Source organism: Zeus faber (assembly GCF_960531495.2).
Source record: "Zeus faber genome assembly, chromosome: 1".
NCBI lineage: Eukaryota > Metazoa > Chordata > Actinopteri > Zeiformes > Zeidae > Zeus > Zeus faber.
In genome coordinates, this window is record NC_137193.1 from 29,511,548 (window position 1) to 29,583,636 (window position 72,089).

Sequence of the window (72,089 nt, forward strand, 5' to 3'; positions counted from 1 at the left end):
ATCTGATGAAATAAGAAAAAGAGATGGAGATGAAACTGAGTGCTACACATGCAGAATGTGTGAACGACATTTGCATGTGATTTTTGAAGTGTGTCTGTAGGCCTGCCAATTAGCACGTGTGTATGTGTGTGTGTGTGTGTGTGTGTGTGTGCGTGTGTGTGTGTGTGTGCGTGTGTGTGTGTGTGCGTGTGTGTCTGTGTGTGTGTGTGTGTGTGTGTGTGTGTGTGTGTGTGTGTGTGTGTGTGTGTGTGAATGTGCGTTGTCTCCTCCAGGGCTGTATTTAGGTCTGCTTTGGCTACATGGTGTTGCTGTGGAACAGTGACTAACATCTGCGAGTTATGAGTCACACGCTGGCAGACGGGCCGCTTAAACGCTGCTGTTGACAAAAACGTGAACGCCAGCCTCTCTGTGCACTTCCAGTTCCAGAACGTCTCTGCCGTCCCTCACGGTGTATTTTTCAAGTCAAGTCGCGTTTAAGAGATTATTTGTCACATACATATATGCGGTGAAATGTCATGACACCCGATGATAACGCACAATAAGCTCTAAAAATACCAACAATACTAAAATGTGCGTAATCGACACGAGGTGCTCCCCCAGGCCGCAAGGGGCGGTGCTACAATTTCGATTCTGGGTTCTATAATTATATAACAGAATTAATTGTCTGTGTTGTATTAAATATACATTTAAATCCTCCTGAATAAAATTTACACAGGGAATATCAGACACCAAAAGTTCAACAAGGGCCAGAGAATCTAATTGACACACAGTCTGCCAACCACCCAAAATCTGCATTCTTGTTTTAACACAACGCAATCTTACAAAGCTCAATAACGAAGAAAATAAGATATTATTTTTTATGAATAATATTTATTATTATTTATTTATATTATTTTTACAAGTTTTATAATAATATAATTTATAAATATTTTTTTTAAAGAAGGAAAAATAAATAAAAACTACAAAATGGGAATCCTAACAAAAAATATATAGTCCACCTGTAGTACACTGCAGTGCGCTTTTTTTTTTTTTTTTATTACCATTTTTAATTTTCCTTTCTTCTTGACGCCTATTTACAAGTTTGGACAATCGTTGTTTTGTTTTTAAGACCATTTGATACAGTACACTTTCTGCTTACACAACAGAAAATTCTACAGAGACACAACGGGAAATTCAATACGTCAGCCTTGTCTGTCTGTGAGTTACCCTGCTGCGGGGGAGCGGAGCTGGTGGGACTTCCTGCTCGAATGATTGACAGTCCCTATCCATCCCCCCCGGATCCGTCTCTCCCTGCTTCTGAGCCCACGTATGTAATACTGTCACATCCGATCGATCGTCGTCAGGGTGATGTATTTGGGGCTGGCGCAGTAAAGTATTTACAGGTTACATTCAGGTCGTGATAAGGTGCATTCCAAAGCCCCAGGTATCTTATCGGCGTGCATAGGCACCATAATGATGCCATAGGCAACAATTATACAGGTTTAAGATTCAGACTGTTCATATTTAGGTATTACATGCTCATATATCCCTTTGGACTTCGTAGTCAAGTAGGCCTACACTAAAAAAAAATCATTGGATAGGAGTCATTGGATCAACTTAAAAAATGCCTTAATCTGATAAGACTACATTTTTAGGTTTCCTCGACTTATAATGTGCATTTTCATTTCTAAATTTTCAGTTGGAAACAACTAAAAAATATTAGTTTACCCAATGAAAGCACTTTATTTATTTATTTTTTACTTTGATCCAATGACTCAAATCCTATGTGGTCTTTAGTTTCGAGTTGTAACGGTGCAGCTCACTGAGTGCCGTTTCCACAAAGCCACTCAATCGGGCTGCGGCTAGAGAGTCAGCGATATAGGCCCTGGCGTGAGATTATCCCACTTGATGTGACGCACTGGGGCAACTGTGTCATGTGCGATAAGAAATGACAAATGTGAAACAAGGAACATTTGTGTCCATAATGTCTTCAGATTTATCGGGGCTGCAGTAGTTAAACATTATCTTTATTTCACCAATGTCAATTTAAAGTCACTCCGGGGGGAATAAGAGAGAGAGGGAGAGGGGGAGACTTAACGTGACCCTCACCTAATCAAAAGTTTGCATTGTGCAAAAGTTATTTTCCCCAGCGCCATTGTCTGAAACCCATCACGGGACTTGGCACAGTCAAACACATCGTCTCTCATTTTTGCAATCGCCATTGGTTTGCTGAGCATTAAAAATGTTAATTGGAAAAAAAAATTTAAAGAGAGAAAATATCACATTACCCATCCCTTCTCCTCCAGTCACAGGCTGTCAAAATGCAATATTCCAAATTAGATTGTATTTGGATAATCTTTTGAACTGTAATAGGTTTCCAGCCACCAGGCATATTACTATTGGCACATCATTATTAAACAAAAGTGACACCGAACCATCACTTTGCAGGCGGCTCAAGATAAACGTTCAGCACCGTGCAAATAATATTAGTTCTGCTTCCAGAGTCACCGGCTTATCTCTGGGATGCTATATTGGGTTCATATCCCTGTCGGCTGGCGGAGGCCTTCTGACGGAAGTGTCTAAATTTATGAGTAGCCCACATGTGTGAGTTGCATGTATGAATAGGCTGTGCTGTCCGTGTGTGTGTGTGTGTATGTGTGTGTGTGTGTGTGCTCATGTGTAACGTGTGTCACGCATTAGCGCTTTAATATGTAAGTTGTGTGTGTGTGTGTGTGTGTGTGTGTGTGTGTGTGTGTGTGTGTGTGTGTGTGTGTGGGTGGATGATCTGGATACATTCATATGTAAATAAGCCTGTGTACATCTCTGTGTGTGTGTGTGTGTGTGTGTGTGTGTGTGTGTGTGTGTGTGTGTGTGTGTGTGTGTGTGTGTGTGTGTGTGTGTGTGTGTGTGTGTGTGTGTGTGTGTGCGCGCAGACGGGGCTCGTATCATGGCATATTGAGATCCGCCACTGTTGGTTACCCTCAGACAACCGTAATTACGGCCGCTGTGAAAAGGATGGACGCTCGCACGACGCCAGGGGGATTCACGCGGCTCCCCCCTCCAGCCCCGGTGACAGGGGCCTGCGGTGGCAATAGGACGGGCGCTGTCCGCTTGGCACCGGTGGGAGGAAAAAAACAGACGGCGCTAACTCAAAATGATAGATTGGATGTGAACGCTCCCTCTAATCAGCTTGACAAAAAAAAGTGCTCACCTGTTTAAATCCAATTCATGTGCATATACAGCCTGCGTAGGCCTACCATGCATAGTAACGGGCGCAGTATTTAATGCTCTGCTGCTGCATCTGGGGCTGTAGAATGGTGTAAATCGGGGATATTCAACCGCATTTTGATGGGGGCCACGTTTTTTTCTGACATGCTACCGGCTCAGGGGCCTAAAGAACACTTGGTAAAACAAAGATAAAGAACATGTTAAATCACCTTGATATCCTTTGAATTATTTCCAAAATTTCAAAGGAGCTCAGCTAGCTGATCCCCTCTGCAGCCATGCATTGACCTAACACAGTTAGAATGAAGTCCGTTGCTATCTCAGCATTGGGCACACAGGGATCGAATTGGTTTCTGTGGTGGACAAAGGGGCGTGTGGTCAAGCGCCGGCTGCGGACGAGAGCACAGTTCCTTTTTACCGCGACCGCCAAGCTGCCCTTAAATCGGCCCAATCAGCGCCGTCCGACTCAAGGCAGGGAGTTTTCTTAACGTTTTGTTTTGTCTTACAGAGGAGATCGGCGCACAGGCTCGTGAGCAGCCCAGCAGAGGAGCACGATTCCTCCTGTGCCGAGAGGACTATTACTAACCCCGAATATTGTAAGACTCCTCGGTTATCTATATAATTGTGGCCTGCGTGCCACATATTGAAATGGACAATAAAACTCTCGCCATGTCGGCGCACCGCGGCCTGAAAGACTCTGCCTCCCTCCCTAAACCCTTACCTGTGGGAAGAGACCCCCACAAGTGCCCTTTGTCCGCCGCAGTATCCATCTTCTCTTCTGAATCTGGGTAAGAGAGACAAAAAGCAAATTTTTCCAAAAGTATCCCTTGAAAAAAAAACGGATACACTACAGACAATATTCTATAGGTTTTGGCTTTTTAGGTTTTTGGAAACAGCTGTTATTGCAAAGTGACGGGAAACATCCAATCTGTCCATTTTGTTCATTCCTATCAGCTACATATTGGGGCCAGATGATTACGTTAATGTTAAATGAAACACAATACAAGTTAAGACAAAGTAATAACATTTTTTGTTGCTCCACGATGTTGCAACTTTTGTAAAACCTGAAAAACACACATTTTAAATCACAACTTTATCCGGATACGTGCTGAGTGCATGCTCGTCCTCCGTAATTAGTCAACAAGAAACCAATCTGTACTGTGATGACCCTACTCCTCCTCCTCCTCCTCCTCCACCTCTTCCTCTTCTTCTTCAGAGACTCCAATCAGCTTTCCAGGAAGCTGTTCTCTTCTCCCCTGTTGCAGTTGCATCTGCACCATATCACAATGGAAGGCGGCCAACTGAATAGGCAACGTTGTGATCCATTTTCTGAGGGACTCACCTTGAACTCACTACCACCCCCCCCCCCCACGGACTCAGAAACAGCGGGGCCCCCGGTGGATGAAGGGTCCATATTCCATACAGGCTCAAGCAGGAAAGAATATTTGAGCGACACTGTTGTATTTCTATGTGGGGGAGCCTCTCGGAAAGCCACTCAGATGGCGTGTGACAGGCGGAGCTGCTATGCAGACAGTGTATCTGATACAATTGCATGCTGCTGGCTTATAAACATCAATCAACCGTTTCTATCCCTCGCTTGTCCAAAGCCCATCATTGTGCACGTAGGAGAGCCTTCAAAGGGTTGAATGAAATTAACCTGATATTTGATTGTCATTTCTGTGAAGATACTGGGATACAAAATACACTCTTTGCCCAAATTGGGTACGGCCTAACGGTCTAATGAGACTAATCCGTGCAGTGATTTACTGTAGTCGACCCTTTTTAGGCTGAAGACAAATCTTTCAATCCCGTGTCAATCAAGTTCAACCCCATCGCCTTTTATTTCTAACCTGACCGCATTCACACACAGAGCTGTCTCTTCCTCAAATTCTTTTGAGCAGCGTGTGAAACAATGTTATCTGCCGCCGGAAGGGTCAGCGGCAAAATACGGATGTAATTATGTAATTATGGAGAGTGGCGGAAATGACTGGAACTAAAATGGAAATGAAAGCCATGAATCCATAGTGGGGTGGTGGTGGTGGTGGTGGGGGGGGGGGCACTGTGACAGGCTGTGACAAATGCCACAAAAAAAAATCGATGAATATAATCATTATTTCATCGGGAAGTCACATTGAGGATAAGATGGACCAGAGACACCTCGGTGAACCTTGGCAGTTGTAATGGTTGTCATAGCTTGATAGTCAACTGAGCCATTTGGAGCTGGTTTATGGAGATTTATGACGGCGCTGCCTGAGGTCCTCTGCTTAAGCGTAGCAACGTATATTATATACTTAAAATATATTATGGATGATAAATCGCAAACAACACAGTTGAGTCACACGTTAAGGAACCAGTGCATTTAATTAAGCAGGAAGATTCACATAGTTCCAAAACGATTTATTTCCCATTTCAGATAATGGGGATTGAGGTAATCGTAATAGCAAGGATTTATCTATCGATATAAAAATATACATACGTAAAGATAGAGTATGTTAACCATGACTATCCAACCTTTCCATATAACTCATGAAAATCATTGTGATAATTACTATTAATAAAAAAAATAATAAAACTATCAAGTAGCACTCAATGAAGTGCCGATCAGCCACAATCCAATGCGATCCCACAGAAGAGCGACTGTAGCACAAATTGCTGAAAAAGTTAATGCTGCTATGATAGAAAGGTGTCACAACACACAGTGCATCACAGCTTGCTGTGTGTGGGGCTGTGTAGCAGACTGGTCAGAGTGTCCATGCTGACCCCTGTCCTCCACTGAAAGCACCTACAATGGGCATGTGAGCGCCAGAACTGGACCATGGAGCAATGGAAGAAGGTGGCCTGGTCTGATGAATCACGTTTTCTTCTACATCATGTGGATGGCTGGGGTTAGGGTCCGATCCGATCGAGCATCTGTGGGATGTTCTGGAACAACAAGCCCGATCCCTGGGGGCCCCACCTCGCAACAGACAGGACTTAAAGGATCAGCTGCTAACGTCTTGGTGCCAGATACCACAGGACACCTTCAGGTCTTGTGGAGCCCGTGCCTCCACGGGTCAGAGCTGTGTTGGCAGCACGAGGGGGACCTACACAGTATTAGTGGTTATTAGTGGCGGTTTAATGTTGATGTTGATCACTGTGGGTTGTGCAATGCTTTTTGATTCCGACCTTTAGATGTGGACTTTGAAGGAAAGTCTGATTCCTACGTATGTATGACACTGGGCGGGTGAAAGTGGGAGTAGTGGCAGTATGAGTCATTAAAGTCAACGTGGAAATCATTTCTGGCTGTCACGTCAGTGCGTTACTTCGTTGAATCGCTCCCAACTTTCCCTGATAACTTTACCTGATTTTGGATCACGGATTTTGGAATGTGACACTGTGATATCCTTACTATATCTTGACTTTGACCCTCGCCTGAACTGTTTTTTCGGATTTTAGAACGTGGACTTTGTCTTGACTGGTGCTCGGCTAGCGCTAGTTAGCCTTTTAGCCTCGCATATTGCTAACTATGCAATGATATCGATGCCTACCTCCTCGGACTGTGAGAACTGTTTGCGCCTGGTCGACAGACTCGGCGCTCCTGAGAAGTCGGTGTCATCCACAGCCTGCAAGTGGATGTGAAGAAAAAGAATGAACTGTTTGTGCGTCTGACCTCCATCGCCAGCGCTCAGGCAAGGAACATTTCCTGCACCATGTCCTCTGCTGTGATCAGACCGGACTTTGACCCCACTGTCCCTTGGCCCTTGTCCCTTGATCCATTCTGGCTGTGGATCAGTCGGGTCCATCCGACGCCCTACCGGCTGTGATAGAGACATCCTCCGAGGCGGCTGCGGAAGACAGTCGCGCGAGCAGTTTCACCCTGCTGGTCGTTGGGTCATCCATGGTCCGTCATGTCCAGATCAACAGGTGCCGCACTTCCTGCCACCCAGGCGCAGGTGTCAATGACATTAACATCACCATCCCACAGCTGCTTGACCATCACCTGTCAGTCTCTGCTGTTGTGGTGCATGTGGGCGCCAACGACTCCTTAAGGCGGCAATCAGAGAAACTTAGAGAAGATTTTGTCGGCCTCACGAACGGTGTTTGTAATACGAACAGTGCAATGTGCCCGGCCCACTGCCCCCCGCCCGTTTCAGCGACATAAAGTTTAGCCGATTGCGGCAGCTGCACATCTGGCATCCCCCACACGGAAAACTTCCCCACCTTCTACAATAGACTGGATCTTTTTAAGGACGGACGCCTCCATCCAAACCATAAAGGATCCCGTCCACTTTCCAGTAACATTGGACTCACACTGCTCTCCTGCAACGCATTCACCTCCTAACGGTCGGCGAGTCCCGCAACACCCATTCACTATACAGTCACCTCCTCCATCCCCTACTCCTGCAGCCCACTCAGCTCTTCTAAACAGGACTGTTTTGCCTTCCACCATAACCACCATCATTTCCCTCCGTAGACCTATGATAGCACGCTCATTATCACGCCCCCTTAAGGCTAATCATAACAATATAATTTGAGTTCCTAAACAACCCCTGTTACCTTCTGCTGCCGCCATCTGCAAACCTGTGAACGTTGGTCTTTTAAACATCAGAGCTCGAAATAACAAATCCCTTTTATGACATGATGTTATTACTTTTAATAATTTGAATCTTTTTATCATCACAGAGACCTGGTTAAGTCAGGGAGACTCCAGTGGCCTTATTGATGGATTTTACATTGCTCCACCAACCCAGGCTCTCAGGCAGGGAAGGGGTGGCCGGCACTCCCAATTCACATGGCAGTTTTTCATCATTTGAACATCTTGGTTTAATGCTTAATTCTAAGGACCTGTGATAAATTTTTATAGTTTATAGACCACCGAGACCAAATTATGTTTTTAACCAAGAATTTGCTGAGTTGTTATCTCAATCTATGTCAAATTATGACAAAATTCTGGTTTTAGGTGATTTTAACATGCCTAACCCTATGTCTGCGGCCCCAGCCACACTTTTATTACTGATATTATGGATGTTCTTGACTCTTTTAACCTCACTCAAGCGGTACCAGAACCTACAGATAACTCTTTTAACCTACACACAAGGGCCACACCTTTGACTTTGTACTGTGCAGTGGTCTCAGCCCTGAAAACATTGAGACAAAGGATATCTGAATGTCGGATCACAAAGTGGTTTTATTCAGTGTGGTCTTATCCCAATTTTTTTTTAATCACTCACCACAACACTGTCTGCCCCTTCTTTGTCAGCCAGTAAGTTTTCTGATCTTTTCAATGCTGCTGCTTCGCTGCTGCTTAATTGCCTTTTATCCATATTTTAACACAGAGGAGCTCGTCTCCCATTTTAATAACACACGTCTGAGTGCCCTGGACTCTGTCGCCCCTTTCAAGGACAGAAAGTCCAATAAAACATGGATGAATCCACCCAGGACCTAAAGAGAGAATGTACCTGAAAGGAACAGAGATGAAAAAACGGTGGTTTCAACGTATTTAATGAGTTCTGAAACTACGATATGCACAATTATCAAATGGCAGTTAAAGAAGCGGGAGCAGCTCTAAGCTGATTGTTTCAAACCATTGCAACCCCAGAATTTTATTAATGCTAATAGACTCTGTCATCATCCCTTCCCCCTGCTATCCCTTCCCCTTACTCAGGCCTCACCAGAAATGGTGAGGCCTTGTTTCTTTCCGTTGTTAAAGAAACCAAACCTTGATCTCTCTGTTCTTCACAATTTTAGGCCAATTTCTAAACTTCCATTTCTTTCAAAGGTTTTGGAGACGGTGGTATCAACCCAGCTTTTGGCTTTTATTTTTCTACTGTTCACTCCCCCAAAAATTCTACCAGTCAAATTGAGAGTGGCCTTGGCGCTCTGTCCACAAATATTACACCTGTTGCTAGAAACTTGGGAGTACATTCTGTCTGTGACCTAAACTTTGAACAACAAATTAAAAAGATTCCTTCAACTGAGAACCATTTCAAGAATCAAACCAACACTATCACACAGCGACCTGTGTGATATATGGGCCAATGACATACAAGGCGATATCAGGGGTGTATAATACATAGATTATAACAATAATAATTCAATATAATAGTGCCACAACAGACAGAACAAGCCTCAAGAGAGATGTGAGTCAAACCAGTTACAGGCAGAATCATTCATACCAAGGGAAAGCAAATTATTTAGTAAAATGCTACGATTCCAAACAGTTCCTGTATTATGACGAGGGGGAGAATATTGTTAAGTTAAGTTGTGAATTAACCAGTGATTCCAGAGTGGGCGGGCAGGATATCTTACATATAGCAGAGTGAAGATTTAGGGCACTGGTGTCATCCCCTGAGCTGCTTTCCGTATTAAGGGAACTTTACCAGTCACCATCAGTCACCATCAAATAAATAAAGTAATATTGTAATGACAGAGTCAGAAAATGGTCTTTCCTGTGAGCGGGAAAAGCTGCTGCTGAGATGATGGCACGCGGCCGGTGAAGCACAATTTTGGTGTTTTGGGAGTTATTTCCACGCTAAATAGAAAACATCAAGATAATCTTCTTCCTTATACATCTGCTTATGACTGTTCCATGTTCTGTAAAGGCGGAGCACAAAGCAGCAAAAGCCTGATCCGCAGTACGTCCGAGCCCTCACAGCTCTGGCAGAGAAGACATCCAAAGTTCTCAACGCCGCCGCGAGAGAGGGAGCCTCATAAGAAAGGCGCTTGATGTATTTCTTAGGCCCTTGACACAAGCCAGGGGTCATTTCTGATATAAAGCGCACCGATGAAGATAGCGTTCTAAACCCGACGGCGAGAACTTCCCAACTCCAGATGCGGGTTTGTCTGGCTGGGGGGGGGGGTTGGCGTTTCCAGCCTGGCCCGGGACCAGAGCTGGAGACGGGCGGCTGACTGGTGCGAGCCGGTTCCAGGCCTCCTGTGCAGCGGTGGAGGCGGCTGCGAGGCTCCAGGATGCCGCTGCTATCTTTTTGTGCTGTGCCTCGGAGGCAGAGGGAGGACGGGCGGGGAGAGAGAGAGAGACTCAATGAGCAATTTATATGAGCTCAACAAAGCTCTTTCTCTGGACCCTGGAGGCAGGTCTTAATTGTTAGACGCACTATCTCCACTCCTCCACCCCCCCCCCCTCTTTCTTTGACTGTATTTTTTCCTCCTCTCCCTCTCTTTTAGCCCCCCCCCCCCAACACACACACACACACACACACACACACACACACACACACACACACACACACACACACACACACACACACACACACACACACACACACACACACACACACACACACACACACACACACACACACACACCGCCTCCAGCTATGAGGAATTGGATTTGGAGCAGAACGATCCATTTAGTGTCTGTCCTCCATCTCTAACCCCCCTTCCACACCTCCTCTTTACTCACACTCCTCTCTCTCCCGCTCCCTCTCTCTCATCAAAGTCCAGGCTTAATCTCTCTATTTTTACCTGAAGGAATGAAAGGAAGGGATGAGGTAATGCTTTCGCCTGTCCATCAGGTGGCTGCTGATGCGTGGGCCTGCTGGTAAAACGCACAGAGCTGGCGCCCCCGTGCGGTGGTTGGAGGAACCGCGCACCCTGGCTCGGCGCTCACCTCCGAACAGGCAACGACTTGCACGATCAGACGCTGTAAAGATAATAGTGATAAAACTCGCACCGCAGCTTATTCAAAAAAAAAAAAAAAATAAAAAAAATAAAAAAAAATCTTCAGGCTAGTTTAGCTTGGGAGTGGAAATGGGACCGTAACTCAAAACTGTAGAAATCCGTGAGTTCACCAGGTTCAGACGGTGGAAAAAAAAAAAAAAAAAAAAAAACCTCAACCCGTCAAGAAGGGTTTAGGAAACGTTATGAGGGCAGAGCTCCCCCTGGTGGATCAAAACGAGGACGACACAGCCGCATGATTGCAAGCTTTTTTTTTATTTTTTGAAAACAAAAGGCGAGGAGTTCTCTTTAAAAAAAAAAAAAAAAAAGGTTTTTTTTGGTAGAATTGCATTCAAAAAGAAATAAAATAAATGTTTCATGAAAAAAAAACAGGTTCCTTCGCAAGAACCTACGTCACAAATGAAAGGAACGTGTCCATAGTAAACATCCAGCATATATATAAATATATGGATATATATAGATAGAGAGAGAGATAGAGAGCCTGCCTAAATTTAAGATGCATGTGTGGCCATTATGGTTTTTTGTTTATTTTCCAGGTGTTATGATGTGAAAACAATAGGCCGGTGTTTCCACTGTTTTCAAACGAACTAAAAGATGATGACGGGGGGGGAAAAAAAAATGGATGCAACGCTTTCTTGAAGGAAAAGAAACTGTAAAAACAGAAGTAACATTATGCCATCTATTCTGAAAGACATGATTATTTTGGCGGTAAGCCTAAAAATTGGTCCCAGTTTAGCAGTTCTTTTGGTCGAGGATGATGAACATCGGTCTGGCATCATGTTGGGTACAGGCATATCACTTGATCTTGATTCCTTTTTAATTAATTAAAAGATCTTTAATTTGTCAGTTCACACCCATGCCATAAGAAGACAAACCCTGTTACTGAGTGCCCACCCAAGAAAAGAGCTTCCTACCATCGACAACAGCAAAGCCAAAAAGGGCAAAACAATAAAATAGAATAAATATAAACTCAATCATAGCAAATCATAAATAGCCAGTGTAGTAGCAGAGAATTAAAAAAGTTAAATAAAAAAACTCTCAAAATCAAAGGGAGGGAAAAAAGAAAAGAAATGCAGAAAAAAAACAGCGATGGAGGTGTAGATTCCCTGTGCTTGTACATCCTTCACCGACCTGAGATCTTACTATCTTTCACATCCTCCGTCCAAATGACCGTTTTGTTGACATCCCCCCCCAACCAACCCCCACTCCCCCCATCCAGAACTCTTGCGTCCATCCTTCATTGGTCTTTCTTGTGGTGGGCGGTGTGGCCGTTGGTCTTGCTGTGGTACGGCTGCAGAGCGTCTGACCTCTGCTCCAGGAAGTGACGGAGCCGATCTGGAAAAGGAGCGATGAAGTCATTCCAAGGAAAGGCGTGTGCACAGCATTTAACATTCAAAGTCTATAAAACACAACCATCTGTATAATGTTATAATAAAACATGTTTACCAAACAAAAACAACAAATTAAAAGGTCATTAATAACACACTATATGAGAAATTGTTTTTAAAGTGAGTAATAAAAAATGTCATTATTTTCATAAAATAAATGTATTTCCCCATCCACACAGCACATATTAATAAAATATAAAAGCATTATATAGAATTAAAATATGATCTTTTATTTGTGTCCCTCCGTTTTGTTTTCCCCATCCGTCACACCAACTTATTTTCCTTCCAAAACAAATTAACTGTCGCATCGCAGAGAGAAAGTGACATCATTTAAGCCTTCAGAGGAGCTCAATTCAAAACCTAAAATTATGATCTTATTTATTACCGATAATTTGATGTTTAATGACAGGTGTCTCAAAATATAATGTTGGATGGGGTCTGTCAACCCTAACCTATCCGCCCCATCACTGACAACAGACGGAGAAAACAGTATTTAAATTAATTCTTAGTGATTTGTGTCTAATAATGGGCCAATTAATTTAACCCTGATGTATACATTTTTTGTGTGGCGGCCATTTTACCCCATCTCATGGAATGACTCCGCTATGGCTTTTTTCGCAACAATAATAAGAAAATAACCAATCTTTGAAGAAAAAATAAATTAATTAATTTAAAAAAATACGTTTGTTATCGTACCGTAGGTGATCCTCCCCGCATGCTCCGTGCTGAGGGCCGTTAGGAGTCTGGAGAAGTCCGTCTCTCGGACACCCAACATGGCTTCCAAGACGGTTTCCACGTCCCTGTGTTCCAAGCCCCCGTCGTCCTCGCTTTCGTACATCTGGGGGGGGGGGGGGGGCATTAAGGAGAAGAGGGCGATAAAAATCTGGAACCTGGAACAGAAACCCGAAAAGAGGGCAAAGGGCACTCACATGGAAGGCCAATCTGAGGGTCTCCATCGGTCGCGATAACTGGCACACGGCAGAAAGCGCTATCACGTAGCGCCTCAGGTCAATCTTTCCGTCTCCCTGCTGCAAAGAAGAAAATCACTCAATTCAACGGGGGAGTCCATCTGGGATGTTTCACTCGCTCGGAGTAAACTTTTGACAGTGATTTTAAGTATTAGAGCTTGGAAACCTTGGCGTTAGACCATTACATTTAGCATTATGAAGGTAAGTCAGCTGCAAAAACAGGTGTGAACTTTGAGGTTGAAATTTTGTAAATCGCTGTCCCTCAATATTTGATCGAAAAGAAATGATTTGAAAATTTCAAGAATCAAGTGCTAGCTCAAAATAATTCAAAATAAATATTGCTTGTGAAAGTCACATTTTGGGGAAGATCTGCACCAACACTACTTTTTGCGTTTTTAGGCAGAACTGGACTGGGGAGAGGGAAGTGGAGAGGAATGGGATTCAGGCTTCAAACTCGCAGAATGACAACTGTGCGAAATGTCACAGATATAATAGTGACCTAACTTTCATTATTATGCAAAGTGTGGTCAAACCAACATGGCTCGTTGATCCTCTGATGGTAATCACCAATAACTGAACCGCCAAATATCCAAAATGGGTGTTTCCAAATCCAGGCTGAAAGCAGAAAGTGCTACTTGAGCAAGTGGAAGATGCAAGATGGGATTCGTGTATTTCTATTTGCAGATTGGGAGGTTGCAAAAGAAAATCGTCCAGTTTTGAGGGAAGATGGAGACTTGTATGCCTTGGGCGTGTTTAGTAACTTTAGCGTCATGCACCTCGTCCAGCAGTCTGTGGACTTGGGAGAGGGTGTGTGTGACGGGCAGGCCGAGGTGCTGGGCCAAGTCCTCCAGGCCCAGTCGATCCCCCCACAGCTTCCTGGCTCTGCCGGCCTCGCGCTGCAGCTCCACGTCCGTCGACCCGACTTTCAACCTGCGAACAGCAAACAATGCTCAAGACAACTACAACACCTAGATAATCACAGACGGAGACAAAGTTCAATGCTTTTTTTTTTTTAATGTGAATCCTCATTTTCCACTCACACCTCGTGTAGTACGTAAGTGATGGGGGACAAACCACAATCTGCATTCTGTGCAAAAACTCAATCCATATTCGAGGAAAAGCTCGGTCTCAGTTTTGCAAATTCAGGTAGTTATCTAAAAGAGATGGGTTTGGTTTTATTGCTTATTTCACTGTTTACTGACACCATTTTAATTGCTCACGTGCTGCAGTGTTGTTACCGGTGTTGAATGTGTGACCTGCCAAATTGTGTGATACTATTTCCCCCCGTGTATTTACAAGACATCTAAAAGATTAGTGTACACAGAAATTACAGGATGGTTGCTCGCCACACAAAACGTAATAAATAAACGCCATACATTTCTCATAAAAATATGAGAAATGTAGGTCACCCCCAAAAAGGTGTTGGATCTTCTTTGGTTGTCTTGCATGAAGCAATTTGCTCAAAACTGTTCAACGAAAACAGAAAAATGTTTGCGCCAACAAACAGCAAATTTATGAAGAAAAGCAAAGATATTTTTCTCCTCAAAGTGGCAAAATCAGACTGCTGTGGGATCATGTTATGTGGAGTGAGGTTTCGAATGCAGATTGTGGATTTGTCCCTCGTACTTGCATTGAACTTATTAAACTTACCTATGTACCGTGTGAGGGGTGGGTATGAAACAGGGAAACAAAAAAAAAAAAAAAAAAAAAATCCAAACTATTCCTTAAAACCAAGGAAAATCCACATCAACATGAAAATATTGTTGCCCCACAATAACCCCAGGAAAATGCAGTTGGGGCCAGTTCCCCCCCAACTACCATAAGATGTCGCCACCGGACCACATTCACTTCCCAAGGGTTTAAAGTCACAATTGTGTTAAGAAGGCTTTATGGTTCTGCGTCGGCGCCTGCGCACATAGTCCGCCGAAACGCTAGATGGCAGCGACAAGTTTATTTTAGCATGGGATAAAAACGGATCGCGGATATTTCACACCGCGAAAGTGAGTGCCATTTGTTGGTCATTATAATTAGAAGATGATATATGATATGATGAAAGTCATATTGACATATTTTGGAACCTCCTCAGCCAGCCTCTCTCTCGATCTGCTCCCTGTTGTTTTTCACCTGAAACACGAGAAACGCATAGCGGGGGGAAAGCAGACCAATCGCAGCTCTTGCCGTCTTGCGTCGCCCCGACACGTAGTCACATTTTTGGAGAGGCCTCTGCGGGCAATGCTGGGGATGCAGAGACCTACAGTGTACCTATGCAGAACCGTAAAGCAGAACCATAAACACACACCCATCCTCCACCCAGTCCAACCAGTCAGCCCAGTCCTTCCCTCCTTTACTCACCCCAGGCGAGACACCAGCCTATTAAACGCCAGCAGGGTGCTGTTGCCCGGGATACGCAGCGGGCCCTGCGATAGGCTCAGCTGCAGGTCCTCGAAGGACAGGTCCGTGAGGGGCAACCGCAGCGCCCTATCAGAAGGCAGGACAAACAGAAAACATCAACCAGGATGTTCTATTTACTTGTCCCGATAACCTGTTGGTAATATAAACGCTTGTGTGACGGAGAAACACAAAAAACGTGACGGATTCAAAAAGACGTTCCCCGAACACACTCACTCGGCCATGAGGCGCCTGACATTACAGGCGAACAGGGCGGGGTCGCACTTCTCCTCCGCTGACGGAGTGTAAATCGGAAGGTACTGGGAAAGGAAAGAGGACGGGAGTTGAAATAACAAAATGTCTCTCCAGCGCCGGAGAAGAAGGCGACACCTTGAAATATTTCGACGCTCACCTCAATCTCCATAGAGTTGTGGAGTTGGCACAGTGTGAGCCACAGGATCTTGAATCTAAAAAAATAAATAAATAAAAAGGAGAGGCAGGGGAGGAGGATGAGGAGTGTGTGTGTGTGTGTGTGTGTGTGTGTGTGTGTGCTGTGCACTTGAAAAGACAAAGGAGTAGAAGTGGCCTGAAGTGTGGAAATCAAAAAAATAAAAAAAAAACAACAAAAGAGAGGTCCAAGAGAGGAAAGTTCGAGGGCAAAAAGGAGGCGTGTCAAAGTGTACAAAGTCACGGATGATCGCCCTGAAGCGCAGCGGCGCATTTCTTTGGTTTTCTCATGGAGAGGGGCTTGTTAACAAGTACAAGCAACCAGGCCGTGTGTGTGTGTGTGTGTGTGTGTGTGTGAGAGAGAGATACTTACGCGCCGGGACCTTGCCAGGTCCATGTAACAGTATCCTGTGGAGAGGAAGGGGAAAGAGGAAACAGCCTTAAGATACACATACGCTACTCACGTGTACACAGAAACTCCCCACAGCGAGTTGCCCGTTTTCCATCAGCTCATGATGCCACTTCTCTCCCTGTTTAACTGCCGTGGGTGGGGCGGACACCTTCATTTATTTATTATAGTCATTTAGGAGATTAAAAACAAAACAAAAAATAAATAAAAACCACACTTAATTCAGGGAAACGTATTTACTCCTATTCACACTACTATCGAAACATTCTGTGGAAACACCAAAGATCATCACCTCAGTAGTTTATTATCTCTTCAGCAGGAGTGAGCCGCAGTAAAAATAAAGCTGTGTCGTAAGAGTAAGGAAGAGGTCATTTTTATTAGAGGGCAGCTACGCTATGTTTCAACCCAGGCCTTATTAAAACGTTGGTTCCCATCATTCATAGCGCAACCTCGACAACCTCGCAACCATTTCCTATTGAGAAATGTACCACTCTGCTGCGGCTTCTCACTGTGCCTCGATGCAGTCCAACGGGGCAAAGGATTAAGAAAAACATTTAAAAAAAAAATGTTCATCTCAATCTCAAATAAGAGAGGCTCACAATATTGTCAGGTAATGTGATTATATTTTCAGACCGCCAATTAGCGCTTTCGGCTACATCCGCCTTGACGTACGAGACTAGAAACAGGAATTGTGCCGCTTCCAATTGGCGACCTACTGTAGCCAACATCCCGCTTTGGATGTACTGTGTCACTTGTAATTGCAAGTAGTTTTAAATACAATGTAATATAACTGTTATTCATAACATGTTAACAAAATACCCGAAGACCAGTGTGATTATACTAAGTTTGCCTTTTTAGAAAAAAAACAAAAGTTAATGTGTTTGGGTTTTTTTATAAGGATAAAAAAAAAAAATTCCCCAATGAACTGTAAGTTTCTCAATCATAAAGCACTGTTATGGTTGTGCTATAAATGACGGGAACATACATTTTAATAAGCTTTGAGTTGATAAAGAGCCAACCTATTCTTTTGAAGTGATTAAGAAAAGATTACATTTTTATGTGAAAGCGTATATAGCAAAAATGTGGTTAGGAATGATAGCCCAGCCCAATCAATATACTGTTCATGTAAAACTGGATAACATTTGAAATTCTTTCATTATCAGCCAGGCAGAGCAACAAGGCGGTAAAGGTGATACGCTTTCACTACGTGCGTATGCGGGGAGGGTGCGTGCGGGAAATCTGGAGGAAATGTTGACGGAGCTTTCGAGGGAAGAAGGATTAAAACAGGTCATAATGGGCGGTGCATTATTCATTACATCGGGAGGCGACAGGAGAGACATTACACCTGCTGGTGATGGGGGGGGGGGGGGGCAACACACCTGTGTGTGTGTGCGAGAGAGAGAGAGAGAGAGAGAGAGATGAAATTTCATCCTATGAGAACATGAAGTCATTCAACGGGACACAAGCGCATTCGGACGTAAGGGAAAGAAAACCATTATATCGCTGGTGTGTGTGTGTGTGTGTGTGTGGGTGGTCGGGTGTCGAACCTAAACTTGGATTACAACCAATCCATTTTTTGTTTGTTTTTTTTGGGGGGGTGAACGCAGGACATTTACCAATTTGTTGAGATACCTCAACACCACTGGTTGTACTGGGAGCGCCGGGATGAACGCACCTGAGAGAGAGAGAGAGAGAGAGACAGAGAGAGACAGTCAGGTGTGTCCCTAGCAGACACAGTTTCCCGTTCAAACCCTAATGTCCTCCTGTTGAGAGACGGACGGACAGACGACCGTGCACCACATTCACTATTCATCACCCCAACGGATGCGGATATGCACCCGTCTATGAGCTACAGCTCCCTGAATGCATGGAACCATGGGAGGGGTACCAGACAGGACAGATAACACTTTGATTGATGCCCAGGGGAAAATTTGGGTGAAGGAAAAAGGTCATGTAGGTCGGTTACGTTATTAGGATTGAAAATGGCGTCTCATCGTAACATAGTCGACATGAATGATTATGGGAAATAAGGACCGACTACTTCTCACGATCAGAGTTCCGAAATATTTGAGGGGAATTTTGGAACAGCTACCGTTCCGTTTTTACAGATGCGGTTCAGTCAAGTGAACTTCCAAGGTTTCAAGAGCTAACGGAGGAGACTAGAAACAGGAAGTTTTGTCGCTTCATACTGGCAACCTACTGTAGCCAATGTTCAGGTGGCTTATTCAACGTGGACACTACATCTATGTACTGGATGGGCACGATTAGTCGACTCCAGCAGTGACATCTACTTCCGGGAAACCATTCATGATTAATAAGAGTAACACATGCATAGCACACAGTAGAACGTGCTTGTATGAGAGAATGATGGCGGCGAGACGGAGCTAAGTGTGGTGTTATTTTACCCAATTTGGGAAAAGGTATAGAGTGCTCGTTGTGTGGGATGAAGCTGTCTTACCACGGTTCTACTACTGTGATGCGGAGTCATTTGTAATTTTAGCCGTTTTTATTTTGTCATCTCTGGATACACTCCTTTTTGTTTGGTCGCTGTAGCACTTTGTCCACTTGGAAAAATAAAAGAATCATTTTAAATAGTTGTAGTTATATTATTTATGTACTGGTAACTGTTTTTACGTGCGGTTCACGGTCTATGTTGGGGGGGTGATGACGTCACGGCTAGTCGAATGAAATTCTTGTTAGTCGACAGCTAAAAATGTTTTAATGCCCATATCTCTAGTGTCTATCCATCTATGAATAAAGATAGATATCTATCTTATCAATAAAGTCTTAATTACACATGGGCCCAGTGCTTAGTGGAACATTATTCAGAGGCCTTAACAGCAGATAGGGAAGAGGAGAGGACTGCATGGTGCACTTAAACAGTCTAGGCAAAGACACACACACACACACACACACACACACACACACACACACACACACACACACACACACACACACACACACACACACACACACACACACACACACACACACACACACACACACACACACACACACACACACACATACACCTGATAGAACGCTACAGCTCTGTTGTCCTGAAAGCCAGTGAAAAGACATAACCAGAGGAGACACATCCAGGGAGAAACAATAACACACAGCAGACAGAGCTGGACACTGTGTGTGTGTGTGTGTGTGTGTGTGTGTTAGAGCAACGCAGCACTGGCAGAGTGTGACCACAGGGCTTGCCGGGAACAACAGAGGAGTAGAAGAGAGAGGATTAACCAGGGACAGGGCGCAGGAAACAATGGCAGACTTCACAACTGGGTTACCATAGGTCAACACACACACACACACACACACACACACACACACACACACACACACACACACACACACACACACACACACACACACACACACACACACACACACACACACACACACACACACACGCGTCCCACACAGATAGGACTACAGAGTGCAGATAACACAGAAAGAGACGTTGGCGCACATACCAGGCTTGAATCTGATGAGGCCAGATCTGTTGGTGCACGTTCCCTCAGGGAAAATCATCATCTGAAGTGAAAATGCACACACACACACACACACACACACACACACACACACACACACACACACACACACACACACACACACACACACACACACACACACACACACACACACACACACACACACACACACACACACACAGAACAGGCATGTCATACTTAACCTTACTGTATTACATTGTCTTGGCCTATGTGTGTCTGTGCATGTGTGTGTGTGTGTGTGTGTGTGTGTGTACCTGGGGCCACTCCCCTGCCAAGTGGGACCTCCGCTTGATCTCCTCCACAGTCTTCCTCCGAGAATCCTGGTCGGATCGGAACACCAGCACGGGCCGGATGTAGTTGATGAGGGCTGGAGAGTGAGAGTAGACATCAGGACTGGAAACAAACATCTTTTTTTATTTGCTATTATAAATTTTTATATTATAAGATATTAATCAGATAATTCAGGAATTTATTTTAATTATTGTAATATTTAATTGTTATTATTATCATTATTATTTATTGTTATGAATATTTATATAATGTGATACAGGTACTCCTCACTTAACGACCGAGTTCCGACCAATGACCAGGTCGTTGAGCGAGGAGCCGCCCACTTACGGAAACATCAGTCTTGGAGATTGCGAACGCTAGTGTAGTGACACCGCACTGACCGACTGCGGGAGCGAGACTGAGAAAGCGTGATGCGAGAGGACATGCTTGACGCGGAGATGCCGCGCTGCCGTTTCCACGACCAAAGTTCTCGTACAGCGTACATTACCGACTGGTCAGAGTACGTGTGTGTCTATGTATGTATGTATGTATGTATGTATGTATGTATGTATGCATGCATGCATGTATACACACACGCATGCATATATATATATAATTTTTTTTTTGCCCCTTTAACTGAATGAGCTGTATTCACAAGTATTCTATGGCACCAAAAGCGTTTTCCTAGCATTTTAGTTAAAGGGTTTCCTCTGAAACTCAAAAGTTCTGAAAGCTGCTGAGAGCAACGTTTTTTTTGTTTTTGGTTTTTTTTTTACAAAGGAACGTGATGAAATCTTAAGATAAGTGAAAGAAACACGGTGACATCGCTTCACGAAACTGCTCATTTGGCTCGTCACGGTGATCGCTCGAGAAAGGACGTTGGTAAAATGCATCATAGAGATGCAACAGCGGGAGGCGCAAATCAGTTGTCCGCCCAAATAAAAGCTTTTGAGATGCTGATTTCCTATACGAAGACAAAAATAAAACCGTCAATTGTCAAGTCGCATGCTCGGGCTCTTGTGAAATAAGAAGCGGATATGCGTTTAAACTGCCTTTGAATAGCCTAAAATAAACGTGGATGACGGAAAGGAACTCTGTGAAATCAAACCAAGCAAAGTGGATGCAAGCTTTTACTCCTCACTCAACTTGTTCATAAAAGGGAGGACATTTAAAAAGGGCAAATTTGGAGCTGGGAGCATTTCGGAAGCCGAGACACACTGAGGAGTCCTCCTCCACCACCGCTCTCCAATTTTTATCAGACCGAAAAAGAAAAGAAAGAAAAAAAGGTACACGTCCTAAATTAGCCAGTAAGATTTTCTCCTAAAGCAGCTAATGAGGAGCTACTTTTATCCCCGAGACCGTCATCTTTTGTGATTATGGTCCCTAAACACTAACCAAAATGATATAAATGGAATTCTTGTGTTTTGTAAAAAAAGAAATAAACTTTGATTCTTTATTCCCACTACATTCACCATGTCCAACCTAAATTTCAGTTCTAAAGAAAGAAGACGAATGCTTGAAAACCAACATATACACCAGCCACTATGTATCAAGAGCAATGAATGGAATCAAATGGCAATGAGAATAAATGCAATCAGAACCCAAACAAAAACAATGGCACAGGAGTTGGTGCGGGACGGTAGTCGTTCGACTCACTGCCCCAGACCGGGATGCTCCTGCTCTCCAGCTTGGTGACGATGGAGCTCATCGTCATGGTGACGGGGATGGCGTCGAAGTACGACGAGTGCGGTGCCAGCGTGAGGATGGGTGCCTCGGAGGGCACGGCCCGCTCCCCCTTCACCCGGATCCAGTGGAAGCCGCCGCAGAACCACATGGCCCGCATGATGGCCCTCAGCAACAGGTCTATCAGCCTGCGGGGGCAGGGGTGCAAACAGATTAGCGGGGGATGACAACCACGTTTGAACCCCGTCTCCCGCATGGAGTTTGCATGTTCTCCCTGGGTTTGCAAGGCGTCCCCCTGGGCGCTCTGGTTCACACGAACCGTGCATCTGAAGTTCGTGTGAAGACTACAAATGAACGATTCTCTCACTGCCCTGACACATTTAAGAACCTGCTTTTCTATTTCATGGTCTTCCGTACAGGTGTGTTACTTAAGTCGTCCGCTTCTCTGTTTGTAATACTCTGGGATATCAGTCGCACTTGAACAAGAGGCTCTTTAGCAACTCACAGTACATTTTCTTTCTTTTTTTTTTCTTTTTTTTTTTTTTAGTAAGAATGGAAGGATTTCAGCCCTCAGCTTTCACTGGTCTGCAGATAAGATCCTCTCGGGACAAAAAAGCTGTTTCTCAACAGCAGGAAACCAAGGAACCAAAGAACCCAAACCTGTGTCGCCCAGCCCATAGATCTAAAAATGGCGATGTTTGATTTATTTTTTTTTCTTTTTCAATTTTTAAATCCCTTGTTGCTGTGCCTCACCGGTTGCTATTTTTGAAAAATATATAAAAATAAACGGTTAAGTGTTGAAACAATGATGAGACAAACTTGAGTTTTTAAGTCACCTTTTTGATGGCTGCTGATTTCGGTCATTTCTATTTTTTCTTTTCTTTCATGAGAAAAAAATTAACATGCGTCCATGATACAATTGGGGACATGACGCTGGATGAAAAGCAGCTCTGCTTGGGTCACACCAAGTACCAGGGAGAGAATGACAACGTTACTACGTAGTGGCATCTCATCAAGAAACAATGCAAGGCTTGTTCTTGCACTAAAAAAAACAAACTGAAATATTACGTATTAAATAGATTTGAAAACTATAATATAACACTATGATGTCAAAATGTATACACAGCATCCAAACACATGATGGTCTCCCACAAATGCTATAACAAGAAGCATGTTGTGCACTTCACCTCCAGACTCCTACTGCGTCACAGTTGGTTATTAGCGCATCTGCTTACACACACACACACACACACACACACACACACACACACACACACACACACACACACACACACACACACACACACACACACACACACACACACACACACACACACACACACACACACACACACACACACACACCTCCTCCACCATGACTGCGGCTCCATGGCGTAGTCGGAGCGCCCCAGCGATGCGGCGAAGGCGAATGGCCAGGCCAGCAGCATGAGGAAGGCCACCAGCAGCAGCCGCACGGGGAAGACCGTCACCGACATCAGACCAATCTGGAGAGGAGGAGAGGGGGAGACATGTTTAATTTAATTGCTTTATTTATTCATTCACTTATTTCTTCTTGAGAGCAGTGTTAAAACATTTCTATTTTTGGCGATCGTCACTTATTTGTATTTTTATATTGAGAGAGAGAGAGAAAGAGAAAATTGTTTGAATTCCAGTGTATCTCCCATCTGTAATGCCACATACTGTACACTCATTGCCAGAATTCCAACAGAGGGAAAGGCTCAAAGCCAATGATTATCTGTCTATGCCTCCTGCCATGCAGTCAACCATTCGTTCGGAGGCCGGAGGTGGGGGGTGGTGTGTGTGTGTGTGTGTGTGTGTGTGTGTGTGTGTGTGTGTGTGTGTGTGTGTGTGGGGGGGGGGGCAAAGTGAATTACTGCCTTCAAGAAGGAAAAAGCAGCCGCCTATCCTTCCATCAAAGTGTTCAACGACATGGCCAATACGCAGGTCCACACATCCATACTAGCAGCGAACAAGCTGAGAAATGATGTGTGTGGAGAAAAAGAAGGCACAAAATAAAGAAAGAGAGCCCGACCCCCCCTTCTGACGCTACAGGCCAGGACGACCTTAACATTTCTTTGGATTTAATTTGCGTACTTACTCCTACATGCAGGTAACCAAGACAATCTTCAAATCACAAATCTTATCAAAGAGAAGAAAAAAAAAGTGTATGAAACAAGCTCCCTCATCATACAAGGTAAAGCTGGGTGATATATGGTTGGTAATATAGATGCTGTGAGACTAGATGGTGTCTGGGGCTTTAGCTATTGTAATATTGTGATTGCTGTATTTAAAGCAGCATTACGGTTAAGTAATGCACTTTACATAGACTGCTGCTTGGTCATAATATCCACATTGCTTGATTGGTTGATTGTTTTCCAATATTTCTCACATATTTGAGATAACAAATATTAAATACATATTTATAAATAGAAGAAAAGTAACATAAGAAAATAAATACATAAATAGAATAAGATTACATAAATATATAAATATGTCCAATATTTCATAAATATATTACGAAAGCATCAATAGTCATCCCCAAAAATATAATCAAATCATCAACATTGAGGTATTCGTCGAACGATATGGTGGATTTTGAAGTGTGTACGAGCGATTGATGAGTCCTTTAAGGCACCGGTCACACAGTATGAGTGCAAGTCAGAATCGTTAAGACCTCAAACCTAATGAAGCTCGCGCCAGATAGCGGGATGAGAAGTCAGCTGATTTGATCCGTCATGCCTTTTCCCTTACTGTAATGAGGAGAGTATGATGTGTGTTTTGTTGTGTGTGTGTGTGTGTGTGTGTGTGTGTGTGTGTGTGTGTGTGTGTGTGTGTGTGTGTGTGTGTGTGTGTCACCAGGGGTCAGACCGATTGCAGCCAGCAGCCTATTTTCGACAGCCAAGTTGACTTAAAACCACCCCCCGGCCTCAGTGGAACCATGTGACTCTCTCCTCCTTCCCTGTCCCAGGGGGGAATCTTCTCCACCCGCTCATCCATAGCACCATTCCTTGCTGCTGGTGGTGGTGGTTTGGTTCATCCAACCCCCAACACACACACAATATTCAAGTGAACCCCCCCCACCCGCCCAGGTGCAGCCCGCAGGACTAGATAAATAAATAAACAGTAATGGGGCTGATTTATGGCGCTCCGACGCCTCCCCGCAACCACCGCGGCATAACAAATCTATCTGGATAGGAGGTTTGGCTGGTTTATCCTATCTGTCCCTCTGAAGTCCTGCTGAAATCCAGAGTGAGCAATTTCTGCGCCAAGCATTTTGCTTCTGGAGCTCTTCGTCCGGGTCCTCCAGGGTTTCAGAGTTTAGTTGCAGGTGGAGGGGACATCATCTTATCCTACGGGAGCGCTCGGCGCTGCGTTTCCAGTGAAAAATCCGGGGGCCCTTGGGAGGGCAGAGCGCATTAGCGTCTGAAATATTCAAGAGGTTCTGGGGCGGGGGTGTGTGCGTGCGGGGGGGGTCGTGCGGGGGGGGGGGGGGGGGGGGGGGGTCATGCCAGTCCCATTGTCTTAATTCCTGCTGACACATCTTATACATATGAAGGCCATGAAGTCCCGGATACCTCATCCGTACCCAGACTACCAGAGACGCGTGGTTACATAAGCAGAAAACCATGGAGCCATATACAAAACCATCTCAGGCCCATATACTGTATGTACCAGCACGGTACAAAGGGTCTCACCCAGCAGCGGAGACAGATGGGGGAGGTTAAGAAGAGGGGAGGGGAAGACAGATGGAGAGTGTAAGGGGGCCTGTACGGGGCAGAATTAACGCCTGGGCACCAAAGGTCTCGCTTCAGTCGAGGGACGTTGATGACGGCTGTCCCGAGACGGTGTTAAAATGCTCTGAAATCTTTTATCAGCTAGAATCGACAGTGAAACGCGCCCGGTTAGGCAGCGTGAAACCATCAATAAGAGACCAATCAGAATAGAGTATTCCACAGCTTGTGTAATGTTTTTTATGATCTACTTTGTAAAGTCTATATACATTTCTATTTTCCTATACATTTTACAGTCATATCTCCGTTCCTATACCCTGTCACCATTGTTGAGAGAACTTTGAAGTTGCAATAAAGAACTGCCGCAGCTTGCTGTTTATATCTTTATCAATTAATATTTGTAGAAAATGTGCAATTCACTGTGTTTTATTATTTTTTTATTCTTCATAATAAAGTCCAAATTTGACATGCTAAGGATTGCATGTAAATAACATACAGTGCATGGAATAGATGGAATAAAAGCACTTGCAGTTATTGGTGCATAATTTACTGTGCAAGGGCTAAAGCATTAACAAGCGATGAACAGCCAAATAGAAAACATCCTGGTGTTTGGCCTAATGGGTTACACTGCATGGCTGAAGGGTATTTTACTCAAACAAGGTTAGCCCAAAAGCAAGAGAAGGAGTTGGATTTCCATCTTGTAGCTGAATTGAATAGACAACAGTGGCTATTCTAATTTGGCTGCTCTGACCCCTGAATCATGCTCATTTGGTTTGTTAAAATGATCTAATAAATAATTGAATGTGAAAAAGAACGTGGGCGTGATACAAATTCTCCTTATTTACACCTTATTTTGGGCAGTAGCCCTATTTCTATATAAAGAAATTGATTTGTGTTTTTTTTTATATTTTAAGTCCAGAAGGCCCCAGGTGAAATCGAATAGAACATTTGCTGCGAGCCGAGTTGATCCTACAAAATTTGGACATTCACACCCCTGCCTTTTCTCCCCCCCCCACCCATTTATCTCTATCTCTGGTCAATTACATAATGGACTGTGTGGAGTTGCCTCAAGTCGGCTGGGCGGCCGTGGGAAAGGGAGCCCTGCTGCCGTCTGCAGCCACGGCTTGACCAAACATACCTTTCCCCCTAATGTATATTAGGATTTTGTTCTTTTAAAATGCACAAGTCTGGTTGTTTCAATAAATTGACTTAACAAAAACAAATACTTTCTAGGGCAGAGAGCAATTCCTGGTGCAGGCACCTGCAGTTTTGCCAATCAAATGGAGACATTTGGCATTCAAAAAAACATCACCAATCAAGTCCCTCTCTCTGATTTTAGTCTTGGACATGCCACAGATTGCCCTGCGGCCCCCAGAGTCCCAGGACCTGGGGCAGCTTATCTCCTTCCTGTGGTGAACAGCACCCTGGGGTGTGGACTAATTGTTGTCCAATTTGAAGGGCCCTTGATTCACTGACTTCCACCTGGCGACCGAGGAGAGCACACACACACACACCACACACACCACACACACCACACACACACACACACGCACGGCGTAACGCCCATGTTTACGCTTGAAGCGCACAGGCCAAAATGTCCGAGCTCCCCGTGGTACTGCGGTCGAGCCAGCCTCCACTTCAAAAAGCACGGTCAAAGCAGCCCACACGTTGTTTTGCAGTACATGTATATACTAGGCATTACGGTAAGAGCATGTAAGAACTGATTTCAAATGAAAAGGGACGTCAAGGGAACAAGATTTCACATTCATTCAGTCAATAATGAATGAATGAATGAACAAATTAATAAAAATACATATATAACTAAATAAAGCTGCAGTGGAATTGGTCTGGGGAAACAGGAAGTTTCCTTTTATTAGCAATGTGAAATCAGACGTAACATAGCTTATGAGATTTTAGAGGGCTTTCATTTTGAAAATCAACATCACAATTTGCTGTTATTGTCTGAGTGACATTATGAGCTGGTCTACAATGATTCTGAGGTTGAATTGGCAGTAGTTCGTATTTTCTGGTGTTATTCATTTTATTTATTATTTAATATAAATTCATTTTGCTTTATTTAGTTATGTATTTTTATTAGTATTATATGTGAAATCTTGTTCCCCGTAACGTCGCTTTTATTTTAAAATCAGTTCTTTCACACTCTTACCGTAATTTCTATACAGGTGTGGAAAAAAAACACAGGGGTTAGTTTGACCGTGTTTTTTCGAAGTGGAGGCTTGCTTGACCACAGTCCCGTGGTCAGGGACGTACGTGGTGGTGCATTGAAATTTGCAGTCAGCATGCACTGTTTAAGTCAAATAATGTTCAAAATCCCAAAATCCACTTTTGAGGACTTTGTTTGCCAAAGCTTTGAGAATTACATCCACACCCAGAGTTTAGACACTGTAAATTATGGCTGCAGGAAGAACATTCGAAATTTGAATTTGAATATTAAAAAAAATAAAATAAAATAATAATAATAAATCACAATTTGAATGCTGAAATTGCCATTCGATTGTGTATATTTTTTTATAAATGAATAAATAAATAATTTATTATAAATCTTTTGGTTACAACATTAGTTAATCAACTCGCATGTGATGAGCAATAGAGTTAATCCAGTTTGTTGCATATTGAACGGATATTAGAGAGAAATATTCCCGGTAACGGTGTGTGAAGTACGCGTCAGCACAAGCACACCAGCACGTTTCCCCCTCCTCCGCCGTTTCACTGTGTTCAAGGGGGAGTGACCAGACTGTCCAGTAATTCCACAGATGCGGCGATGAAAGTAGGAAATGAACCTGACCATCCCCATCAACCTAATGCAGAGGTTATCAACCACCATTTGCCACCGGGCCATGAGAATGCAGAGGGTAATTTTTTCAGGAGTGATCTGCGATCTGCTCCGCAGCGAAGGAGCAGCAGGAAACTGAGTAAATTGAATACATGTAGAGTTTTTATTCGCTCTGTCTGGAGAAAAGATCGCTTTGATTGAAGCTGTGGAACTGTGCATAACGCCCCCCCGCCCGGTACTAAATTTGAGCATTAAAAATTTGGATATATTTGAATATGGAAAATTATAAAGCATACTGTGGCAGTTTCGCCTACCACACGGCACCCAAGTGGCATTTTCAGGGCCCTCCAGCACGGAGACACAGAAGACATGGGTTTCAGACACACAGTTTATTGTAGCGAGTGGGCCATGTGGAATAAGCCCAGGAGCAGATGGATACATCATGACAAGGGCTCCTCTCCTGAGTGTGTGTGGGGATGAGGGTTTTACCTGTTGTTCGTCAGACCAACCAACGAGCAACAGGTATGCAGCCACTCTGATACTGGGCCCAAATCACCTAGATCCAGGACAGGTGTGGCTGCTCGAACCACACCATCCCCACACCACACATACAAATTGTAATGGGATTATCGAGGAATATCTACAGCCCTAATGTACATGACTACAGACAATGTCAAACCAATCTAGACTGCGTCCTAAGCCGACCGAAGGTGTGCTGACCATGCCCTAGAGGACGACGAAGCGATGGTGGCCACTCCCCAGGAAAAGCCTCAGAGCACCAGCTAAACTTCAAGATTAAGGTCCAAAGTGTGACACTGAACGACCCCAGACGGCACAACATCGCTCATAGCGATGGATAATGTTTCTCGACTCTAGAGCTCAAGAGTCTCACCATTTCCAAAAGACTTTCTCACAGACTCCCATTGGGTGCTACTTACTGTAACATGGTATCTTGTCAGACATAGGCTTTACATTTAGACATGTAATGTAGAGATGTGATCAAATCCTTTACACACAAGATAACATGATAAACGGCAGCTGACAAATACCACACTACAATTTTTACACAGCAATCCCATGAGCTGTCATTCACAGTGAGTTTAGGGACAGGCAATAATGTTCCTGCTAACTTAACAGTGTCTTGCCATGGCCTTTTTGCATACAACTGGGCTCTTTAGAAAGTCTAATTCATCCGTCTGCGAGCTGGACAGTCGGCAGGCTCACCCCTCACCCTGTGATGGTCCCCGTTTGTTAGTGTGCCACTCAGCTGCACAGAGGATGGCTTTCCATTTGTGTTCCTGGTCGACAAATTGCAACGTCCCCAGTGCTGATGATATTATTTTGTTTGCCATTTAAAAAGACCAAAAAAAAATTAAAATGTATTTACAAAGGCCCAAACAGCCAAAGGGAGGAATGTGCTCAGGCACCGTACATGCACGTTCTCTGTTGCGATAAAATACAATTCAGTAGTGGAAAAACATGTCTCACTGCCACATTAGACACAGGTAGTGGGAGCTGGGAACCAGACACAGATAGGACACATGGTTCAGTTTACTTCTAATTGAGCGCCGCTTTAAACGAGCACAGCTGCCAAAGAAAAAAAAAGAAAAATAATAATAAAACACTGTTTACGCTGCCCTTAAACACTGGTGCAAAAGTTGACAAAGTGGACTACTCCGGCGTGGCTTCAAGCACAAGCAACACCCTTAAAGCATGTGAAAGCCTGTGTGGCTTTCAGAACATTTTAACAGTAACACACACACACACGAGGCTGGAGTTCCACTATGTGTGCGTATGTGAGTGTGTTAGAATACATGACCAGGACAGTGTTGCTGTTTCCAAAGCTCATTTAAGACCTGGCATGAGAAGACATCGATCCAATGATGGATGGACAGGAGCTGATCTCCACTGTCCAACAGACAGATATTAATGAGACAGGACAGGAAAGGCGGGGATAACAATTGATTTCGGTGGTCTACTAAGGATGCCTTAACAAGACAGAAGAGGTAAGATAAACGGGAGTATGTCACCAGCTGCTGCTCTCTGTCATTCCAAGAACACACACACACACACTCCAATGATGTGTAAACCTACAACAACATCTTGTTTGCATGTCTCGTTTACACAATACACGTTTGCACCCATCCCCAGGTGTGGTCAATCGTATGATGGACGCAACGAATAGCTCGCCCCTCCATCAATACTTTTAATTACCTGCAAACATCTTTCCCCCTTGGCCTTCAAATACAGTGGGGTTGAGATGCTCTATGTGCATTATGATTTTATTCTTTTAAAATGTACAAGTCTGGTTGTTTAAATAAATTGACCTGACAAAAAACATGCTTTCTAGGGTAAAGAGCAACGATTCCTGGAGCAGGCACCTGCCTATTTGTCAATCAAATGGTAACATATGGTAACATATGGCATGCAAAGAAACAATCACCAATCCCGGTTCTAGCCTTGGTATTGGAGAACGGGACAGATATCAGCAGTCCCACAGTGATAGCGAGAAAGTTGAAATGACTGCTTGAGTAACCAGTCTGAATCCATCCGGGGCAATTCGACTGGGACTGCTTATATAGCCTATGCAGAATTAAGAAACTTGCAGGACCAGGGCAGGGGGGGGAATGCCTCCTCCTCGTCGTCATGCCATTGGTTCTGTTCTCGGCTTCACGTCATCCATGTCTTACCTTCAGTTTCTCTGCCGGGCTCAGCCTTATTTCGTGGACGAAGGGGTTCCTCAGCGGGGGATCCAACTCGGAGCCGCCTCCATCTAATCCACGGCGGTGCATGGCTGACAGCTCGATTCCTGAGGAAGGGGAAGGTGTGGAGGATGAAGAACTGCACGATCAAGATGCACAAAAAAAAAAAAAAAAAAAAAAAAAGGCGTGTGCACTGGGCTGAACTTGCAGGACAACGTGTTTTCTCCACCCAGACCTCTGCTTTATTCGGACAACTACCACACCGCACCAGAGACACGCTGGGCGGGGATTGACGCTCCACACCAGCGGCCGCTGCGCGTCCGCGCATGCGCAGACGCACCTTCTCCGTCATGCCGCTACACACGCACACGAAGCGGAGCGTCTCAAACCGCTGCACATTTACCCATTTAACATTGAAGTTAAGTCGATCCACTTGTATCTGTTTTTTTTTCTTATGTACGTCATTTTCTATTCTTTGATTTATGGTTGTATTTTTTTTTTTACCGTACAGGACGTCCATCGGCACCGCAAAACAGAACAGGATAAGATAAGATGGTGAGACGCTGAACAGTCGAGGGAGGACGAGGGAGGGATGGAACCCGTGTGTATCTGAAGTCCGTCGTGTTGCTGTGGAGCGCGCAGCATTTGATCCTCCCGCAGTTTGTTCGCCCGAGGCTGGCGAGATGTAGGCTGATGTGCACCGTAATTAGACGTAACCACGGTCCCATGAGAGTCCTGGTGCCCCCCCCTCTCTCCACAGAACCCAGAAAGACAAGAAAACAAATAAACAACCTAACTAACGCAAGTGAATGCGTTGGGATCGGGACCTTGTCAACATGGAACTATATTAAAAAAATAAAAAATAAAAGAATGTATTTCAAAATGAGAGGGCGGACGTTATTTGGGTTTCTATGTAATGTCAACGTTTGATCAGACATGTCAGCTTGTTATCCGTTGTTAAAAGTTGAGAACACAACTGCTACGGCGGCTGACCTCCGAGATCATGTTTGATCGTGATCATTTAAACGTAATAATTAAAGGGTATTTGTTTCACAGGCTCATATATGTGAAGGCATACGCGCCTACATGTTCCCATAGAAAGGCTTACTTTTTAAACGATGCACGTGTAAATGATCTAAATAATATCTGTATTTTTTTTTTCTGTGTTTTGTATAATAGTGTCTATAGCATAGTCTCATTGATCCAGACCTCTCTCCGCACCGGAGAAAGGTCTGGATCAACCCACTGTCGTTCAGGTCGAGCGGAATGAAACGTCACCTGTGCACCTACCTTTCCTCACGACCACGTCACTACGTACGCGGAACCTTCACTTTCGCATCAACAGCGCCCCTGTCGCCCGCTCCGCCAAACAGCAGTCAATATAGTACAGGTGACGTTGGCGTGTGTAACGCCCACGTCTTATTATAAAGACTTATTAGTATCGGGCTGCAGGAATGCTCATACCAGGGGTGTTTAAGGTCTAAATGAATAAGAATATAAGAAGAAGAATTCTTATTGCACTTTCCAAACTGAAGAACAAAACTACCTCTGGCTGTACTCTTCAATCATTTACCGACATAATAACCCTTACAAAGAGCTCCTTCTCCTAAACAGATCTGATGATAATGAGGAAATAAATGGAGCAACCTATTGATTGCACAAATGATGTGCAAATGAACTTAAGAATTCCCATTTGGGTAAAAAAAATAAATGTCACAGAACATCGTAAATACAATAAAAAGTGGTTAACATCTCTAATATAATTGGAATAATCAACATTTGTTATTTGAGTATTTATTTATCTCTCTGATACAGATTGATTGTCATTGGGCAATAAACGTAAAAAAACTGGGCGTATTCTACAAATTGTACTTTCATCTACTACCAGGCTAAATTGGTAAATTTAGGATTTGCATATACATATTTAGATTTTATGATTATGCAATATTCCAAAAATAGCAACAAATCGTGACGATATAGAATAATTTTTATTAACATTGAAAACAAATGCACAATGCTGATTTTACTTTCACAACTGGTTTGAAAGTGACTGATAAAAAGCTTAATGTGCATTAACATAACGTGTTTTCCACTATAATGTTTTGTTGAGATTAGATTGCGACCGTGAGGTCAGAATATCATACACACCAGCCTCATATCACCAGATCAAGGTAAAAATCACACTCAAGTGCATCACATTGGATATACACAATCTTTCTAATAGCAAAATTAAAACATATAAAATAATGAATTATCAAGTTAAACCTGGACCTTCTACACCTGAAATCTGCACCATGCCTTATTGAAGTAATGTCAGAATTATGTTTTTGAGAATCATACAATTAACACTTGGATTAATACCCGGGGTGGAATTCAGATGTCACCTGAAATGGTATTTGTATGAATGAATTACACCTCTATGTCAGCTTTTCCCATCATGAATACTATTTCCACCTCATAATCCATATTGGCACATTTCTAAAACAGCTTGATATGACAATCAATTTGAGTTTTGGACCGTGTCAATGTCCATGTCTTCTTGCAGTCCGCCTCATTACTTGCAGCATGTTTTTGACTGCGTGCCACAGCACCCTCCAGTGGTTGATGCTGGAACTTCATCACTCAGTTGTTTGAGAAACTCAAAAGGGTTCACAATGCCTGCCTGTGATGAACAGTTAAACATAAACATCAACCAATATCGCTCTTATTTTCAATAATTATACCAAGTGAATTTCTCCCTTTAAAAAAAGCCTTCAACATAAAATGTACTTGCAATCTTCCATAATATCTCAGGTATATCGCCCTCCTTCCCAGTTTGTTGAGTACACAGTAAACGTTCAATTTCGCAAATATGTTGTAAATAACACTGTGCTGTAAATTGCACAATTCAATTAATGTCTAATCTTTATTTGGGGATCTGCGTTTGATTTGTCTGATATTCATGATTCATGATATCAGCATTTTTCAGTAAATGCAAAAACTCATGGAATTTGAGTTATTACTATCGAATTAGCTACTGGGGTGCAAGTTGGAAAATGTACAAAAACCGATGCTTCTGTGTGTGTGTGTGTGTGTGTGTGTGTGTGTGTGTGTGTGTATGTTTGTGTGTGTGTGTGTGTGGATGCCCGTGTGTGCATGCAGTGGCCATGAGAGCTGATGAGACGCCAGCATGACGCCACCAGCTCTACGACTGAAAAATTTTATAAAATAAATACATTTTCACACACCTTACACGTGGACCAACAAGGTTCAGAGGAAGCTCCTGGGGGTTGGATAGTGAACTCATCAGAGAATCTGGAATGGAGCAGGATTGTCGCCACCTCTCCATCCACCTCGACCACTTCATTAACCTGCAAACAAAACAATGCATTGAATCAACTATGTACTTAACATGAATATGTGAAATACATGAACCAGCCACAGTTCAATAATCTAGAGTAGCTACTGACCTTGAAGTGGTACTGAGAATCAAAGAATAAGCTCTCCCCGACCCCTGTGATGTTCCCGTTGTACATGACTTGACAGGGTTTGGTGTCAACTTTGGGGACTTTAAAGAGGCGGTAAGTGGCAGAGATGAACCTGAAGTCCCCTGGATATCAATGATGGATAAATAGCTGTTGATGTAATAAATGTACTATATATATATATATATATATATATGTACTATATATATATATATATATATATATATATATATATATATATATATGTTACATTCAGCAGACTCTTAGGATTTAGAAGCGGATTTGTGAGCATACAAACCCAAACTAATAAATACATAAAACAAACCGAGGATGTCCTGCAGTTCTTTGTTATCCACGGTAATGGCGCTGGCAGTGACCAAGCGGGGGCGGCTGAAGCCCACATCCTCAGCCAATTGCAGCAGATCTTCCCACCAAAGAGCTCCACCGATGCACTCACCTGTCGAAATAAGGGGCGTCCCAGTGTATTTAAAGGTTTGAGAGGTGACGACGCTCAGATTTCTCGCAAAGTGCGTGATGGTGACTAGTGTGAAGGGAGAGCCTCCAAATACCCCATAGAACTTGGTGGTTTTTGATTTCATCTGGTAGTCTTCTACTGCTGTAGACGTCACTGAAGTACAGCTCACCACCGCTCTGATAAACAACAGCAGGAGTGTGTACAAATAAAATATTTATGACCTTATAATCTTGCTAATCTTGTACTTTAAGATTAATCGTTACTAGGGTGAGGGATCCCATACTATTTTACTGGAAGGAGCAAAATGCAATAAGGAGATTGTACCTTGAGCACGCGATAGGCTTCATTCAGAACTCGCTTCTTATCTGGAGAGAGATTCACCACACAGTTGGAACTGAGGAACAACACATCAAATCATTTTATTCAAATATATGTTTTTGTGTTTAAATCTTACAAACATATACACATATATATACACATATATACATACATACATACATACATACATACATACATACATATATATATATATATATATATATATTACTGACGAAGAACAAGAGGGGGAAAAAGCAGCAAACAAATGTTAGAAAATCTTACATTATGATGTCAAAAGAGTTCTCTTCAATCCCAGCCTCCGTTAGCGCCTCAATGTAACCGTGGACGAAACTGATGTTGGGTTGGTCGTAGCCAAACTCTTTCATGTGGTGCTCCACAAACTTATTGGCCACATCCAGCTAGAGAAAAATAAAACAAATACACACAGACCTGTAAGAGGGATCGCTGTTCAGGAAGCAGTATGTCATTAGTTGTCCTTTAACATTAGCAAATAATGGCCCCTATTCGACACGTGTTTTTTGTTGTGCTGAATATAACAGGACAATAACCATAAAGTCACATTTACCTGAGTAGAGACTGGGCAGCATTTCCAAAATAGTATTAGAATAGTGATATATTTCATATTTCCTTTGAAATTGTTATTTGTATATATTCTTGTTTAAAAAAAAAAAAAAAGAAGCTGTTATGCCATAAAAAGAAGTTGCACAGTCCCAAGGTGAAAACAGTGCCGCCAGATATTACAGAAATAAATGTAGACATTAATGTTAAGGTCCGGTGCAGGTAAAAGTTTGTTTTGATGCATTTCTCACAACTGTAGCAGCAAGTCGCTGTGGTTGCGCTGCGTCGGGAAACAGACCATAACACCAAACCCAGTCAGCCAACCGTGTTACAGCCGCGTACCTGGTCCTCGGTCATGTCGATGCCGGTGACGTGGCCCCGCTGGCCCACCAGCTGGCTCAGCATGTAGCAGTCCCTGCCGCTCCCGCTGCCCAGGTCCAGGATCCTGCAGCCCTCCAGGCACTCCGGCACCACCAGGCCACAGCCATAGTACCTGTATGATGGGAGACGGGGCAGTGAAAGACGGAGAAACAACATTTCCAGTATTTATACGTAATAGCCTAGTCACACTCTTCCAACGCGCCCTATGTGTCTGTGGTACGACAAGCGTAACGATGGCTGTACTGACTTGTCGGCCACTTCAGGGTGCACCCTCTTCAGAGCCTGGCGGATAAAGGCGGGGACGGGCCGGGCCGGCGCCACGCAGGCATTCGTCTTCAGGTCCGAGGTGTTCTTCAGCACCTTGCCGTAGTAATCCTGACACGGTGGACAGAAAGAAAAAGAGAGGCCGTCGGTACTTGCAGTCATAACCACGGTTTGAATGCACGCACCTGCACAACGGGGTGTCTTCAAATTATTATTATTATTATTAATAATATACATTATGTCCTGCGTGAATGGAGGTTGGGTTTATGGTTCACAACATGGCATTTGAATAAGAAGCGATCAGACTAAAATACCGTTTACCTTCACATCCTGATGAATGCTTGCGTCACGTTTTGCACGCGCACTGTGGGAAACAGGGGAGATTCGTCACTGCAACAACCCCCCCCCCCCCCCAAAAAAAAAACGTCATTTAACTGGAATGACGTGGCACGTGAAGGAACACTGCTTTTGCACGCCGTGATGTCTGCCGCTGCAAACTAAAGGGCAAATAACCAGGAATCGGAGCTCTGAATATTCCGAAAAAGGCAGGACAATAAACACCGTCGAGAGTAACGACGTGGACGCGGGTTCTTTGGGATCACTTCGCTCCGGGGTGACTCCGAGTCGCTTTACCTCCAAGTGTCCGCCATCGTTTCCACGAACGCGTCCAAAGTCCTCGCACCGCGCTCCCGTCGGTTTTGTTTCACTCCAAGCAACCGCCAGGACGCGGCGACGGTGCCCCCGCAAAACAGTCTCGAGTGGGAACAAGTGTTGGCGGAACCTTTGCCACAGCGCTGCTGCTGCTGCTGCTGCTGCTGCTGCCGCCGCCGCCGCCGCCGCCGCCGCTGCGCGCTCACACCAGCGGCGATCGCCGTGTCGCTCGTGGGCGTCGCTTCGTGTGCGCGTAGCTGCGGTCACCAGTTGAGACGCTGTGGGCAAATATACGCGTTTTTGAGTGACACGGTCAATTTTACATTTGCTGCGACATTTGACGTGATCGTATATGCAACATTACCCGCGAGCCCTGCTCCCGTCTGGCTCCTTATTTCTCTCCCTTGTAGTCTTCAACTAATTCAAAACGTCGACACCAAAACGTTGCAACCTTATGTCTCCCTCTTTGAGGATATACGAGTGTGTGAATATACATACAGTAGTCTCAAAAGTCAATATCATATTTAATTATATGTAATATTAACATGTATTATATATTGTGTTTATTCAACCTGTTAGATGAACCTCTCTAAAAACATTCCCATGTGTTCTGAGCATGTGATTTGAGCTACATGACATCATACTGTAGATGTAGAATGTATTTAATCAAACTATATGGAAGTACAGGGACAGCTCCAACTCGGATTCTCCCATTTTTACTTCAGTGCGTCATGTACTAAACCTTCCAGGGATCCCAACGACCTCCCCAAGTCACATCGCGAAGCGCGGCGAAACCGGCTCCCGCAACGTAACGATGAGGATTATTATCACACGTCTTTGGGTACAACTGAACAAATGACACTCACTCCCTCGCAATTTTCATGTGAAAATACCCTTTCTTGTGAGAGAAAAAAAAATCAGATGACATATGTACATAAGCAAAACATATTGACTTAACGTTATACACAAATAATTATTATAACCTTTCTTATTAAAATATTGTATCAGGTGGAGCAAAAGCACGGCATGACTTTTACTCTAAACTCTGAACCTGGAATTAGCCATCTCTGTCATTCAGTGGCAGGTCGGGGAAGGCTCTTGAAATGAGTTTCAAATGATATCAATGTGCTTTCTCTAAACAACCAATGTGTGACCGGCTACGCCGTTGTTTTGTAACAAAGTCGAGTTTGCAGCCTGCCCCTCTTGAAGGGATTTGACTCGCTTGTGTTCTTCGTTCAACCAATAGACTAGGCTTCTATCCAATAGGATAAGCCGGCTGCATCTGGAAGACTGTTGTCAGAGAAAGCTGAAAAGGACGAGGTTTAAAAGCCGTTGGGCCTCAGTGAACCCATTGCACCTTCACACCACTTGTGATAATGACCACAGTCTCGACTAACTTTAGGGTGAGTTCTGCATTCGGCTCAATACCGTCACTTAAACTGGACCAGTAGATAAATATGCTGCATGGAGTACCCCGTGTGAGATAATTACTGTAGATTGTTTATACAAGTTAGATTATACATATTGGATTGTACACAGAATCAGAGTGATACAAACCTAATAATTGGACACTTATATGCATGTTGGTCATCCGCTTTACACAACATGCGACATACTATGTATGATTGCAATGTTAATTATTTTCATTGTACTCTGACAATTTCAATCCAGTTTTGTATACCACAGAATTTTGAAAACAAATGTTCTTTGCACTATTTAAACCAGTCTGAACTCCACTTACAGGATGCCATATTGTTGTATATAATTTTAGAAAAATGTATATTTGATCACATTTAAACGCATTTTTTGCTGTGAAAACAAAAAATAAAGCAGAGCTAGGGAATGGATAGTTACATACTTTATTTTAGAAACACAAAACCATCTTACACACTCAACAAGGTGAAATATTCTTCCGACAGAAGGTTTCACCCCTGTCTTTGCTTGTGCCTCGGGTTGGTCTTGCAGAACACAAACAAATGTCCCCTGCGCCGCACGATGAAACAGTCTTTGCAGCGTTTTTTCAGGGCCGTCTTGGTTTTCATCCCTGTGCAGGGCTGGAAGCAGGCAAGACTCTGACACTGTCCCAGCAGTGTTGTTCCAAGGGGAGCAGAGGATCCGGCCAATCTCAGCCCGATGGGTGATGACGCGACAAGTCTTCCGGGGGCTGCGCTGAGGGTGGAAAGGCTTCTGCAGACGCTCAGTGGGTGAGAGGATGACTTCGCGGCCGACCACGTTACCTGGGACAGCTGGCGAGTGAAGCAGCCAGCCAGGTGTTTTAATAGGAGGGCTGCCATGATGTCCAAGCCTGAAAAAAAATCAAAAGATATATTTAGAAAGAGGTGAACAATACTAGAGTTCAACAAAGCCTTTACTCAACATCTTATGAAACAGTATTTTGGTGTTGAGGGTAAGATAAATGTGTACAAAGCTCTTAATGGCTTCAGACCAGGAGCTACAAATTCAACTCAGCTGGATTATACATTTAAATGGATTGTTCCTTGAATGCAATCTTAAATCTTTTATTTCATGCGATGTTATTTGATTGTATTATTTGAATGTTTTTTTTTTTATTATACTTTGTCTTCATATTACACTCAAGACTGTTTGGGCATCCCATCCAAACAGGAGAATTCAAGGATTGCATGCTATGGATGTAACATTATGATATAATATAGATGTAAAAACAGGGTGTCAGTGTCATTTGTTTTAGCGCTGAAGGGCGTGCCGATAATCCACCAGAAGAATTTGTTGAGAAAGGGCCCCAAACAAAACTATTGTGAGATAACTAACTAAGTGAAGAATAGCAGTGATTCAAAACCAATAATTCAAGAGAGTTCATTCTTTTACATTACATTAAGCAGACGCTTTTATCCAAAGCGACTTACAATTATTCAAACACCGACAGACGCAGCCATCAGGAGCAATGAGGGGTTGAGTGTCTTGCTCAAGGACACTACAGCATGCTAGCAGGAGGAGCCTGGGATCCAACCAGCAACCTTTAGCTTACTAGACGACCAGCTCTACCGCCTGAGCCACCGTCCCCTCATTCTCTGATGAATTGGAGTTAATCCACTGAAAAGGGCCCAAGATTATTGTGAGGTTACTTCGAGAACGATGTGATAACTGCTTAGACTCGACTTTAGAATTGTAGCCTCATCATTCAAGAGTAATAGGGATTGAAATTCATTTCACTGGGGAAGGATCGTGGCCCTCCAACGTCTACTTTGAGGACCCGAAACTGAAATATACTAAATAAACTATTGGATTCATTTTCCTTGTTTGCATGGTATTATTACGATTCGATTGCCCTTCGTAATGTAAAGCACTCGGAGCTGCATGTTGTGTACGACGGGTATTATTCAAGTGAAGGTTATGTCTCCCGCTACCATACAAAACATGACGTTTGGCTTTTAACGTACACGACGTCTCTCCGCCAAATGCATTGTGGGAGAGGGCACACAGGCGTCAGTCACGCAGCCCGCCGGCCTCCAAGGCCACGCACCGAGGACACCTGAAACCAAACGCCGCAGCCATAGATTAAACACCGACGGAAGAAGAACACAAACCTTCCCCAGGAAGGAAACCCCCAAACGGCTCGGAGACGGGACGGGCGCCCGCCGGGTGTGCGCGGTCCTGCAGCTGGGAACACGCCGCGACGTCTGACGATCACTTCCGGTCCGCGGCGCACTGGGGGGGACGGGGGCCTTGGTAGCGGCACGTGACGCAGAACGTCTTCGGACGCCTAATGCCGGATCAAAAGTACGAACCACGCGACGCTTTCCCCTGATTTGTACAATCTAAAGTGGGAAAATGTCACAGAGAGAACGCACACGATGAAACACAGGATTTGAATACAATACAACTAGGAAGGGAAGCTCTCCGCAATGCAACCATTATAAACGTCCCCAATGAACTGGCAGATAAAATGTATTTATTTATATATATATATATATATATATATATATATATATATATATATATATATATATATATATATATATATATATATATATATATATATATAATATATAAAATATACAATTAGTTTAATCTTCTTTTTTTTTTTTTTGCGCTACCATGTCAACCGCTGCACCCTCCGGTGCAGTAGGTGGCGTAGTGCCGCAAACAGCTGTAATCTGGGAAAACAGCGCAGCGTCAACATGGCGGCGGCGGGCAGGCTCCTGTCCTTCAGCAAGAATGCCAAGTTTCTCGTGTCACCCCTGAGGGGGTCCGCTGTGCCCGCGCGTCGTTACGCGCTGGACGTGTCCGGCACCGGGGAGGCAATAACGCACACCGGCCAGGTGAGGTGGAGGCTGTGACGGCGGAGCTCGGCGCCCTCCCGTTAGCGCGAACATCCCCGAAGTCCGTAACGAAGGCTAGCGCACCGTGCTAAAGCTAGCCTTGTTTATGTTCCGCCTTAACAGGTCGGGTTGACGATGCTTTCCCGGGAACTCCGTGTTTCCGAGTCGGTTGTCCCTACCTCTGAGCTAAACGTGTCCCATTGCCTCCCTTCGGCAGACATGGACGCCCGCAGCCAACGTGTGGATCGTACAACAGTTGTGCCGTCATGAAATTAGAACCGAGTCAAAACGACAGAATAGGACGGATCGTTTTTGAGTCGATGTCGCTGGCAGGTGTGTGACGTCATGTTTGCCGTGACAGCCAGGGCGACCTCGTGTCCGTTGTCTCGGTCCGAGCGATCTGGCCAGAAGTGGTCATTTAAAGGGGTCACCTTTCCAAGCCCAGCCATTACGTGTTTCTCGGTGCCGACTTCAATGGAACGCAGCGTAACGGTCCAACCCAGACGCGCCGACCGGGAGGTCGTGTGTTTTCCGCCACTGGTGCCGCTCATAATCGATGCCGATTGAGACTAGACTTCAGACGTTTGACCATAACTACGATACGTCGGCGCACTTCTCCCACCACCGATCATACCGGTATGATCATACCAGTATGATCATATCAGTGCTTCAGGCTGCACATTGTGTTTGGACCTCGGACTCATTTGTCCGTTCACTCTTTCTCCCTCTCAGGTGTATGATGAGCACGACCCCCGACGAGCCAGATTCGTTGGCAGGCAGAAAGAGGTCCGTTGCTTTTCTGATTTATTTATTTTTGTCCCTGGTTTGTTACGATTTGGTGCCTCTTTTCAGAGGGGAAAAAAAAAAAAACCTACATTCCGCCCGTCCCCTTTCCAACTGTCTGCCTGATTTGTAGGTGAACAAGAATTTTGCCATTAAATTGGTGGCGGAGGAGCCAGTGAGTGACATAGAAGCAAGGGTGGTGTCCTGTGACGGAGGCGGAGGAGCCTTGGGCCACCCAAAAGTCTACATCAATCTCGTGGGTGCCTGCATATACAATTTTTTTTTTTTTTCTTTGCATACCTCGTACTATGTCTCTAAAACCTTATCTCGGCCATTATTGGATGTGCGTGGAGGGGGAAACCTTCCCAGTTTTTCCGATATTGATTGATTTCTTCCCTGTGTGTCCACAGGATAAAGACACTCGAGTCGGCACATGCGGCTACTGTGGGCTACAGTTCAAGCAGAAGCACCACCACTGATTACCCCTCCCCTGTCCTCCCCTATCTGTAAAAAGTCGATCTGGTTAATAAATTATATCCACACTTGGGTGTATCTCTGTCTGTGTCCAACCGGGGCTTCTTGTTCCACATTTATAGGTTTATTGGTGGACGTGGGATACAAATAATTGGATTTTGGTCGAATAAAGTTTTCATCATTTCCCCAACTTCATTCTCGGTCTTACCTCACCACCTGCGTCGCTTCAGCGTACCTGCTGAATAATGATGTTTTCACACCAGTATCAGCAGGTTAATTTGGTCATTTGACCCGGCAGTAGACCCAGGTTTTTCCGTTCGCACTGGTGACAGGTGCCAAGTGTTGGCGGGTGTTAACAGGGTTTTTGGTGCAGTGGCAGAGGTGTGTTCGTTGAGTGTCCGTGTGCTCTTGTAGGAGCTGGGTGCAGTTTCTCCCAGCGACCGGCAGAGGGCAGCACTGGCCTACACGTGTAGCCTCCTGGGGCGCCCACACGCTGGTCTAGCAGGAGATGTAGGTTCCCATGTACCCGCAGGGCATTTTTTGGAACCTTTTTTTTTTTTTTGTTTTGTTTCTTTTGGACCCTAATGATGTCTAGTTAAAATGTTTCATGTTGCCAAGGTCAACCACTGGCCCATGGCGTTCGTTTGGCGACCATCTTTAATTCAAGAGGTTTATTTGTCACATGCATATACATACGTTCATACATACATGTATATCACTGCATATTATGCAGTGAATTGAGGTCCACGTGGGGGGCAGAAACGCTGATTTTCATAACTCCTAAAGCAGAGAACACAAAAAGACCAATGAATCCACTTTATATGTAATTTTGACAAGGGAATTGACATGGTCCAACCACTCTTTATTGGTGAAAAAAGGCAAATAACAAATTTAAGGCTAATAACAGTAAAACCTTTGCTATTTTGCTTTGCAATAGCTTCTGCAGTAGCCAAATGAAACTTGTTTATTCTATTATATCAGTTGCAAGGTTATAAAATGGATGGCAATAACTAACTTGACAGAGGTGGCAATCTGATAATACTAGCAAATTGAAGGCAAAAGTCATCAAAACCCCCTGTTTCACTGGTCATCATCATCCATCTCAGGACGGTTTGTGAGGAAGACTCCAAACTGGACCAGGTACCTGATGAAGCGGGAAAAATGCTGGTGAGGGTTGAATGTGACTTCTGTTATATAAGCTTTGAAGTTTCACAATCTTAATCATGTACAATATCACAACTTTGTTTTATATAATTACCTGGAGTAGTTCTGACCATCAAATGCGAAGAACAAGTCCCCCATGTCCCTATTGATTCAAGATTTAAGAGGTTTTATTCATCACATACATACACATACTTCATAAATATATGCAGTGAAATGTCAATGCAACGCACCCGGTGATTATGCGCAATATGTTCTGGACTGAACACAAAAGCTTCCTTTTGTGTTCTACTTGACTAACTAACTGAAACTAACTGATTCCTAAAACGTAATGCAGTAAGTAAATAGAATAAAATAGAATAAAATAAAATAAAATAACTCAAAGGTAATGCTGAGAAAGGTGAGAAAGGCGAGGCAGCGTCTTTACCACCTCAGGCAGCTGAGGAAATTCCAGGTCTCGGTGAGGATCCTCAAGTCCTTCTACTCTGGAGCAGTGGAGAGCATCCTGACAGGCAACATCACTGCCTGGTTTGGGAACTGTACTGCCCAGGACAGGCGGGCCCTGCAGAGGGTGGTGCGTTCAGCTGAACGTACCACTGGAACTACCCTCCCCCCCTTGCAGGAGTTATACACCAGGAGGTGTAGTAGCAGAGCCCGCAGGATCATGAAGGATCCTCACCACCCCAACAACGGACTGTTCCAGCTGCTGCGGTCAGGCAAGCGCCTCCGCAGTCACACAGCGAGGACAGAGGGACTGAGACGGAGTTTTTTCCCGCAAGCCAGAAGAACTGTCAATGCTGACCTCACCAGGGGTCCTCACTGAGCCACACACTCAGGCTTCACTACCTTCTGTACTGTATGTAGCATACTGTACCGCATACTGTGTCACTGTTCTGGGTTGTTCGGTTGTTCGGTATTGCTGCGCCGTACTGTTGTATACTGTGCTGTATTATCCCACAAACACTACCTCACTTTATTCACATGCCACTTGAATGCACAGATCTGTATTTACATAATTGCCTATTCCATATACATAAGTCTATCCCATATATGTAAGCCTATTCCCTTTATCTATTCCATTTTATTTTATTTTATTTTATTTTATTTTATTCTCTATATTTTATTTTATTCTATAATTATTCGACTTACTGTATTACGTTTTATGAATCAGTTAGTTGGTCTAGTAGAAAGAAATTTTCTAGGTAGCTACTGTGTTCTGTCTAGGACATATTGTGTGTACTCACCGGGTGCGTTGCATTACATTTCACTGCATATATGTATGAAAGTATATATATTTATGTGACGAATAAACCTCTTGAATCTTGAGTGGGGGTACAAAATATAAATAAAGGCAATAGACTTATGTATATGGAATAGGCTATCATGTATATACAGATATGTGGATTAAAGTGGCAGGCGAATAAAGTGAGGTAGTGTGTGTGGAGATGTACAGAACAGTATACAACAGTACGCCACAACAATACAGTAAATTCGAACAGAACAGCAATACAGCACAGCATGCAGTAAGTCAGCACAGTGATCCAGTATGCAGTACAATATACTACATACAGTACAGTAAGGCAGTGGGGCCTATATGAGTCTCTCAGAAACTCTGTCTCAGTCTCTCTGTCCTCACTGTGTGACTGCGGAGGCGCTTGCCTGACCGCAGCAGCCGGAACAGTCCGTTGTTGGGGTGGTGAGGATCCTTCATGATCCTGCGGGCTCTGCTCCTACACCTCCTGGTGTATAAGTCCTGCAGGGAGGGGAGGGTAGTTCTAGTGGTACGTTCAGCTGAACGCACCACCCTCTGCAGGGCCCGCCTGTCCTGAGCAGTACAGTTCCCAAACCAGGCAGTGATGTTGCCTGTCAGGATGCTCTCCACCGCTCCAGAGTAGAAGGACTTGAGGATCCTCACCAAGACCCGGAATTTCTTCAGCTGCCTGAGGTGGTAAAGACGCTGCCTCGCCTTTCTCACCTGTGTGTAAACTCCATGTTAAGTCCTCCGTGATGTGGACTCCCAGGTTTTTGAAGGTGCTCAACCTGTTGACAAAAGTCTCATTAATCACCAACAGTGCATGCGTCCTCGGTTGTAATCCTCTCCTAAAGTCCACAATCCGCTCCTTAGTTTTGCTGACATTCAGGTGGAAGCGGTTGTCCTGGTACCAGAGTGACAAGTCAGCCACCTCCTCGTGGTAGGCCTTCTCATCGCCGTCGTTGATCAGGCCCACCACAATGGTGTCGTCAGCAAACTTGATGATTGGGTTGAAGCTGGACCTGGCCACACAGTCATGTGTGTACAGGCGTACAGTAGGGAGCCGAGGACGCAGCACTGGGGGGATCCTGTGTTCAGAGTGAGGGAGCTGGTTATTGCACTTACAGAACAGCGGCAGGTTGTTGGTCTTCACAGAGAAGAGCATGAAAACAAGCCACCCGTGTTTCATGTGCCCACCCACCTTAACCACCTGGGGCCCGGCTGTGAGGATGTCCAGGATCCAGGCGCACAGCAGAGTGTTCAGTCCTAGTTCCCACAGCTTGACAGCCAGTCTGGTGGGGACTATAGTATTGAAAGCTGAACTATAATCGATGAACAGCAATCTCACATAGGCTCCCTTCCGACCATCAAGGTACGTGAGCGTGGTGTGCAGTACCTGGGAGACCGCGTCATTCGTGGATCTGTTCTGCCGATACGCAAACTGCAGTGGGTTCAAGGTGCAGGGGAGGGAGGCGCAGATGTAAACCTTAATCAGCCTCTCGAAACACTTTATGACCACCGAGGTGAGGGCCACTGGACGGTAGTCATTCAGGCAGGCAGGAGAGACCTCTTGAAGCAGGACGGGACCACTGATTCAGCCAGGGAGGCATTGAATATCCTAGTTAACACCAGGGCTAGCTGGTTAGCACAGGTCTTCAGTACTCGTCTAGATATGCCATCTGGGCCCGCAGCTTTCCTGGTGTTCACACGCATCAGAGCCCTCCTGACGTCAAGCTCAGACACTGAGCGTACACACTCATCCCCAGCGGTGTAATTCCAATTAGCTGGCGAGCTAGCGATGACGTTGCCAGACTCAAATCATGCATAAAAGGAGTTCAGTTGGTTGACTAGGGAGGCGTCCACACTCACAGCTGGAGAGGGGCTGCTCTTGTAGTTCGTTATAGTCCACAGCCCCTGCCACAAGCGTCTGGTGTCTTGTTGCTCCATCTGTAGCTCCATTGTGTTTCTGTACGTTTGGCGTCCTTCACCGCCCTCTGCAGATTGTACGATGCCGCTTTGTAATTGTCCATGTTTCCGGATACAAGACCTTCGTTGTAAGCGGCCGTGCGAGGGTGCCACGGATGGATCTATCGACCCATTGTTTCTGGTTAGGAAATATCCGAACTTTCACCGTGGGAACGATGCTGTCCGCTAACTAAACTATGAAGCTCAAAGCTACTTCCATAAAGTCGCTGACATCACTGGAACTTGATTGGAACATGTCCTAGTCTACGTCAGTAAGAGCGTCCTGAAGTGCGGCCTCTGATTGGTCTGACCACCGCTTTACGTCCATCATCACCACCGGTTCACGCACGGTCCACGGCTTGTAAACGGGAACCAGCGCAATCGCGGTGTGATCTGATTTCCCGAAAGCAGGGAGCGAGATGGTTTTCTATCCGTTCTTGTATGGTGTGTAACAATGGTCCAAAGTTCTATCTCCCCTGGTGGCACACTTGATGTGTTGATAGAAATTAGGCAGAACTTTTTTAAGGTTCACCTTGTTAAACTCCCCAGCCACCACCACAGCCACGTCGGGATGTTCATTCTGAAGCCCGCACAACACATCAAATAGGTCTGATAGTGCTGTCGGTGTCCGCCTGCAGTGGAATATAAACGGCTGTGACGATGACCGTGCTGAATTCCCAGGGGAGGTAGAATGGACGGCATGAGATGGTCAGCTGTTCCAGGTTCGGCGAGCAGGAGCGGGAGAGAGTCTTGATGTTGTTGGGGTTACACTAGCAGCTGTTTATCATGAGGCAGACGCCTCCACCCTTGGATTTCCCCGACTCCTCCCCGACCTGTTGGCGCAGAACACGGAGAAGGACTCGGCTGGACGTATGGTATGGTCCGGCACCTATGGGTTCAACCATGTCTTCGCCAGGCAGCGGACGCAACCGTTTGTTGTATTGCACTTACAGAACAGCGGCAGGTTGTTGGTCTTCACAGAGAAGAGCATGAAAACAAGCCACCCGTGTTTCATGGCAGACAGCCAGAATACCTCTGTCTTGCCGAGATGACCCTTGCGGGCCTTGTTTTGGTACTCTAGATAATGACTGATGATGTTGAGGGTGGAGTCATCTTGAAGAGCAAGTCGAGATTCTTCCGGTCACACAACTTAATGAGGTTGTGCAGAGCCTCAGGCGTGAGCTTGACATCTTCCTCCTCGATGAAGCGCACCAGCAGCTGCCGCTGAAGTGCTTTGCAGATGATCTTGAGGTAGAAGAGGGTCTTGGAATATGGAGGAGGATCTCAGCATAGCCTGAACCATGATATTTATGGTTAGTGATTCTGCCAAGGTAGTTCATGGCAGTATTGAACTGCCCTGGAAAGACAAGTTGGTGCTTGTACTTCTCTGGGAACTTCCAGACAAGTGACCGGGGCTTCATGCACACGTCCAGATCAAAGGTGTTGATGGTGCACTTCCGACTGACCTCAGCTGGAGCCTCCTCAGAATGCCGCAGGAGCTCCTGCACCACCTTATACTGCGTGATGGGATGGTTGATAGCCCTGTAATAGTTGATGGTAGACGGTAGATGATTTCCGTTACTTGAGCTCACCCTTGAACCTGTTATTCCACCACAATTAAAATAATTCTTAAAACCAATTGCACCCAATTAGACCAAAAACTCCATTATATGCATATAGTTCTTATAAGGAACACCCATACCTTTTCAGCAGAATGGATGAAGGACACATTTGCAGGGAACTTGGGCCCCACTCTGACGCCAATGTTTAGCAGAGGGAGGGTCTTGGGTGTGTCCAGCTTCAGATGTCGGTCCATGATCCTGTCATATCTAGGGATGTCCGCTCCTGACTGCTTGTGGCACCAGGCTTTGTCTCCTGGACCATGATGCCATGATTGACTTTGTTTGAGCTGTGGACATTTGATGTGATTTTGTTTAGGTTGTCCCGCTTGTTGTGGAACACCTCATTCCTGTCCCCTGTGATGATGGAGGGTGTGAGGATGGTCAACACTTCATCTATGGCCTTGGTCATGGCGGTCTCCAGCTCCAACCCAAAATCATATGACTCTCGGTCGCCCAGTCTCTGCAGACTGGTGGTCAGCTGCTTGCTGCAGTACAAGTGAACGACTGTGGCACATAGAAGTATGCACTTGGGAAGATTCAACACATCATTTGCCACTGCTCTGCAGAGGTCTTCTTCCTATAGAGCGCTCAAGTCGACGGGTCTTCTCAAACTTAGAATCACTAACACCAGACAAGACAAGATTGAGGGACCTGTCAAGCTCCTCAGGCAATGGCATTTTTTGCTCAATTGAGTAGTTCATCTGCAGTGGATGGCCAGGGCAGCACACTGGACTCCAGGAAGGCCTTCTTGATGATGTCATGCAGGGAAAAGCCTGCGTCCTTTATTTTTTCTGCTGTTCCAAGCCATGCCCCCCCCTTGCTGCACTCTGCTCCTCAAGCTCCAGGACATATAGGCGACGCAGGAAGCTGAGCTGTAGGACCTGATTGCCGTTTACAATTTGCTCCTAAAGATACTCTCTCACCACATTTTGCGCTGCACTGTGTGCTGCAGTCTTTTTAGTCTGGCCTGTGTCTTCCTTTCTTCATCTTGCGGGTATGGTACAAGTACTCGAGGTTAAAGTTGTTACGACTCTTCTCGCGGTATCAAGCCTCTTTTGCAAAGAGATCTTCACGCTTGACTTTGCTTAGCAGACTGATTTTTCCGAGAGCTTCAGCCATGGACTCCATATGTTTCCATGCTGGCTCTTTGTTCTTCCGTGTTGGAATCGTGGTTGTTCACTTGGTTTTCCCGTGCACTTTTAGCTCAAACTTGTCACAGAAAATGCATTCTTTAGGAAAGAGAGAGCATGCTGCATTATTCCACTTTCGAGGAGAATACTTTGGGTATTCATACCAGCCCTCTGCGACACAGAGGTAGCACTTGTTGAGCTTTTCAATCGATCCAGCTTTGAGGTGAAGTTCAGGTAGCAGTTCCTATGGTACCCAGTTGTCTAAAAGTTTACACCATCTAGTGTTTCTGGCAGCACATCACAAACTGCCTTCATGCAATAAGACGAATGAAACGGCTCAGCTAGTCTTCTGTCACACATATCAAGTAAATGAGACATTTGCTCTTTGGGATCACCTTTTATTGAAGTGAAGGAAGTAAAGCGCTCATCAGATGCATTCGGGCGTGCAATACACAAGTGGGAGTAGGGCTTTTGAGAGGGGGTTCAGACACGTCATGGGTATGATCACTTTTCCTACTTCTCCTTTTCCTCATGTTTTGTTTTTTTTATAGTCTACCACTACAGAGGAAAGAATAATATCAACATGAAATTAGTTTCATGGATCTGTTGGCCAGCTGTTTTGAAAAGTAATGTAAAGTCTATAATAAAGTCTTACTTACTGGTAGCCTACTTACTAACTAGCTAAGTTAGCTAGCTAACATTACCTAGTGTTAGCTAGCTATCCAGCAAGTAAGCTAATTTGATGAGAATATACTCCTTAAATATATTATTTGTATATCCATACTATCAATGTAGTGACATGAAATGTCTCCAGTGGTAAAAAAAAATATGCAGAGAATACTTCCATATCAGATGTAAAATCTTCTTGCTGACTGGTGACGATTGTTATTTGAAATGTGTAAGTCGTGGTTACCAGTAAACAATAAGTACTTACCATGGCAACGGAGTGGCGTTCGTAAATAGCAGCGTTGGGCTGCTGTTCTTGCAAATTTGTAAATACAAATGATTTATGTAGATTTTCTTTGTGTGTTATATTTTAGATTTCTCAATTTTCTGGTTTGTTTTGATTGAACTTCCATTGCAAAGATATTGCAAAAAATTAACAAAAAAAAAATGAAGAATTAGATGGATGACGATGATGATCAGGAACTGATCAGTAATATTGTATATGATTAATATTGTGAAACTTCAAAGCTTATGTAACATAAGTCACATTCAGCACTCATTCAGCATTATTCTCGCTTCTTCAGGCACCTGGTCGGGTTTGGGGTCTTCCTCACCAAGTGAAACAGGGGTTTTGATGACCTTTGCTTTCAATTTGCTAGTATTATCAGATTGACACCTATATCAGTTAGTGATTGCCATCCATTTTATAACCTTGCAACTGATATCAAATAATAAATTAGATTAATTTGGCTATTGCAGGAAACCTTTGCAAAAACAAATTAGCAAAAGTTTTACTTTTATGAGGCTTAAATTTGTTATTTGCCTTTTTTCACCATTAAAGAGTGGTTGTACCATGACCTTTCTACTTCATTCCCAGATGAATTTGTCTTTGTGTGTTGTCTGATTTAGGAGTTATGAATATCAGTGTTCTGAAAAATTCTTAACTAGACACCATTAGGGTCCTAAAAAAATAGGTTACAAAAAAACATGGGCAATCTATTTTTCTAGTGGACTACATAGTAAAAATAAAATCAATTCCTTTTGTTAATGTTATTAAATCGAATTCATTTTTCAACTAATACAAACTCAAAGCTCATTGTAAATTCACAAAGTTACCTGGCTAGATTACTTCAAGTTCAAGTTCAAGTTCAAGCGGTTATTTGACACATACATATATATATGGTCTTACATATACTGTATGCAGTGAAATGTCATGACAACCGGTGTTTACACACAATAAGCTCTATAAGCTCTAAAAATATAAAAAATACTAAAATGTACGTAACCAACAGGAGGTGCTCGCGCAGGCGGCCGCAAGCGGCGGCACCACAGTCTTGATTCTGGGTTCTATAATTATATAAAATTATTGTCTGTGTTGTCTGAATTGTCTGTGTTGTATCAAATGAACATTTGAATCCTCCTCAGTGAAACTTACCTTAACTTACCTCCAGTACTTACCTCACAGAGTAGGCCTCCGGGTTTCATCGTATTTACTCTGTAACTTTCCCTGATTTCACCTTATCAGTCCACCAAAATCTGTGGAGGCAATGTTGTGGTTACCAGAACGTGTTTATTTATTGTTTCTCATGTAAACTGAACTATGTGACCTAATTGCAGTCATAATATATGTATGTGACAAATAATCTCTTGAACTTGAATATAAACGTTTCTTTACAAATGCGATCAAATGGACATTACAGAGTAAGTGGAGCTCAGCCCACCACCTACAGGTCAGAACCAGCACACGGCGTGCAGGGAGGATGCTGATGTACAGTCAATTAGTACTCTCTATGTCACAAATTTTAAAAGAAAGGTAGATGAATTAATCCAGCAAACACCCTGAAACCACAAGCATTTTAGCAACCGAGACACACCCGCTCCTTACCTCCGCTGCTCTCCCACTTTTTGGCATTTTTCCAAACTTAAACACATAATCATATTTTAATTATCATAATTTGGTTATGGTTAGAGGAAACCCAGAGGAAAAGCAAACATACCAATGCAGACCAAGTGCGTCTTTCGGTCCGCAAAAGGTTTTGTCGCTGTGTTTGTGAAGAGCAGCGCTCGGCTCTTCTGAATTCACGGTGCATCGGCCCTTCCTGCTGTGCGGACTCTGGCTCTGCCAAGCCTGGAAAACGTCAGGAAGGAGCCGATGTGATGAGACACAGCAGCGCGGAACAATACACGTTCTGAAGAAGATCATATATATATTTCATCAGGCTTATTCTCCATAGGCCTGCTGCATGCCAAATTGGGCCTTGCCCGGCTCTGGCTCCAGACAGTGCTCGGCTGTCCTGTCCCCAGTGATGCAGACAGTGGAACAGCATTTTCCACACCATGGAGCTCAGGTTGGGAAGTGTAGTCAGGCTGATATAATTGGCCCCGGCGACTCCTGGAAGCGGGGGCTTAGATTGTAGTTAACCTCATCTAAAGTCAAGACCCGGTGTGGATGATTGAAGGGAAGAGGTGAGCGTTGTTGTACCGGGGGAGCGAAGGAGCCGGGTCGGTGTCTCCTGCGGTCGGCTTTGTGGTTGCCGAGCCTGATCAGTGGGGAGGTTGCGGGTGGTTGGGTTATGGGCATCGCTAGGAGCAAAAATCCTGGAATGAAACTGAGCATATGAATTCTGTTGAGTCGAACAGCCCTGGGTTTCAATTATTCATTGCCCTTCAATACACCACGCCCAATAAAAGAAAGACTTGTAGCACTCTTTTAAACGTATAATCTTTGCATAACTGAGAAAACGACGATAACCCCAGGGGTCAAGCAGATAGGCTCCTGTTTGTTGCATGAACTTTGATAATATTAAAAAAGAAAAATGACACCTGCACTGTTGTGTGAGATGATCCAGATAAAAAAAAAATTGTCCCAGGGAGGTGCTCATCAGACACAAAACCCCCTATTACTTCTTTGCCAAGCGATAGATAATGGAGTTTAAATGCCATCAAAATCCTCAATGCAAGGACCCTACCAAACAATCACCCTCTCCTACACAAAACATCCTTCTAATTGCCCTATTAAAATATTCCTCCTTAAAAAATGTGTCATATTACAGAACTTCAGCCTTATTATGGAGCTCCCCGCAGCCAATTATCTGAACCTTCACTTCTGGGAAGTCACGGTGGCCGAGGGGATGGGGGGGTGGGGGGGGGGGGGGCTCTCAGGGATGGCTATGGGAGCAGCCTTGTCCTCATCCACTCCATACCCACACGATTAGGGGGGAAGAAGGAAAACTGACCTTTGGTCATTGTCTCAGGGTGACTTCACTTCAGAGTTAGGTGACAGAGCCCCTGACCTTAACCACAGAATAATGACTTCTTCCCATGCCAGGCGCTCAGAGGGTTACCACAGGGAGCGAGACACCTCGGACGACATGAGACACTTTCTGCAGAGGGGAGTTTGCACTCAGCACTTTGATAGTCCCAGAAAACCAAAGTGTATGTGTGACAAGATGCAAGAGGTTTCTCTGCGTGCTTGTGTGTGTGTGTGTGTGTGTGTGTGTGTGTGCGTGTGTGTGTGTGCGTGTGTGTGTGTGTGTGTCTTTGTTTTACTGAATATATTTTTTTAGTTTAGAAGTGCATCAGAAACATGGGCCCTCACTTACCAGGTGAATTTACTCAGGCCTCACTTTGATACCAGTACGTAGAACGTGTGTGTGTGTGTTTGTGTGTTTGACAATGGCCCAGACGGTGTTGAGGGGACATAGGTGTCAGACTAAATGTGCAGCCAGCGCTTTTTGTGGACTTGTGAACATATACCCCTAGATACCCAGTTAAAGACAAAAAAAAAGTTTATATATAATTACCCTGAAAAAATCTGATAGATGTTAGAGTAAAATTGCATTGGCACAGACAAATACAATTTTCCTTAGCTCATTTATGCCCCCAAGATGGTCGGTTCTCCATTTGACGTGTCACTGTCACGCTCACAGAAGACTCGTCTTTTATGGCCGACCAGAGCTTTATGTGTCACACCGTTGCTGATCCTTCCTCGGAGCAGCCGAGGCACAATGTAGATGCCTCGTGGGCGCGAACCCAACGTGCAAAACAACAAGTTTTAACATCCCCGACCTGTGGAAGAACATGCAGAGCGGGTTTAATCACATCACATGGCCCGAGGAACAGGGACCTCTGCCTGTGCCGCCGCCGATGAAGTTGTTTGCGGGTCTGAGGGATTACCGCGGGAAGCCAGGAGAGAGAGAGAGAGAGAGAGAGACAGAGAGAGAGAGACAGAGAGAGAGAGAGACACACACAGAGAGAGACCCAGAGAGACCGAGAAAGAGGGGTGATTTTAAGACAGTTCAGGTCATGAATGTATGATGTAACAGTGTGGTTTTATCGGGAGCAGAGAAGAAACATCCCTGGGTTGGACGTTTACCCCATGTCCGCAAGGAATCATCCCAAGAAAACCCTCTGTGATCTAGAGAATGGAAACTTTGAAGGTTGAATACGTTTCTGGGTACACTCCTTCCATTAATAAACCCCATAATCAAAAGGAAAACAGGAAGGGACTCCGGTTTTTCTGGTCGGGGTTGGGGGATGAAGGATGTGATGTCAAGGGCCAGGTGGAGCCATTCTCGTAACTTGGCGGGCAGCTCATCCATTGGCCATCAGAGAGAAGCTGTCGTGAGTGTGAAAGAAAGCCGAGTGGCCACTTTTTAACATTTTATTTCTATATTTTTTTTATTTCTCACAAAACCTGGTTGCAGTGCTCGGAGGGACCCGTCCATTTTTAATTTGGCCAAGGGCATCAACAAAGCATTTATCTTGGCTTGTAGTGGCCATTCCAAGGTCAAGGTTCATCATAATTAAACTTTGTGTAAAGAAAAAGGGACAGCATTGTTTGACCACTTAAAATGATGTTCTTTTTTACCACCATTTTTCATCCACCGCCTTCCGCCCGTTCAAATCGTGCTTAATCTGTTGATTTGTTTATGTTTTCGTTCAGCAGGAAATTGTAGCACGACTTTCAAGGTTGAACTAACTTTGGGTTGTAAATGCAGGGAATGACGGGGAGATATTCTAATTCCAATTAAAATATGGACATGCATCATCCGTGCCCCCACCACGACGGGAGCCTGCCTGGCGGTGAGGACAAGGAAGTAAACTTTACAGAAAAGAAAAAAGTCAAGATGTCATTATTTATCATCTCAAATCTTACTTATTTATGAAGCAGAAACAGAATGAAATTCTCGGTTGAATTTGCCCTGAATTATTTAATCTGAAATAGTTAATTCCATACAAAGCTCCGGCAGATCCCTCCTCTGTTCTGATAAATACTTTATCACGATTCCTAAATCGGAAAAAAAAAAAAAAAAAAAAAAAAAAACGGGGGAGAAAGACAGGAGTGGTTGAAAAGGACAAAAGGAGAATAACTCTGTTCTTCCTGTGTTTGTATTGCCATCTTAAAGGAAGATTCCTGTTTAAAATGTATTGGGAGTCCGACACTTAATTATCTATGATTAACAGTATCTTCAGTAAACATTAGGCTCAGTGAGAATAAAGCTCAGTGAAAAAGGTTTTTTTGGTGTTATCCTGTTCCTTACCATTGGTTCTTTGACAAAACCCCTGATGTGTGATAGTGAAATGGCGGTTAAGTGTGGTGCATTCTCATATTCAAAGCGACCAAAGTTTCTCCGCAGTCCCACGAAGTCAAAAGACGGCTAATGAAAAAGGACGCATCGCTGATTGCAGCTATATCTGGAAGCTGAGGTGGAAGTGGCATCGATTTAACAATTTAGCAGCACCCTCCTTTGTGTGTTTCCATTAGTCACGGCTGAATACCACCCACTTCGCCCCCCTTTCTATCCCTCAAAACACACACACACACAGACACACAAACACACAGACACACACACACACACACACACACAGACACACACACACACACACACACATACACACACACACACACACACACACACACACAAGCATAGCCACAAACACTCACACAAGTCTAATTCTGTGGGGGAATATTTCCCTCTTTCCGAATATGACTTACAGCGTCTAAATGAACACAGTTCAGAGCCGCTCTAGTGATTTCAGAACCATGGACAGCTCATGCAAAGGCACATACACTGGGAAATGGTGCCAATGCTGTGGAATACACCTTTTATTACATTTTTTTGACAGTGCATGTGCAGGATATAGTGCAAGTGTGAAATATCAAATTTGCATCGTAGTGAACTGTAAAAGTCTGCTGCAGAAAAAAGTTGGTAGTGACCGATTTCCAGCCCGACGAGACCCCAGAGGTTTTGACATTTGCAAAATGAGCATCGGCTCTGAAATTATAAATAGTGCGCTCTAAACAATCAACGTTGAGATCAGGCCCGTCAAAATGCCAAAACATCACCGCACATTGTTTTATATTTATATTGACATTTTTAAGTGACTCCAACAAAATATACATTTGATTGATACGTATCAGGTCCCGGCATTCTCAGAAAAACTCTGTTTGTCAGTCTTCGGGTTCCTCGCTATCACGTGGACCCATGGCGTTAAAAGGAGTGTCCCACCGCTGTGCCATCCACGAGTCCTTTCCACTGGCTGAGTGATCTCTGCTGGAAGGGGCCGTCATGGAAAACCCCGTCCACCCATTCCCTGAGCGTCACTACGGGTGAGTCCTGAGGCCTTTCCAGGGCGATGGACAGCCCCACATCGCCCACCGGATACCCAGGAGAGGGAGAGGGAGAGGGGGGGCTGACCCGAGACAGCATGCAGGGAGGGTAGTCGGGCTGCAGGTCGGGGTGCAACGAAACCGCTGTGTGAGCGATGGACCAGATCTTGGGTTTGGCCTCTGCGCCCGGGTGTTCTGGTATCGGGTAGAAGGCACTGCTGCTGTGCTGGACCGGCGTGAGCCTGGGGCAGTCCGGCGACAACCTTTCCTTCCTGGCATGCGGCGCGTCGGGCTCAATGGGGAGACGCCCATGAGCGGGATCTGCCAAGGGGTCGGCCACGTCCTCCAAAGTTCCAAACTGCAACCGAGGCTCACAGTCGGACCCCTCAGACTCCAGCAAGTCAAAGTCCTCCAGGTCGCTCTGCAGCTCCCCACACTGCTGATCTGCAATAAGTTATTGGATCGACATGGATCGTTTAATCAACTTCCAGGGTGTTTTGAGACAGGTGTGAATTTTTTTTTGTTTTGGTCCTCACTCACCAGGCGAATCTTTCTGACTCTTCAGCGGCTCTTCTGCGCCGTCACTGTCGTCGTCACAGCCTCTATCTTCAGAGCTCTTGCAAGCACGCGGTGACCACGTCACCTTGTTCTCTTTCTTCAGCCTCCTGCGCGCATTGGCAAACCATGTGGACACCTTGGGGAGGGAGGAAGTCAACACAGCGAAGACATTGAGAAGAATTGCTACAAACTTGTATTTCATGTCTATTTGTCATATTATGGATGTACTCTCACCTGTGTGAGGGTCATTCTGGTGATGATGGCCAGCATGATCTTTTCTCCTTTGGTGGGATAAGGGTTCTTCTGGTGCTCCTGCAGCCAGGCCTTCAGGGTGCTGGTGGTCTCCCGGGTGGCATTTTTACGCCGAGAGGCGCCGTCGGAACATGAATACCTGTGATGAATAAAACTGACAGTTTGACTCAACTGCTCTATTTGAGAGATGTCTCTCACAGTTTAAATATACGATTCATAAATATGATATCGCTTTTTCAGTAAACCTACCCGTATCTGTCATACTGATACTGTCCAAACGTGTATTCGTAAGGGTAATAGGTGGGAGTTTGAGGGGTTCCCATGTGAAGGGGTGCAGCACCGTCTTTTGAATCAAGCATTCCCTGCAAATCGAAGACAGACAGAAAAAATAAATAAATAAATAAATAAATGAATTAATGAATAAATAATAACAATAATAATAATAATCCTCCATCAAGTTCAATAACAGCAGGCAGTGGTAAAGCATTGCAATATAATATAATGAGAGCAGACAGGAGGAAAAAGTCAAGCTTCTCACCCTGGAGTAGAGAGAAGTGGCTTCGCCAGGGCAGGAATTATAATAACCCTGACTTTTTGGATAGGTACCGCTGTAGACCCCGATGCCAGTAAGAGGAGGCAGGTCGTGCCTGGGGGAGCGGAGCACCCTGCCCTCGTACACCGGGCAGCTGAGCGCCGAATGGGAAGGAGGTGTAAGGGAGGGGTCCGCCAGAGACCTGGTGGAGCCCTCCAGACAGGCGCCCAGTGGGCTGGAGCTCATCAGAAACTTTGGAGAAAACGATTGAAAATGGTTTTTGATGGGATGCAGATGCAGTAAAAGGCATCTGTTGAAAAGGAAATCTGCCGAAAATCGCACGATTCGAAAAATCCAAAGAGAAATATAATACAATTTCACTCAATTATAAAATCGATAAAAGCTTCACGTATCGTCGCTTACCTGAGGAGTGGAGTAGGAGTATCCCAGCTGTGAATAAGCCATGGTACACATCAGATCAGCGAGACCGACTGGATCTTAGAGTCAGATTCGGCAGCATCTGCACACAAACCCTGCCTCCACTTCTCTTCCACTCTTTCAAACTTGGGTATCGTCGCCCCGTCAAACCGGATCGTCCTCAAATTATTTACATTTACACTGAATTCATGCGTCTTTGGCGGGTATCATCAAAAACAATCATCCCAACAATCCCTGCGTATATCTCCGAGTATGTCTAGATGCAGAACAGAAAGAGGAGACTTATCTTTGAGCGAAAATGAACGTCGCAGCTGTGCGCGGTCAAATCACGCGTTTCTCGGTGCGCTCCTCGCTTTTTAACTCGAGCGCTCCTGACGTCACGGGACGCGTGTGTGTAGCGCGCTGCCCGCTTCGGGGGGAAGGAGCTGGTCGGTTTCCCTGCGCACCTCTTTCAAGCACCCAATCCATGCTCACAAACAGTCCCCACGGAGTGAGAAATGACAGCACGGCCCTGCGTGGTTAAATAAACGCGGGCACGCACACCCACGCAAACACAGACGGGCGCTGTGGCCGGAGGGGGTGGTGCTGGTGACACCGCATTGACATTAGATGATTGATGACTGCAACCTGAGATTAGCATAATGGTTTTGCCCTGTAGTTTAGATAACTTGTCACAAGAAATCTCCCTGTCACACAGCTTATTCATGAGCACACGTCTCCCCAAAGCAAATTAATCAAACCATAAACACTCTTTTCATTCCCTTGAGTAAGCACCATCACCCGCTGAATGGCTTGTCATGTTTTTAATAACTGGGCCTATAAGCCGCACAGGTAAATGTTTCTCTTCTTCTTTCCCGAAACAGGGGGTGGAGGCTAGGGATGGCCAGATTCAATGAGAGAAGTTGAAGTTTTGCCAGGAGCATCGGAAAATGCTGACCTTATTTGTGATGTGCAGGAAAGAAGGTCAAGATAACATAACGAGGAGAAGCGAGGGGGAGTAGATATACAGTAGGGGGAATTAATAGTCTAAAAGGCCAAGAGAGGGAGAGAGGGAGAGAAAGTTACTTAACTTGAAAATGACAAAATATGAAAAGAAAAAATCACTCGTGGTACAAATTTGGTACCAATTTGGTCTTTACAAGGTACTGACAGCCTGGCAAACCTTTTGTACCCATTAAGGTACAATGCTGTACTTTATTTTCGGGGGCATATTTCGAAATGAAGGCTAAAATGGCGAGAGAGAGAGAGAGAGAGAGAGAGAGAGAGAGAGAGAGAGAAGTTATTGAATGAGAAGAGCGTGAAAGCGAGGATCTCGAAAATGACTAAATAGATACTGTGAGCAGGGCAGGACGGCACAAAAAACGAAGGGAGAGCAGGGTACACAGAGTTGTCTGGAGGAGGGAAAAAGTCGCCAATAGGCAGGGGATCTGAAATGGAGCGAGGGGATCTGGAGAGTTAAAAGGACACAATAATCCCAGTGCACCCAGAGTGAAGCCGGAACAACAGAGCCGCATCACCAGAAAGCATTTCCGGCCCCACCGGGGAGAAGGAATCCGTGTTCCTGGACTTGATTGGCATTCCATTTGTCCCGCCAAAGCTGCTCATCTATTGGACATGCCCTAACTGTCTCTGCCTCATCTGTGCTCAAGGCTGGAATTGAGTCCGGGGTCACACCATAACGCGCGTCACTCAACGGGGAATGGCGATTTCCCGGCTGTTGACAATAAACACGACTGCTTTTAATACTGTTTTCTTATATTTTGTGAAACAGCACTGGAAGACCGTACAGAACAAACACGACACACAATGCAGGAGGGTGATATATAGATAGATAGTTTGTGTTTCAAGTCAAGACTCCCTCTGTCAGGCCCAGGCTGCATGCGCCTATGCATAAAGGTGCATGGATGACATTATTTCCCTCTTTTTGAATATTCAATGACCTACTTATATATTAATATAGGATGTGTTTATAAATTCATGGCATTCCCCCAGTATATATTTCTTAAGCCATTGCGTTCGTTAGACCGTGATTATATCGTTCTGATCTTGCTCCCCTCACATCAATCATTCATTCATGATGCTCCGCCACATGAACAAAAACAAAAAGAAAAGAGGAAAAGAGAAAACACATTCTTATTTTCCCCTCGTCTTTCATCGGGATGAGGCCATTATAGAAGGGAGTGGGGTGCGGGGGTTAATGATAGAAGCATGTTAATGTGAGTGAAAGGCAACGTGGGGGAGCGTGTGCGGAGGGGGCTGAACAACTCCAATCACAAGTTCTTTCAATCATACTGCAGCACATTTGAATATTTCCCCTACCTGCGAGTATGAAAACTATACAATTTTAATCTCTGTTTAACATGTAGATGCTTTCTGATGCCACTCTTGGCTCAGTTTTCCAGGCTATTCCGGTGTAAAATATGTGAGGGTGAGTGGTTTGGAGGAGGGGTGTAAATTGCAGTAAGAATGCTTTTAACAACTTTGAGTGAAAACGGGATTGTTTTGTGTGAAGCCTCACAATGGAGTCGCTGTTTTGTTTCCTGGCCCGGTCGTTTACGTTTATTTTGCTACAGCTAGAGGGAGCACTAGTCTATTAAACAAAACTAGAACGCCCGGTCAGAATCCGACCCTGAAGGTCCCTGAAAGCTTTTCATTTTGTCAAAGCTAGTCAAAGGTTACATTCCTGATAGACATCATTTTTTTCTTCCAAACAGCGCAGATTCTTTATTCCATACTCTTCAGGCTCTAACTCTAAAGAGCAGGCATTAATGAAGATACTAAAGGAAGGTCGTGGAGGGGAGGGGATGGCATGCTTTGACAAAATACTTTTGGATCTTAGGGAGACATCCTCCGCATCAATGCCATCTGCACTTTCACCTGCTCAGATTTGAGCGTCTGCTGGACCAGTTCCTCCGGCACAGCTTGTATTTAATTAAAAAAACAAAAACCTTCCTTTTAATGTTCTAATATCTGCTTTTTGCATCATCTCTTATCTCTTTTGACTCTTAATACATTTAATTTATGAGCAACAGTGGCTGAAATTCTGAAATTCTAGCACTGAATTTTCTTTTTATTTTCCTTCCTGGGATGTTCAGAGCTCCATGTTGCCCACATCCCATCATTCGGCTGCACATTTTAAACTCTGCTTCACACTCAAAAATACGATATCTACATTTGAAGGGGTGTCACATTTGACACAAATATCAAATATTACATATTTGAAGAAAGAATTTGTCCAGATCCACATTTGTCCTTGGTCATTGAGTCACAGCCCAAATATATTGCTAAATACAAAACAAACTAAGTGCAACAAAAATGCCAAATAAAACCAAATAAAATATAAAAGTCATACAAACATAGCAACTACTTTCCTGAGCTTCCAAAACATTGTCTTATCTAGACATAACTCCAATGAAGTGCTAAAACTGATTGTAGTAAAACCATTTGAGTTAGAAAAAAATATATAGCCCCAACACTGACTAAAGGAAAAGTGAGGGAAGTCAGTAAATATTACATTTAATAACAAATGAAGGTAACACTTAACTAAATTGAGGAAGGATATTATGATTATGATTGTTGTTATTATTGGTTTATTCTTCTTCTTCTTCTTCTTCTTCTTCTTCTTCTTCTTCTTCTTCTTCTTCTTCTTCTTCTTATTATTATTATTATTATTATTATTATTATTATTATTATTATTACAATAGTCATTTAAAATAATAACATAATAGTAACATAAATAATATAACCTTTGTTAAAACATAATAAGTAAGAATCACACTCAAAAGTTACTAAATAATGATAATGACATTTAAAGTTGGGTGAAACTTGATTGTTTGAGTTAATAAAACTTTCAGGTCAAATTTAATTAACTGAAACCGGACAGGACAAGAGTAGGGGTCAACATCCTGTTTTATAATGTATTTGCTTTACCGCCTCCTTGAAAGCCAACTTGCAGAAATACTTGACATATAGCCATCGTTTCCTCTTCCTGCCATACGACCAAGATAGAAGCTTTAATTTTAAAATGTCGCAGAGTACAGCAAGTGAAAGCTATTTTTGGGGGAGGACCTGCACTCCCCCAGCCCCCCAGACCAGCGGACCCTGAGACCCCTGTCAAGTTGTCCTCCCAGCGATTTAAATGCTGACCCCAAACAAGAGGGGTAGTAATAAACAGACAATAGGGAGAGTAGTCCATTCTTTAACCAAAGGACAAGGCCCATATCGTTCTCCTGCTCTCTTGTTGAACACAATAGCGCAGACCCTCCATGGGCGCAAAAGCCATCTCTGTTCCATCTGCATACAAGGCCGCTGAGACAGATGACACAGAAAAAGACCTGTCTGACCGTGGCATGGCAGCCTCATCTACAATAACAGCATCATGGAGCAGCCTGAGTCTGTGGACTACAAGTGGGAAGAAAAAGAGGGAGGAAAAAAGTACCGTGGACTTTCTTTCCCATCAATGATGTAGAATACAGGAAACAGAGACACGCCAACCCTCTTAGCCACTGAAAGGTGTGCGTGTGTGTGTGTGTGTATGTGTGTGTGTGTGTGTGTGTGTGTGTGTATTTGTGTGTGTGAGTGAGAGAGAGAGAGAGAGAGAATGAGAGAGAGAGAGAATGAGAGAGTGAGAGAGAGAGAGATAAATAGGCAGGTAGACAGAAAGACAGACCAGTTGTGGGTACGGGGAGTGTGTTTAGAGTGTGTGTACAGTACCATATAAGCCAGTCCCTGGGTGGAGGGGGGGCATATTCCCTCCATATCACTTCCACTTCATTACTCTGTTAGCGGCCATACATTATTCAGCCCTTCAAGCCTCGGTCCGGGGGGACCGATACAGCCTTTAACACACACTTTAACCTACCTTAATGCTCCCACTGAGCCTCCCGGATCTGTTTATTTGTCAATCCCTTTCTGACCTTTTTTCCCCTCCTCCAGTTACTCTCTCTGACTATTTTCTGTCTTTTCAGTCTCTCTCCATAAACCTTCCTCCACATCTCTGTCCTAATTGATTCACTTTCTTGAAAACAAGAAAAAGAAAAAAGCTCTTTGAGCGCTTTAACTTTTGGTTATGCCTCTCATGGTACTAGAGAGTGGACACGTTTGTTGACTCTGCCATTCATACACAACCATCAATAACGCAGAAAGAGTGAATTTGAGCTACTTACAAAGAGATTAGAACAAGGGTATTTGGCACTGAAATATTTGGCTTCATATTTTAATTGATGGAACTCCGCTTAATGCTCTCAGATGTAACAATATAACCGCAAAAACAACTCCACAGAAAACAGGGCAGGCCAAGTGCTGTACCTAGTTCTTCTGGTCCTCAACTGTCTGGAACTCAGGCGCCATCCTCTGGTGCTTTAAGTAACCACACCCTCCTACGGAGGATATGGTGCGTGTGTGTGTGTGTGTCATTATCCATTATCATTATCTGTTTTTATTATCATCATTATCGATATTTTTATTATTATTATTATTATTATTATTATTATTATTATTATTATTATAATTATTATTATTATTATTATTATTATTATTATTGTTATCGAAACGTATGAAATAAAAACAAAAACATGTATTTTGTTGATTTCGTGGTTACAAACGCATACCCAGATATAATTTCACCCACTACTTAGCTTCATAGAAGTACAGGTACTACCAATGCTACAAATACAAATACTAATACTGCTGCTAATACTTCTACTACTTAACTTCATAGAAGTGCAGGTACTGCTAATACTACTAATACTACTGCTGCTAATAACCTCATCGAGGCACAGGTAATACTTGGTACTTGGGCGACGGTGGCTCAGGAGGTAGAGCGGTTACGTCCAGTAACCAGAGGGTTCCCTGGTTTGATCCATAGCTCCTCCTGGTAGCACGTTGAGCAAGTCGCTGAACCCCTTACCGCTCTCGTCGAACAGGAGTGCGCCTTGCATGGCTGCCGCTGCCTTCCATCAATGTGGGGGGGGCATCAGGAGGCAGTCAGGGGGCGTCAAGATCGACATTACCCCTGCTGGTGATGGGGGGTGGCCAACACACAGGAGAGAGAGAGAGAAAGAGAGAGAGTGAGAGAGTGTGTGTGAGAGAGAGAGAGAGAGAGGGAGACCTTGTCATTGAGACCTTTCTCGTGATATGACGACAAGTCATTAAAGATGTCCATGTCCCAACATGAAAATGAAGAAATTCCTTGCACATTCTCATCAAAATCTTCATCAAAAAACTGTCCTATCATATAGTGGACGGTACACAACAGTCTCTGTCTCCTCATTCAGGTCAGTGAAAAGTGGGTTGAAATTAATCGAATAAAATAAAATAAAAATAAAATAATTGCTTCCCGGCGCCACTATCTGGCAGCTCACTGCTCCTAGATACGTGAGTTACTAGGATGGGTAAAATGCAGAGAAATGCATTTCGCTGCCTCAGTACTTGTACCTGCAATGACAATTAGTGGAATCGAATTATCTAATCGAATCTAAAAAACCCTAGTCACACAGAGCACAGAGGCCACAAATATCTCACTTGCCCTGTCCTTTAATTCATTCTTTCCTTATTTGATGTGATCTGATCTGATCTCCGTTCAAGAGTTCCTTCAAGATCCTGCCGCGAAACCTGACGACTGATGGCTTTGCGTCCGACTCCCGGTGTTAATCCGCACCAAACGGCAAAATTCTGTCATGCTTCGTGCTCAGCGGAGTCGCATTTGATAGCGCGGCGATTAAGTGCTTCTTTGGTGGAGCGTCGACATTCCCGGGGGAGAGGGGAAGGGTAATCATTTCCTCCGATTGCCCCTTTGGGAATGAGGCCCGCGGTATTCCGTGTCCACTCCAATCACGTTGCTAATGGAGAGAGAGAGGGGGAGTTTAAGCATCTGTGACAGTGGGGAAACGCGATCCCTCCACTGTGTGTGTGTGTGTGTGTGTGTGTGTGTGTGCGTGTGTGTGTGTGTGTGTGTGTGTGTGTGTGTGTGTGTGTGATCCTCAAAGATAAACAGTTGGCAGGACTCCACTTTCCCTCCTTTTTTCTGCTCGTGCACGTAGCTACACACTCGCATGCTCCGATCTGAGAGGGAAGTGCGCGCCGGACAAGGTTAATATACTGCATTAGGCTCTATTACCCTAAATGACTTGGGCAGATGAATGCGGATTCACATTACCGCTCAAAAGTGTGTGTGTGTGTGTGTGTGTGTATCTGTGTATATGTGTGTGTGTATATGTGTTAATGTATGTGTGTGTGTGTGTGTGTGTATATGTGTGTGTATGTTTGGGGTTGGGTGTGTGCCCACAATGTAATTACAGTGTAATATCATTCATCGCGTTCATCATCCATCAGTAAATCCCAAAGACAGTGGCAACGCTACAGCGGGCGGCAGAGCTTGCATTTACATCTGAAATAGAGATTTGTGTCGTTCTCGTTCACGTTCCACGAGTTGAGCGGAGGAAAACCCACGAATCAGTGCACAGCAAATATTAAATCACATCCTTTATCATTTATTCGCCGCTTGTCACTTTTTGCCGCACGTTGCGCCGCCCGCGCTCAATGGCCGATCGGCAGACAAAGACGCAGCGAGTCGCAGCTCCCCTACGAGGCTCCCTCACAGCAGCGTGCTAAGCTAAGTTGCTACGCCACGACGAACCGGGGGGTGGGGGGGTAAACACTATTCCAAAATGGCTGAATGGAGCCAGTGATGCGGACACCCAGCCATGAACCCTCCTTGCCTTAATCTGCTCCTTATAGTCTCTCCTCCAGGGTGGGGGGGGGGGGGGGGGGCCTGCAGGGCCAGGGACTAATCACTCGCATTCTCTCGCGGTATTTGTTCTGTGTACTTTCCCTGTGTATTAAATTGACAATGTTTGCCTTGACAATGTTTGCTATTTGTCTGCAAGGCACTCACAGCTGCAAAACAACAATAAACGCTGGCTGAGAAGCAGTGCGCACGGCAACCTTGGTATTGTTTCGCCCGTTGAATTACCCATGAGTTTTGATACTTCCCCTTTGTGTCAATGGCTTAGCACGGCTAATCCCTACGAGGGAACAGTGAATGGCATAAATTCCCTATGATATCTTGTCGAGGCCAAACATTTGCTCACTTACGTATACATTGGGTGCAGAAAATTATTCTTTTGACGCCATTACAACAACAGATTTAACCCGAGCGCCCTTGTTACCCCCTCCATGACATGTATTACTCTCATTTGCGCTGGGAGGTACATTTACATTTCAAATTACAGCTCAGCTGCCGCGACACCGCGCACATGCACACACACACACACACACACTGTTTGCTGGGGTATCGTTGCTAAGACCCAACACTAGATCCGAGTTGAGTGACAGGAACTCAATGATTACCCCAATTTACTTCAAAACACACACAGCGAGAACCCTACACTCTGTGTTTGAACCTAGGGGTCAGACTTGTCACAGACCGTTCGGCCAAAAACCCCTCCACGCACACCTTTCTTTCCCCCAGGATTTTACTCTCTCTCTCTCTCTCTCTCTCTCTCTCTCTCTCGCTGTCACCCCTGTGCCCGTGTCTTTCCGTCTGGATGGCCCTCTCAGCGGGACTATACACTGGTAACTTGTCTACATTTACCCCCTGTGTCGTCCGGCCAATGGGGGCCGCCATCCGCCACTGGGAACCCCTCCTCCCTCCGGCCACACCTCCATTCTCTCCCAGAGTCAGCTCACGCTTTCTGTTTTCATGACCCCCCCCCCCCCAACAACCCACCCACCCACACACACACACACACACACACACACACACAAACACACACACACACACAAACACACACACAAACACACACACACACCACATCGACGGGCCATGGCAACAGTGGTAGGAATGTCAGCGGTGATTGGCAGGATAAAGGGGCGGGGGGGCAGTGGGGCTCTCCCTCCTCTCCCACAAGCGGATTTGAGGCACTTTGACGGCAAGGCTACAACAATGGCGGATTTGGGCTTGATTGGATCAATGATGAGCTGATGACTGTCAAAAGAGCACGTCGTCTTTACATAAGCCTGATTATCTCTGCATGGTGTGTGTGTGTGTGGAGAGTGGGGGGCGGTCCTCCCCTGCAGGGTGTTCTCTCCCCGAAAAAAAAAGGGTATGGGTCCACACACGAGGCCCGGGCTGTGGGGCCTAAACCACTCTCATCCACTGGGGGGCTTTTAACTAAGCTATTCAGGGGGCGACCGAGGGCCCTCATACATGGGGCCCGTTACAGGATGACGGCGGTGTTTGTGTGTGTGTGTGTGTGTGTGTGTGTGTGTGTGTGTGTGTGTGTGTGTGTGTGTGTGTGTGTGTGTGTGTGTGTGTGTGTGTAATCAGACGTGGAGGCTGTCACAGTCTAAAGCCTAGCCTCCTCATCGAAAAACAGAGAGATAAAGGGAGAGTGAAAGAGAGAGACAAGCGGAGAGGGAGAACGAGAGAGAGAGAGCAAGAGAGAGAGAGAGAGAGAGAGAGAGAAAGACGCTAACAGAAAAGAGCAGTGGGACAGGGGAATCAAAGACCAATCCCCAACATAATCTGCCTCTTTAATAGGGATTAGAACTGACCAAAGAGGCCTATATCAGAATACCAAAGCAGCAATGAGGACTCTATTGAAGCCGAGGGGGCTGGAGAGGGCTCTAAGTTTATAAACTCCGTCGAGGGGGCAGAGGGAGGGACAGGAGCAACTCTGCTAATCGCGAAAAAGTATCCAGGATCGGGACCGTTCACCCGGACTCTCACGGATGACGTGTATTATGTATCAGGGGTGCGTTTTTTAGAACGGACAATTAAAACTTTTTTTGCGAGGTAAGTCGCAGCCAACTTTTGCATTGCCAGGGAAAGTTACTGTTGTTTTGAACACACTCAAATGCAACCGCATTTCTTTATCCTATTTTTACTTTTGGTGCCCGGCAACTGATTAAACAGTAGTCGTTTGAGAGGCAAATATCACGCTAAGATCAGTGCTGTTCCACTTGAATGGAACAACGACACCATTGTTGTTGTTTTGGTTTTTGTTTTTTGATTCTCCGGGAAGAATAACTGGCGCTTCCGGGTCTGGACCAAGTGCAGAAAGAGTACAGTGTGTTTGGAGGAAGCGTGGCTCCAGCTTCTCCTCCAAACGCTCCCAGTGGCAGTCTGTCAGAGCTGGCATGGACAAGTGGAAATGGCCTCAAGTGCCTGGCTCCCGTCCATGCTTCCCTCGACATCAATGACAGCTCTCTCTCTCTCTCTCTCTCTCTCTCTCTCGCTCTCTCTCTCTCTCTCTAGGTTCCTATTTTTCTTCCTCCCTCTCTCCAAAACACACAATTTAATCTCTTTTTGTACCTATAGTTTGCCGTCCCTCCTTTTCTTAGTCTCCTGTTCTCTACGCCCTGCTCTCTGCCTCTTAGTTTGACCAAGCCGTTATCTCTGACTGATAGAGTAGGATGGATGGATGGATGGATCGATGGATGGACGGCTGAGACGGGTTCGCGGTCGAAAAATAAGTGCCTCATAATTGTCACGTGTCCAGAGCGGAGACACTGTATAACAAGTGACATTGTGTTATCAAGCGCTACAGCTACATTTCAGGTTATTTTCTTGAAGTTGTTTACTACTGAGGTGACGATTCTAGACCCTACAAGTATCATATCAACAAGTAGCTTTAACAAGTATCATTGATGACCCCCCCCCCCACACACACACACACACACAGAAAAAATAAGAATCATACGCATATATGCAAGATACTGGATCCTATAAACAGCTAGGCGGTGATTAAATATGCAGTATTATGTGTGCGTTTAATTGCACATTTCGTTGACATCTGACACCATTTTGTCTGAGACGTGATTTCTAACTTTCTTGTCCAGTGGAAGCTGCGACTGGCATTTCTCTGACTCCAAAACAAATTACCACAGATCGAGTGGTGGAAATGCCATTTATATCGTACGCTTAGTGTATATGATAGTTAGCAGTTATGCATATTTATATACTGTATGCAGGAAATATTTCAGACATTGATATTGATATTTGTTTCAACCAGTTTTAGTGTAGTGAACAATGGCTTTAGTTTTGTTTAAACTACGTTCCATAATTGATAGGAGAAAAAAAAAAAACGATTATGAAATTCTGGATAATTTCAAATAACCATTTGAAATTATCCACAATTCAAGAATTGTTTGCCCAACTCTGTAACACTGAGTAAAAGTAAGTGCTTCAGGAAAAGTCGACTAAACAGCTCTTCTACCCTTTATTTGATGCTCTGAGGCAGTGATTCTCACACTGTTTTTTTTTTTATCAAGGACCCTCAATTTGACCCTCAAATACACATTTGGCCACGGACCCCATTGAGGTTTTTCAAAGATTATTAGTCCAAACTTTCATACCTGTCTACTATACTATAGTTGGGGCGATAACCGTGAGACTAGGATGGAAACAGTCATTATTGTACATTCTCTAATGGTACCAATGTCTTGTAAATGAAATAATGGTGAAGTTTAACGGTTAACCATTTTGCTCGGGACCCCCTGAAACCTCCTGAAGGACCCTTGGACCCCACGTTCAGAAACACTTCTTCAAGGAAAATGACGTGGCCCGATTGGAAGTTGAATTCACAACCAAACTCATTTGCTATAGGAAAGGCGGCAGCACTGGGTTTACTGAGTAAATCTGATTCCTCCGATTCTGATATAGCAATTTGGCGTCGCTCACTGCCAGCCAGGGCCACTTCTTTGAGAAAAATCCACTGTCGATACTCTGGAAATCTCCTCCACCCACTCCCCTGCCTTGAGGCCTGTGAAGGTATAAGGATTGCCTGGTGTGACTCTAAACACCCCCTCCACCAAACCCCTTTTTTCTTGCCCCCCCCCTCTCTCTCTCTCTGCCCCCATACCGGCTGCTGGCCTTTCCTCGCGTCTGATCCGTGTTTCAGAGGCAGCGGTGGTGGCACTGAAAGGGCTGATCCCACATAAAAGCGAGAAGGGCCCCCACTGAACGCACAGGCGCAGCCAGGTTCACGAGGTTCGCCTAACAGGGTTGAAAATCTTCAATTTCAGTTTTCCGCCGCGTACTATGCACTGGAGCGGTGGTCCCTCGAGAGGTTCCGGGGGGGGGGGGTCTCGAGCAAAGTGATTAATAGTTAAACTTCACCGTTATTTAATTTACAAGACATTAGCACCGTTTTTTAGAGAACCCAAAAGTGACTGTTGTTTTGATCCTGTTTCCACTGCTATCTCTCTAGCTATAGTACAGACAGGACGTTTGGATTAAACCACGTCTAACAATAAACAATCTTCTGAGATTTGGCTCCCGAGACTAAATCTTATCAAACGGGGTCCGTCTCTTCATAGTATCAAATTGGGGACGGTTGATGTGAGAAAAAAAGGTTTATAGAGGTAGCATCCTAGTGGCTTGTGGCGTTTCAAGCGACTTTTCCTCAAAGAGAGGCGTAACTATGTGTCCAGGCCGGAATTAGAATGATTAAACGAGCCATTTTTCAATTTATTTTATGCTGTTTACTTTAATAACGCGAAAATGTATTTTATTTTTATGGAAGGAGTCTTAAAAATAAATGACTACGACGACATGTATTTATTTCCCCAAAAATATATTTTTTTAAAGACAAATTCATATCCCGTATTTACAATTTTCGATATGTTTCCATTCACAATAGAGGAGGAAAAAAAACATGAGAGATACAAGCAAATTTGTGACAAAAAAGCAACCTCTTTCGCACGTATATAAGCTAAAACAGTAAATACACTATGACAGCGTTTCCCCGTCAAAAATATCCTTCATTAAATTGTTCTTGGTCTCATATAATTATTATTCCATTCGCTTTTCCCACTTTCCTTCTCATAATGTCGTTGTCAGAATCCGCTGTGCTGCTGTTCCGTGATGAGATCTGGGTTTGAAACGAGATAGGGAAGAAATAAAAGAAATGTCAGAGATTAAATAAATGTTACAATGCATAGTAGATTTCCTTCAAGTCATATTGCAATGTGCATTTTTTTCCGCTGTCGCCTGGTGTCCACCGAAT

The 72,089-nt window shown here is 44.5% G+C and overlaps 5 protein-coding genes across 5 annotated transcripts in view; 1 reads left to right on the forward strand and 4 right to left on the reverse strand.

Moving 5' to 3' along the window:
- Positions 1–12,111: 12,111 nt before the first annotated feature.
- On the reverse strand, positions 12,112–31,552 carry lpcat1 (lysophosphatidylcholine acyltransferase 1; the record flags this gene model as incomplete). The annotated part of the gene is made up of 15 exons (XM_080021076.1): positions 12,112–12,216; positions 12,966–13,107; positions 13,199–13,297; positions 14,014–14,167; positions 15,590–15,715; positions 15,863–15,945; positions 16,038–16,092; positions 16,446–16,480; positions 18,098–18,156; positions 19,961–20,021; positions 20,254–20,366; positions 21,926–22,140; positions 23,318–23,457; positions 31,189–31,307; positions 31,459–31,552. The coding sequence occupies 15 exons, from the start codon at positions 31,550–31,552 to the stop codon at positions 12,119–12,121; spliced, it is 1,593 nt and encodes a 530-aa protein (XP_079877202.1). The 3' UTR covers positions 12,112–12,118.
- A 1,617-nt stretch (positions 31,553–33,169) lies between these two features.
- as3mt (arsenite methyltransferase) lies at positions 33,170–37,456 on the reverse strand. The gene is made up of 11 exons (XM_080015893.1): positions 37,315–37,456; positions 37,003–37,045; positions 36,665–36,792; positions 36,379–36,529; positions 35,740–35,876; positions 35,464–35,533; positions 35,234–35,315; positions 34,990–35,121; positions 34,650–34,789; positions 34,428–34,550; positions 33,170–33,862 (listed from the first exon to the last, which is right to left on the reverse strand). The coding sequence occupies exons 1-11, from the start codon at positions 37,329–37,331 to the stop codon at positions 33,755–33,757; spliced, it is 1,131 nt and encodes a 376-aa protein (XP_079872019.1). The 5' UTR covers positions 37,332–37,456; the 3' UTR covers positions 33,170–33,754.
- A 3,994-nt stretch (positions 37,457–41,450) lies between these two features.
- ndufs6 (NADH:ubiquinone oxidoreductase subunit S6) lies at positions 41,451–42,958 on the forward strand. The gene is made up of 4 exons (XM_080008945.1): positions 41,451–41,633; positions 42,366–42,419; positions 42,550–42,672; positions 42,827–42,958. The coding sequence occupies exons 1-4, from the start codon at positions 41,493–41,495 to the stop codon at positions 42,893–42,895; spliced, it is 387 nt and encodes a 128-aa protein (XP_079865071.1). The 5' UTR covers positions 41,451–41,492; the 3' UTR covers positions 42,896–42,958.
- Positions 42,959–57,180: 14,222 nt separating this feature from the next.
- On the reverse strand, positions 57,181–59,106 carry irx4b (iroquois homeobox 4b; the record flags this gene model as incomplete). Its single annotated transcript, XM_080021204.1, has 6 exons — positions 57,181–57,743; positions 57,840–57,993; positions 58,092–58,248; positions 58,359–58,471; positions 58,648–58,893; positions 59,065–59,106. 6 exons carry the CDS (start codon positions 59,104–59,106, stop codon positions 57,181–57,183), a joined length of 1,275 nt encoding a protein of 424 aa, XP_079877330.1.
- A 12,799-nt stretch (positions 59,107–71,905) lies between these two features.
- irx1b (iroquois homeobox 1b) overlaps positions 71,906–72,089 on the reverse strand; it is a gene marked incomplete at both ends in the record, with an annotated part of 2,891 nt that continues 2,707 nt past the window's right edge. Inside the window, one exon of the mRNA XM_080003240.1 lies at positions 71,906–71,954. Coding sequence (XP_079859366.1) covers positions 71,906–71,954 — 49 coding nt within the window. The remainder of the gene's footprint in view (positions 71,955–72,089) is intronic.

Excerpts from the sequence above, each read along its gene's own strand:
- ndufs6 (XM_080008945.1), top strand. The coding sequence starts at position 41,493 with ATGGCGGCGGCGGGCAGGCTCCTGTCCTTCAGCAAGAATGCCAAGTTT. Across the intron at positions 41,634-42,365 it reads CAATAACGCACACCGGCCAG|GTGTATGATGAGCACGACCC; the intron begins GTGAGGTGGAGG and ends TCTCCCTCTCAG. Across the intron at positions 42,420-42,549 it reads TCGTTGGCAGGCAGAAAGAG|GTGAACAAGAATTTTGCCAT; the intron begins GTCCGTTGCTTT and ends CCTGATTTGTAG.
- as3mt (XM_080015893.1), bottom strand. Across the intron at positions 36,530-36,664 it reads CACCCTGAAGTGGCCGACAA|GTACTATGGCTGTGGCCTGG; the intron begins GTCAGTACAGCC and ends CCCATCATACAG. Across the intron at positions 35,534-35,739 it reads AACTCTTTTGACATCATAAT|TTCCAACTGTGTGGTGAATC; the intron begins GTAAGATTTTCT and ends GTTGTTCCTCAG.